This window comes from Aegilops tauschii, chromosome 1, assembly GCF_002575655.3.
Source record: "Aegilops tauschii subsp. strangulata cultivar AL8/78 chromosome 1, Aet v6.0, whole genome shotgun sequence".
NCBI lineage: Eukaryota > Viridiplantae > Streptophyta > Magnoliopsida > Poales > Poaceae > Aegilops > Aegilops tauschii.
In genome coordinates this window covers 477,587,085-477,656,538 of record NC_053035.3, presented here as the reverse complement: position 1 = coordinate 477,656,538, position 69,454 = coordinate 477,587,085, and the positions used below count along the sequence as shown (strand labels likewise).

At 46.3% G+C, this 69,454-nt stretch overlaps 2 protein-coding genes and 1 pseudogene across 2 annotated transcripts; 2 read left to right on the top strand and 1 right to left on the bottom strand.

Annotated features, from left to right (window-relative positions):
* Positions 1-53,592: 53,592 nt before the first annotated feature.
* Positions 53,593-55,394, bottom strand: LOC109755919 (uncharacterized). Its single transcript, XM_020314800.4, has one exon. It carries the CDS (start codon positions 55,335-55,337, stop codon positions 53,934-53,936), a length of 1,404 nt encoding a protein of 467 aa, XP_020170389.1. The 5' UTR covers positions 55,338-55,394; the 3' UTR covers positions 53,593-53,933.
* A 113-nt stretch (positions 55,395-55,507) lies between these two features.
* LOC109755920 (uncharacterized) lies at positions 55,508-57,325 on the top strand. Its single transcript, XM_020314801.4, has 5 exons — positions 55,508-55,664; positions 55,792-55,857; positions 56,065-56,153; positions 56,234-56,331; positions 57,021-57,325. Exons 2-5 carry the CDS (start codon positions 55,848-55,850, stop codon positions 57,142-57,144), a joined length of 321 nt encoding a protein of 106 aa, XP_020170390.1. The 5' UTR covers positions 55,508-55,664; positions 55,792-55,847; the 3' UTR covers positions 57,145-57,325.
* Positions 57,326-60,202: 2,877 nt separating this feature from the next.
* On the top strand, positions 60,203-62,058 carry LOC109755924 (putative serpin-Z12; annotated as a pseudogene).
* The last annotated feature ends 7,396 nt before the right edge of the window (positions 62,059-69,454 follow it).

Genomic DNA, 69,454 nt, shown 5'->3' with positions numbered 1-69,454 from the left:
TGTTCAGCCTCAGGCATCAACACGCCTAAGCCCTACCTTAGCTCTCCAAAGATGTCACCCGCCAGTCTACATCCTAAGCGCGAATGGTTGTTCGGCTGCTAACCCTAAGCACTCCTAACATGTTGCGAGACTGGTCGGGGACCAAGCCCACCTCTCTCTCTCTCTCTCTCACACACACACACACACACACACACATATATATATATACCTTGGCGGGGTCACAAATTTAAACATAAATATTTATATTACAAGCCGGTGTCACGAGGACCAATAATTCAACAGTACACATTCAAAGTACTCGCAAGAGTTACATCAAATCTATACTAGACATGCATCGATAGGGGTGCAATTCGAGCCGAGTCGAGCCAGATCGGCTCGACTCGCTAGAGCTTGTTTCGTTAACGAGCTAACTCGACTCGACTCGTTACTATAACGAGCTCAAATCCAAGATTGGCTCGACTCATTTAGCTCCCGAGCTAGCTCGTTTAACTTGTTAAGCTCGTTATAGGTATGAACATAAAACATTAGGAATATGATAAAAAATTATTAATTGGGAATGTAACATGTACATGTACATATTAGGCATGTACGATGTTGACAAACAAATGTAAGTAGCTAAACTTACAATTGTTAGTATCATTGACATGTCAGCAAGTCAATAACATGTACATGACCACAATAATTGGTAACATGTACATGACCACTATTCCACATAGAATGGTACATTTTTTTGAAAAGGAGGATGACCCCGGCCTCTGCATCTGGGCGATGCATACGGCCACTTTATTAATTATTCTCACAAGACCTTACAAAGTCATACAACAGTAAGACTAAAGCCGCCGTCTAAGCAACAAATTGTCGCCACACCTATCCAGTTGATGAAGGGGCGCAGATAGCATGGGCCTAATACCAAACAGACATCGCAGCCAAGCCTAACATCTAAGACATGAGACCCCAACCTAGCCACTTGCCGGGTCTGGGGCACACACTGGTCCGACGTGCTCTCAGAGGCCGCCGCCGCCAACTGCCACCGCTCCATCTTCAGAACTGTACTGATGTATCAACCTTGCTTGGTCTAGCTATCATCGACGCCACCACGACGCCCAACGGCACCTCCTCTCTGCGCGCAAACAGCTGAGCACGTCGCGGTCGCCACTGAGACACCTCAGCGCCATGCTGCCAAGTACCACCAGCCGACACAGCTTGAAGTCCTTGGAAGATTTGTCGTGCGTAGCACCTGCCGACCAGGCATGACAAAGCGTAGCACCTGTCGGGCATGACTTGACATCTCCACCGAAGCTCCGTGCAAGACGAAGCCGCACCACCTCCTGCCTCTGACTTCCAGCGCTGCTCCACAAACGATGCTCCCAAGAGAGAAACGACACCGCAGTGCCGCCATCGTCCGATCTGGAACACCAGATCCTAGGGTTTCCCCCGGAGCAGCACGAGTGGGTCGACAGTAGTTACACGATGATGCCTTCATCAAGGTAACGGCGTAGAACGCCACCATCGCCTGTCGTCGGCTCGGTTTTCACCGGTAACCATGTCTCCCCAACTCGCAGCCGGGACTAGATGATCGATCTCGAGATCCGATCACCAAGCTTCTGGCTGGCCACCGCCGACAAAGAAGATGACCACCACCACTGGCTACACTGGCCAGAACAGATCTGCCATGGGTGCCGCCAAGCAGTCCACCAGGCCCTCGACGCCGCCGCCGATCTAAAGCCAGATAACATGCCGCCGAAGACCGTATCGCGCCGCCGCCCGATCCAGGCCAGCCGCAGCCCGTGGCCCGAGGCAGGGCCGACCGCCGCCGCCGTCGAAGCCAACACCATCGCTTCTAGATCGGCCGCACCTCCACGCATGTTGGGGCCCCGCCACCCCTGAGACGCGAGAGGGAGGAAGAGCCCCCGCCACCGCCGTCGGCCTCCGGGTGCAAGCCGGCGGCGTCCTCCGACGGCGGCGGGAGGGGGAGGAAGATGGGCTAGGCCCCGGCGGCGGCTAGGGTTGGGGAGCCACCCAAGTCGCCCGAGCGGGGGGCGACGCGGGCGGGCGTCAACCCACCTTGTTAACTCAATAATCAACAAGTTAGCAACACGTACAAGACCCGAGAGGTGGGTTTACGGGGCACTGCCGATGTCGCGAACTCATGATTCAGAAAGAGATGAGACGGGACATGAATCAACAAACTCGTCTCTCACTATTGTGGCGTGTCTCGTAGGTGGTTGGGTCTAGTGTTATGCGGATGGGCCATCTGTTGTGCCTATGCGACTGGCTTGGGATGCAAGGTGGTGCTGGGTGGGTGAGATTTATATCGAGCCTAACGAGTTACACGAGTACTCGTGAACTCAGCTCGTTTAACTTGGTTTATAAACAATCTTAAAATAAAGATTGGCTTGACTCTTTATTCTTCGAGTTTGAGTCGATTCGAGTCGAGTCAGGAGCTACTCATTAAGTTCGCGAGCTTCGAGCTTTTTTTCTAGCCCTATGCATCGATATCAAAGGAATGGAACTATATCTTTGGACTAAACTGCAGAAATGCCAGAATAAGGGGAAGGAGTGGAACTATAACTTTGGACTAAACTATAGAAATGCCAGAATAAGGGGGAGAAGAGAGGAGCGTATTTGATACCAACTTGTACTTATATATAGCAACAACATACCCAATATCCTTTCCTCGTCTCCCTGTGAGATAGCGATCACCGGGTATTCCTATCTATTATCTTGGTGTGGTTTATCAAGTATCCAGTTTAAGTGGTAAGAGGTTGGGATACAATTCCAAGTCGTCATATTATTGTGGTACGGCTATTCGAATAGTTTAACTTCCCTGCAGGGGTGCACCACATAACCCGATATGCTCGATTACCCCTAGCCGGACACACTTTTCTGGGTAATGTTCGGCCTCAGGCATCAACATGTCGGGGAACGTAGCAATAGTTCAAAAAAATTCTACGCATCACCAAGATCAATCTATGGAGTCATCTAGCAACGAGAGAGAGGAGTGCATCTATATACCCTTGTAGATCGCGAGCGGAAGCGTTCAAGAGAACGAGGTTGATGGAGTCGTACTCGTCGTGATCCAAATCACCGATGATCCTAGCGCCGAACGGACGGCACCTCCGCGTTCAACACACGTACGGAACAGCGACGTCCCCTCCTTCTTGATCTAGCAAGGGGGAAGGAGAGGTTGATGAAGATCCAGCAGCACGACGGCGTGGTGGTGGAAGTAGCGGGATTCCAACAGGGCTTCGCCAAGCGCTGCGGGAGGAGGAAGATGTGTCACGGGAGGGAGAGGGAGGCGCCAGGGCTTAGGTGTTGCTGCCCTCCCTCCCCCCCCACTATATATAGGGCCAAGGGAGAGGGGGGGCACAGCCTTGGCCCTTCCTCCAAGGAAGGGTGCGGCCAGGGAGGAGTCCATCCTCCCCAAGGCACCTCGGAGGTGCCTTCCCCCTTTAGGACTCTCCCTTTCCCTTATCTCTTGGCGCATGGGCCTCTTGGGGCTGGCGCCCTTGGCCCATATAGGCCAAGGCGCCCACCCCTACAGCCCATGTGGCCCCCCGGGGCTGGTGGACCCCCTTGGTGGACCCCCGGACCCCTTTCGGCACTCCCGGTACAATACCGATAATGCGCGAAACTTTTCCGGCGACCAAAACAAGACTTCCCATATATAAATCTTTACCTCCGGACCATTCCGGAACTCCTCGTGATGTCCGGGATCTCATCCGGGACTCTGAACAACTTTCGGGTTACCGCATACTAATATCTCTACAACCCTAGCGTCACCGAACCTTAAGTGTGTAGACCCTACGGGTTCGGGAGACATGCAGACATGACCGAGATGACTCTCCGGTCAATAACCAACAGCGGGATCTGGATACCCATGTTGGCTCCCACATACTCCTCGATGATCTCATCGGATGAACCACGATGTCGAGGATTCAATCAATCCCGTATACAATTCCCTTTGTCTATCGGTATGTTACTTGCCCGAGATTCGATCGTCGGTATCCCAATACCTTGTTCAATCTCGTTACCGGCAAGTCACTTTACTCGTACCGTAATGCATGATCCCGTTACTAACTCCTTAGTCATATTGAGCTCATTATGATGATGCATTACCGAGTGGGCCCAGAGATACCTCTCCGTCATACGGAGTGACAAATCCCAGTCTCGATTCGTGCCAACCCAACAGACACTTTCGGAGATACCTGTAGTGCACCTTTATAGCCACCCAGTTACGTTGTGACGTTTGGTACACCCAAAGCATTCCTACGGTATCCGGGAGTTGCACAATCTCATGGTCTAAGGAAATGATACTTGACATTAGAAAAGCTCTAGCAAACGAACTACACGATCTTGTGCTATGCTTAGGATTGGGTCTTGTCCATCACATCATTCTCCTAATGATGTGATCCCGTTATCAATGACATCCAATGTCCATGGTCAGGAAACTATAACCATCTATTGATCAACGAGCTAGTCAACTAGAGGCTTACTAGGGACATGTTGTGGTCTATGTATTCACACATGTATTACGGTTTCCAGTTAATACAATTATAGCATGAACAATAGACAATTATCATGAACAAGGAAATATAATAATAACCATTTTATTATTGTCTCTAGGGCATATTTCCAACAGTCTCCCACTTGCACTAGAGTCAATAATCTAATTCACATCGCCATGTGATTAACACTCATAGTCCACATCGCCATGTGACTACACCCAAAGAGTTTACTAGGGTTTGATCATGTTCTGCTTGTGAGAGAGGTTTTAGTCAACGGGTCTGCAACATTCAGATCCGTGTGTGCTTTACAAATCTCTATGTCATCTTGTAGATGTACCTACCATGCGCTACTTGGAGTTATTCCAAATAACTGCTCTACTATACGAATCCGGTTTACTACTCAGAGTCATCCGGATTAGTGTCAAAGTTTGCATCGACGTAACCCTTTACGACGAACTCTTTTACCATCTCCATAATCGAGAAAAATTCCTTAGTCCACTAGATACTAAGGATAAGTTCGACCGCTGTCATGTGATCCATTCCCGGATCACTATTGTACCCCTTGACTAACTCATGGCAAGGCACACTTCAGGTGCGGTACACAGCATAGCATATGTAGAGCCTACGTCTAAAGCATAGGGGACGACCTTCGTCCTTTCTCTCTCTTCTACCGTGGTCAAGTCTTGAGTCTTACTCAATACTCACACCTTGTAACACAGCCAAGAACTCCTTCTTTGCTGATCTATTTTGAACTCCTTCAAAATCCTGTCACGGTATGCATTCATTTGAAAGTACTATTAAGCGTTTTCGATCTATCCTTATAGATCTTGATGCTCAATGTTCAAGTAGCTTAATCCAGGTTTTCCATTAAAACACTTTTCAAATAACCCTGGATGCTTTCCAGAAATTCTACATCATTTCTGATCAACAATATGTTAACAACATATACTCATCAAAAATTCTATAGTGCTCCCACTCACTTCTTTGGAAATACAAGTTTCTCATAAAATTTGTATAAACCCAAAATCTTTGATCATCTCATCAAAGCGTACATTCCAACTCCGAGATGCTTACTCCAGTCCTTAGAAGGATTGCTGGAGCTTTGCATACTTGTTAGCATCTTTCAGGATTGACAAAATCTTCTGGTTGTATCACATACAACCTTTCCTCAAGAAAATCGTCGAGGAAACAATGTTTTGACATCCTATCTGCAAGATTTCATAAATAATGCAGTAACTGCTAATATAATTCCAACAGACTCTTAGCATCGCTACGAGTGAGAAAGTCTCATCGTAGTCAACTCCTTGAACTTGTCGGGAAACATCTTAACGACAAGTCGAGCTTTCTTAATGGTGACACTTACCATCATTGTCCGTCTTCCTTTTAAAATCCATCTGCACCCAACAGCCTTACGACCATCAAGTAGTTCTTCCAAAGTCTACACTTTGTTTTTTATACATGGATCCTCTCTCGGATTTTATGGCCTCGAGCCATTCGTCGGAATCCGGGCCCACCATCGCTTCTCCATAGCTCGTAGGTTCATTGTTGTCTAGCAACATGACTTCCAAGACAGGATTACATACCACTCTGAAGTAGTACGCATCCTTGTCGTCCTACGAGGTTTGGTAGTGACTTGATCCGAAGTTTCATGATCACTATCATAAGCTTCCACTTCAATTGGTGCAGGTGCCACAGGAACAACTTCCTGTACCCTGCTACACACTAGTTGAAGTCATGGTTCAATAACCTCATCAAGTCTCCACCATCCTCCCACTCAATTCTTTCGAGAGAAACTTTTCCTCGAGAAAGGACCCGTTTCTAGAAACAATCACTTTTGCTTCCAGATATGAAATAGGAGGTATACCCAACTGTTTTGGGTATTCTATGAAGATGCATTTATCCGCTTTGGGTTCGAGCTTATCAGCCTGAAACTTTTTCACATAAGCGTCGCAGCCCCAAACTTTTAAGAAACGACAGCTTAGGTTTCTCTAAACCATAGTTCATACGGTGTCGTCTCAACGGAATTGCGTGGTGCCCTATTTAAAGTGAATGCGGTTGTCTCTAATGCCTAACCCATAAACGATAGTGGTAATTCGATAAGAGACATCATGGTATGCACCATATCCAATAGGGTGCAGTTATGATGTTCGGACACACCATCACACTATGGTGTTCCAGGCGGTATTAGTTGTGAAACAATTTCCACAATGACTTAATTGTGTGCCAAACTCGTAACTCAGATATCTCTATGATCATATCATAGACTTTTTATCCTCTTGTCACGACGATCTTCAACTTCACTCTGAAATTACTTGAACCTTTCAATAATTCAGACTTGTGTTTCATCAAGTAAATATTCTTAGCATCTACTCAAATCATCTGTGAAGTAAGAACATAACGATATCCACTGTGTGCCTCAGCACTCATTGGACTGCACACATCAAATGTATTACTTCCAACAAGTTGCTCTCTTGTTCCATCTTACTGAAAATGAGGCCTTTCAGTCATCTTGCCCATGTGGTGTGATTTGCATGTCTCAAGTGATTCAAAATCAAGTGAGTCCAAACGATCCATCTGCATGGAGTTTCTTCATGCATATATACCAATAGACATGGTTTGCATGTCTCAATCTTTTCAAAAACGAGTGAGTCCAAAGATCCATCTACATGGAGCTTCTTCATGCGTTCTATACCAATATGACTCAAATGGCAGTGCCACAAGTATGTGGTACTATCATTACTATTTTATATCTTTTGGCACGAACATGTGTATCACTACGATCGAGATTCATTTTAGGTGCAAGACCATTGAAGGTATTATTCAAATAAACAGAGTAACCATTATTCTCCTTAAATGAATAACCGTATTGCGATAAACATAATCCAATCATGTTTATGCTCAACGCAAACACCAAATAACAATTATTTAGGTTTGACACCAATCTCGATGGTAGAGGGAGCATGCGATGCTTGATCACATCAACCTTGGAAACACTTCCAACACATATCGTCATCTCACCTTTAGCTAGTCTCCGTTTATTCCGCAGCTTTTATTTCGAGTTACTAACACTTAGCAACCGAACCGGTATCTAATACCCTGGTGCTACTAGGAGTACTAGTAAAGTACACATTCATATAATGTATATCCAATATACTTCTGTCGACCTTGCCTGGCTTCTCATATCTAGGGTAGTTCTGCTTCAGTGACCGTTCCCCTCATTACAGAAGCACTTAGTCTCGGGTTTGGGTTCAACCTTGGGATTCTTCACTAGAGCAGCAAATGATTTGCCGTTTCATGAAGTATCCCTTTTTGCCCTTGCCCTTCTTGAAACTAGTGGTTTTACTAACCATCAACAATTGATGCTCCTATTTGATTTCTACTTTCACGGTGTCAAACATCGCGAATAGCTCAAGGATCGTCATATCTATCCCTGATATAGTTCATCACGAAGCTCTAATAGCTTGGTGGCAGTGACTATGGAGAACCATCACTGTCTCATCTGGAAGATTAACTCCCACTCGATTCAAGCGATTGTGGTACTCAGACAATCTGAGCACATGCTCAACGATTGAGCTTTTCTCCCTTAGTTTGCAGGCTTAAGAAACTTGTCAGAGGTCTCATACCTCTTGACGTGGGCACTAGTCTGAAATCCCAATTTCAGTTTTCGGAACATCTCATATGTTCTGCGACGTTTCAAAACGTCTTTGGTGCCACAATTCTAAACCGTTAGCATCACGCACTGAACTATCACGTAGTCATCAAAACGTGTATGTCAGATGTTTCGCAACATCTACAGACGACGTTGAGGTTCAGCACACCGAGCGGTGCATTAAGGACATAAGCCTTCTGTGCAGCAATGAGGACAATCCTCAGTTTACGGACCCAGTCCGCATAATTGCTACTATCAACTTTCAACTAAATTTTCTCTAGGAACATATCTTAGTAGAACTAAAGTGTAAGCTACGACATAATTTGCAAAGACCTTTTGACTATGTTCATGATAATTAAGTTCATCTAATCAAATTATTTAATGAACTCCCACTTAGATAGACATCCCTCTAGTCATCTAAGTGATACATGATCCGAGTCAAACTAGGCCGTGTCCGATCATCACGTGAGACGGACTAGTCATCATCGGTGAACATCTCCATGTTGATCGCATCTACTATACGACTCATGTTCGACCTTTCGATCACTTGTGTTCCGAGGCCATGTCTGTACATGCTAGGCTCGTCAAGTCAACCTAAGTGTTTTGCTTGTGTTCCGAGGCCATGTCTGTACATGCTAGGCTCGTCAACACCCGTTGTATGCGAACTTTAGAATCTATCACACCCGATCATCACGTGGTGCTTCGAAACAACGAACCTTCGCAATGGTGCACAGTTAGGGGGAACACATCTCTTGAAATTTTAGTGAGGGATCATCTTATTTATGCTACCGTCGTTCTAAGCAAATAAGATGTAAACATGACAAACATCACATGCAAATCATAAAGTGACATGATATGGCCAATGTCATCTTGCGCCTTTTGATCTCCATCTTCGAGGCGCGACATGATCACCTTCGTCACCGGCATGACACCATGATCTCCATCATCATGATCTCCATCATCGTGTCTTCATGAAGTTGTCTCGCCAACTATTACTTCTACTACTATGGCTAACGGTTAACAATAAAGTAAAGTAATTACATGGCGTTTTTCATTGACACGCAGGTCATACAATAAATTAAGACAACTCCTATGGCTCCTGCCGGTTGTCATACTCATCGACATGCAAGTCGTGATTCCTATTACAAGAACATGATCAATCTCATACATCACATATATCATTCATCACATCCTTTTGGCCATATCACATCACATAGCATACCCTGCAAAAACAAGTTAGACGTCCTCTAATTGTTGTTGCATGTTTTACGTGGCTGCTATGGGTTTCTAGCAAGAACGTTTCTTACCTACGCAAAAGCCACAACGGTGATATGCCAATTGCTATTTACCCTTCATAAGGACCTTTTTCATCGAATCCGATCCGACTAAAGTGGGAGAGACAGACACCCGCTAGCCACCTTATGCATCAAGTGCATGTCAGTCGGTGGAACCTGTCTCACGTAAGAGTACGTGTAAGGTCGGTCCGGGCCGCTTCATCCCACAATGCCGCCGAATCAAGATAAGACTAGTAACGGCAAGCAAATTGAACAAATCATCGCCCACAACTACTTTGTGTTCTACTCGTGCATAGAATCTACGCATAGACCTGGCTCATGATGCCACTGTCGGGGAACGTAGAAATAATTCAAAAAAATTCTATGCATCACCAAGATCAATCTATGGAGTCATCTAGCAACGAGAGAGAGGAGTGCATCTACATACCCTTGTAGATCGCGAGCGGAAGCGTTCAAGAGAACGGGGTTGATGGAGTCGTACTCGTCGTGATCCAAATCACCGATGATCCTAGCGCCGAACGGACGACACCTCCGCGTTCAACACACGTACGGAACAGCGATGTCTCCTCCTTCTTGATCCAGCAAGGGGGAAGGAGAGGTGGATGAAGATCCAGCAACACAACGGCGTGGTGGTGGAAGTAGCGGGATTCCAACAGGGCTTCGCCAAGCGCTGTGGGAGGAGGGAGATGTGTCACGGGAGGGAGAGGGAGGCGCCAGGGCTTAGGTGTTGCTGCCCTCCCTCCCCCCACTATATATAGGGCCAAGGGAGAGGGGGCGCAGCCTTGGCCCTTCCTCCAAGGAAGGGTGCGGCCACGAAGGAGTCCATCCTCCCCAAGGCACCTCGGAGGTGCCTTCCCCCTTTAGGACTCTCCCTTTCCCTTATCTCTTGGCGCATGGGCCTCTTGGGGCTGGTGCCCTTGGCCCATATAGGCCAAGGCGCACAGCCCTACAGCCCATGTGGCCCCCCGGGGCTAGTGGACCCCCTTGGTGGACCCCCGGACCCCTTTCGGCACTCCCGGTACAATACCGATAATGCGCGAAACTTTTCCGGCGACCAAAATAAGACTTCCCATATATAAATCTTTACCTCCGGACCATTCCGGAACTCCTCGTGACGTCCGGGATCTCATCCGGGACTCCGAACAACTTTCGGGTTACCGCATACTAATATCTCTACAACCCTAGCGTCACCGAACCTTAAGTGTGTAGACCCTACGGGTTCGGGAGACATGCAGACATTACCGAGACGATTCTCCGGTCAATAACCAACAGCTGGATCTGGATACCCATGTTGGCTCCCACATACTCCTCGATGATCTCATCGGATGAACCACGATGTCGAGGATTCAATCAATCCCGTATACAATTCCCTTTGTCTATCGGTATGTTACTTGCCCGAGATTCGATCGTCGATATCCCAATACCTTGTTCAATCTCGTTACCGGCAAGTCACTTTACTCGTACCGTAATGCATGATCCCGTGACTAACTCCTTAGTCATATTGAGCTCATTATGATGATGCATTACCGAGTGGGCCCAGAGATACCTCTCCATCATACGGAGTGACAAATCCCAGCCTCGATTCGTGCCAACCCAACAGACACTTTCGGAGATACCTGTAGTGCACCTTTATAGCCACCCATTTACGTTGTGACGTTTGGTACACCCAAAGCATTCCTACGGTATCCGGGAGTTGCACAATCTCATGGTCTAAGGAAATGGTACTTGACATTAGAAAAGCTCTAGCAAACGAACTACACGATCTTGTGCTATGCTTAGGATTGGGTCTTGTCCATCACATCATTCTCCTAATGATGTGATCCCGTTATCAATGACATCCAATGTCCATGGTCAGGAAACTATAACCATCTATTGATCAACGAGATAGTCAACTAAAGGCTTACTAGGGACATGTTGTGGTCTATGTATTCACACATGTATTACGGTTTCCAGTTAATACAATTATAGCATGAACAATAGACAATTATCATGAACAAGGAAATATAATAATAACCATTTTATTATTGTCTCTAGGGCATATTTCCAACACAACACGCCTAAGTCCTACCTTGGCTCTCCAAAGATGTCACCTGCCGGTCTACATCCTATGCGCGAATGGTTGTTCGGCTGCTAACCCCAAGCACTCCTAGCACGTTGCGAGACTGGTCGGGGACCAAGCCCACCTCTCCATCAGCAACAGGCAGTATCCGCTCACCCTAACAATCCCACATCTCTGAACTGTGACATCTGATAGAGGTTTCGGGAGAAACTGATGACGTCGAGAGCCCCATAACCATTATCACGTGGAGGTTAGTGCGTATATGCCAGTGGCAATCTCATATCAAATACCCAGAACTCGTTAAGCACGTTATTGTTAAAGTAACCGCGGACACCAACCAGGGCCTAGGGCCACCTCTCTCTGGATGGTCTCTGCATGCCCTGTCTTTTTGCCATGGTGAATTACTCGGGGCTGTCGGGAACCCAGGCCCATCACTACATGGATGGTACCACCTGTCTCTTCAACCCCCCATCTGAACATAATCATAAGTAGTGCATTAGTATAAAATATATCTGTGATCATCGCCCAGAGGGATCATGACCCGATAATATAGCATGGCAAACGGACAAGGGTGTAGGGCCACTGATTGGACTCTAGCATAATAAAACTAAGCATGATAAGATAGCCGGTAAAGTATCAACAGCAGTTAACAACAACAGGATATGCACCAGAATAGGATCTACCGACAAAACAACAACTGAACAGACACTCTAATGCAAGAAGTAGAGAGTAATAATGGGCAATATCAGAAAGATCAAGGGGGGCTGCTTGCCTGGAAGCTCTATTGAGTAGGTCTGATCGTCATACTAGGGGTCTACCGATAAAAAGCAAATATGGGCATGAAATAAATAATGGGCAATCAAATGCAGCACAAAATGCATGTCATGGAAAAATGTGATGATGATGTGCTCTAATGCATTACTACACAATTTAACTGAAGTGGGAATATTTTCCCAACTCCATACATTATTTCTTTAATTAATCCAGATGCAAAATATCAATGTTCATTGTGATAGAAGGCTTTTTGGTGCATGGAAATGACATACTCAGACTCCTTATATTTTTATGATTAATTTTTATATAAAAATTATTTTCATCTGAGTGATAGATCTTTTATATGAATTTCCAAAGTTCAAATGATTTTTGGAATTTCTGGATTTATTATTATTTCAAAAATAAATAGCAAAATGTTATGTTCACAATTTCAAAAGTAAATAACAAAATGCTATGTGGACACAGAAAAGTATACACATCACTTGGCTGTGAGGCTGACAGGTGGTGTCTGTTGACTTCCCAGTCAGCAGTCAACAGTCAAAGTTCATTGGTCAAACTGGCCAATGGGACCCACTGGTGAGTGACTATTTATTTAACAGAGGTTTAATTAACATAATTAACATGTGGGGCCAGGCTGTTAGTGACATGTGTGCTAATTAGACGCTAGAGTGTGCGGGGCCGCATGTTAGTGGGTCATTAGCCCTAAGCTAATCCCCAACCCACCTGGCAGCGACCCAGTCGCGTAAACACGGTGGCGCATCAACGGTGCGGCTCAGATTTGGTCCTCCAGCGACCAAATGAGCGACGGAGGGACGCGGTCGAACGCGCGCAGCGTCACACGTCGAATGCGGGTGGTGGCAGCAGCCAGGTCAGTCTGCAACGGCGCTGGCGTCGATGTTGGCGGTGGCCGGAGCTCGAGCGTAACAACAAACGATGCTAAGGGGCACGGCAAGGCGACCTGGGAGTACGGACGACATCACCATGAAGCCCTGAGCACGCTCACCTGCTCAGCTGGCCGTGAGAGCAACGACAACAACCATGGCAGCGGCGGCAAGCTTCGGCAATAATGGTGATGGCAGCTACAGACACGAAATTGAGTAGGGCGGAGAGGGGTTTTGTGCGTGAGCTCACCGTGAAGGCACAAGATGGCCCAGCGAAATCTTGGGAGCAGCAGAAGCATCAGAATCGGAGAAGATTGCCTCCGGGGTTCGAGGAAGAAGACGAGGCCGATCGAGCAATGTGGGGCTCTCTGACTCGGTCTCGAGGGCGCATACACAAAATAGAAGTTTCTTAGTTGTAGTATCGTTTCCATACCACCTGTCTTGGTTGTAGTACTACTTAGAGAGGACTTTGAATTTCCATCTTAGGCCCTAAGGTTGTTTGATGTTTGATGTTCGCAAGTAACTTAAGTGTTTTCTCTTATCTTAGGCATTGTTTGATTCATAAGATTATTCCTGTCTGATGGTCAGGACAGCGTTGTCTCTTATCTGACTGGGTCTTTGATGCGCAACAACTAGGAAGAGGGTCCAACTCCTAGCTAGGAGAAATGAGAGGGGAGCAAAAGCTACATGAAGAGAGATTACAAGAGGTACAGGAGGGGTATGGGTGATTGGGAGAGGTTCCGCGAGGTCAGCACAGGGGGAGAGGGAGGTCCAAGGGGCCGCCTCATTGCCACAGCAGCCCGATTGATCAATCTTGAGATGGTCAAACACGGGCAAGTCCTGTCAACTGAGAAGATCGCAAAGCTCTTGAGCTCTCCATATGATACGCGGTCACCTCAACTCAAAGCTATCCTTCCCCACTTGGTGACCATTGCGCCTCAGCTCCCTGTCCCGGTTCAGGTTCTTCCTGATCTAAGTTGGTATACTTAAACACATAATTTATTTTGAAGGAGTATACATTTTTATCATACTATGTTTACTTAACCACATCATTTAGTTGGTATACTTAACCACTGTCGTTTGTTATAATGTTGTAATGTATATCTCCGATCACTTTATTTATACCAAACATTTATACTTATTTATTTTTATTTTCATCATACAACAATTTTAAGGAGTATACATTTTTTTATTTTCTTAGTATAGTTAATTACATAATTTTATTAGTATATTTAATCAGTGTTGTCTGATGTGTATCTTCGATAACTTTGTTTATACTTAAAATTCAATAGTGTTGCTGAAATTATCTTTGAAACATTTTTGTGATAATTACACAAATTATATCATGCACACATACATTTTCTCGTATGTGCTTATGTTCATGTATATTTTAGTTCCATAAAATATCATATTAGAGGTTTCTAAACAATAATGTCCAAGGTCCAACTAATATCTTAATAGTGATTTCTGATGTATTATTAGGTTTGTATATTCATAGAACATTGCAGTATAAATTGTACTAAGAGTAAAGTAACATACTACACAACTCAACAATTTGGTGTTGGGATTTGGCAAATAAAATACACTGAAAAAACCTATGAAGTAAACCTGCTTAACAAGACTTGTGGTTGTTTCAAATTCTATTTTTGTGGTGTTCCTTGTGAACATGCTTGTGTGGCTATATTTTTATGTATGTGCATATGTTCATGTATATAGTTTAGTTTCTAAATATTTTTATACCAAACATTTATACTTATTTATTTTTATTTTCATCATACTATAATTTTAAGGAGTATACATTTTATTATTTACTTAGTATAGTTAATTACATTGTATAATTAGTATATTTAATCAGTGTTATTAGTTATCAGTTCTAATGTGTGTCGCTGATCACTTTTTCTATACTACATTAAAATTCAATGATGTCATTGAAATTATTTTTGAATTACTTTTGTGACAATTACACCATTATATAATGCACACATACATTTTTGTACATGCTTATGTTCATGTATAATTTAGTTCCTTTAAATATCATATTAGAGGTTTGCAAACAATAATGTCCAATGTCCAACTAATATCTTAATAGTGATTTCTAGTGTAATATTAGTGTTGTATATTCACAGAACATTGTAGAGTATAAATTGTATTAAGAGTAAAGTAAGGTACTGCACAACTCAACAATTTGGTGTTGGCATTTGGCAAGTAAACTGCACTGTAAAGACCTATGAAGTAAACCTGCTTAAGACTTGTGGTTGTTTCAGATTTTAGCTATGTGGTGTTCATTGTCAACATCCTTGTGCGGCTATATTTAGGGCTAAGGAATGGCCTGAGATTATGTTGATGATTTCTTCAAGTTTGAAACTTACTGGAAAGCATATGAACACATGATATACCCTTTTCCACATGAACCTAAGTGGGTTAAGCCATCCAGACCAGATATTGAACCACCAGGGTACATTGTTCAACCAGAAATGTCCGAGTAAATTAGAACAAAAGGGCCTAAGGAGAGTGGTACTACTTATGCAAGAGCAAAGAAAGAACATTGCGGTGTGGAAATTGCAAGGAACTTGGCCACAATATCAAGGGCTCCAACAAGCCACTTAGAGCATATCTTGCTCTTATGGTTAGAAAACATGTGATAAGCGCTCTCTTTTCCTTTAGAATCAATTACATAACTAACTTGTTGTAATTATTATTTTACCGCTAAAAACCTATTTTACCCTACAATGCAAGCCTTTGGCAACAAGCACATATGGGAGCAATGTGTTGGGGAACATAATACAAAATAAAATTTACTGTACCTACGAACATGCACAAGAACACTATGTAGATGCATGGATAGATCAACCTCATCAACACAATGCGACAAAGATGGTGTTTATGTTGATGAAGTTTTACAGATTCTTGCATCTAGGTATTACCTCCTAGCCATGAGAATTTTTCTAACTGAGAGTCAAAAGCATGACCACTCTGCGGTATCCACCCATCCGGTATCAACGATTTGGCAGCACTTTAAAGAGCCACCAGAGAACTAGAGGAACAACAGCCTAGCAATGTATCAATCGAACCGAGAGAGAGAGAGAGAGAGAGCTTGCGCAAGGGGGCGTCTCTTTCAGACATGTGTGTTTGGAGGGGGCGCCCCTCCCATCTATTTATAGATGGACGGGGAGCGCGGCTTAGAGAGGGGTTGCCCCCTCCTAGGGTGGGCATACCAAGGGGAGGAGGGTCCTCCCAGCATCCCCTCCCCTATGAAGCACCTTCTTGGCTTGGCCCCCAAAGCTTGGGGGTGCATGAGGGAGTCCTGGACTAAGGGGTCCTCGGGCGTCCGGCCTCTTATCCACGAGCCGGACTGATGGGCTGTGAAGATATGAAGGCCGAAGACTGCACCCGTGTCCGGATTGGACTCTACTTGTTGTGGAAGGCAAGCTTGGCGACCGATTATGAAGATTCCTTCTTATGTAACTGACTCCATGTAAACCCTAGATCCCCCCGGTGTCTATATAAACCGGAGGGGTTAGTCCAGAAAGGACACACACACATTACCATAGTCATATAGGCTAGACTTCTAGGGTTTAGCCATTACGATCTCGTGGTAGATCAACTCTTGTAATACTCATATTCATCAAGATCAATCAAGCAGGAAGTAGGGTATTACCTCCATAGAGAGGGTCCGAACCTGGGTAAACATCGTGTCCCCCGTCTCCTGTTACCATCGATCCTAGACGCACAGTTTGGGACCCCCTACCCGAGATCCGCCGGTTTTGACACCGACATTGGTGCTTTCATTGAGAGTTCCATTGTGCTGTTGACAAAAGGTTTGATGGCCCCTTCAATCGTCGAGAATGACACCGTCCAAGGAGGAACCTTCCTCCCCGGACAGATTTTTCTGTTCGGCGGCTTCATACTGCGGGCCAACTCGCTTGGCCATCTGGAGCAGGTCAACAGCTACGCCCTTGGCCATCAGGTCAGATTTGGAAGCTTGAACTACGTTGCGGATATCCGTAGAGACTTGATCTTCAATGGGTTCGAGACCGCGGCGATCGCTCCTCCTCGCTCCGATGAACATGACTTAAATCTGTCATCGGATCACATCCAGGAGATGGTTCCTATTGCTGCAACGGCCTTAGATCCGGAGCAGATCGTACCGTCTGAGGCCAACGAATCCATGGCATTGGAGCCGCACACGGACTCAACACCTTGCAATATCTGCGTCAACGGAATTCCGGATTCGTTTTCGGCTATAAATTCCAAACCATGTATGCCTGCGGACACCGAGTTGGATCGGTTATCGATCTTCGAGTTCAGCGCCGCAGACATCTTTCAACACTCGCCCTTGGCTGATATGCTAAATTCATTAAAAAAACCTGTCCTTGGCAGAGGACTCACAGCCGAACTATGTTCGGTTCGAACTAGGGGCTGATGGAGAATTTTGCTTCCCACCCGCCACCCACTTCATAGCTACTGTCGAAAACTCAACCGACGTGCTTAACTGGGGCTCCGAAGACATCGACAGCCTGGACGGCGATGCCGACAAGGAGCAAGGCCAAGACCAGCCATTCACAAGAAGTCAGACGGCCACCTCCTCATACGATGTGTACATGGTCGATGCACCAAAAGATAGCAACGCCGGCACCGGAGGAAACAATACCCCGAACGATGCCGAACACAATGAAGACCCTATCGGAGCAAAATCCGAACAGGAGGAACAAGAAAACGGGCAAGCCAGCCCCGACGAACAGGCCCTGCCCAGCGACAATTCGGAGGACGACAACTACCTTCCGCTCTCCGAAGACGAGGTAAGCCTCGGTGACGAAGACTTCATCATACCCGAAGGGCCCCTCGAGCAGGAGCGCTTCAAGCACAAGCTAATAGCTACCGCAAGGAGCCTGAAAAAGAAGCAGCAGCAGCTTCAAGCTGACCAAGACCTGCTCAATGATAGATGGATCAAAGTCCTGGCCGCCGAAGAATACGGCCTTAGCGGCCCAGCCAAAAGCTACCCGAAGCATAGATCGCTACCTCAGTCTGATAACGAGGCGTTGGAGCCCACACCATTATCACACCATGCGGCAGGTCGACGACAACCCGGTCCGGATAAAGAGGCAACTCAAGCCAAACTCCAGACCGACCTACCTCGCCGTAAAGGCAAGAATAACATAGCTCGTGGTTGTACACACGACCTTCGACAGGACTTGGACAGTAGAGCAGGACACGCAAGATCGATCTACGGATCACGATGGCATGTCCCGACACATGATGACGGCTACCTATTCGGACGTGACAAACCTAGCCACGCCCGAGCCGAAAACCACAAATGGACTCTTCGGAGTCACGTCGCATTGTGGCACAACATAGAGGCGCCGCACACCCTCTTTGCTTCACCGATGAAGTAATGGATCATGAATTCCCCGAGGGATTCAAACCCGTCAATATTGAACCATACAACGGAACAACCGATCCCTCGGTATGGATAGAAGATTTTATTCTCCACATCCATATGGCCCGTGGAGATGACCTCCACGCCATTAAATACCTCCCACTAAAGCTAAAAGGGCCAGCTCGGCACTGGTTAAACAGCCTGCCCGAAAATTCCATAGGCAGCTGGGAGGACTTGGAAGAAGCCTTCCTCGGCAACTTCCAAGGAACATATGTCCGGCCACTAGATGTTGATGACCTACGCCACATAGTCCAGCAACCCGGACAGTCAGCCAGGGAGCTCTGGACTCGGTTCTTAGTCAAAAAGAACCAAATCGTCGACTGTCCGGACGCGGAAGCCCTTGCGGCCTTCAGACATAGCGTCCGGGGCGAATGGCTGACACGCCACCTCGGCCAAGAAGGACCTAAATCCATGACAGCCCTCACTGCTCTGATGACCCGCTTTTGCGTGGGAGAAGACAGCTGGCTCGCTCGTAGAAGCAACAGCGCCAACGACCCGGGCACTTCTGAAATCCGAGACGGCAACGGCAAGCCACGACGAAGCAAATACAACAGTCGCAATGATAATGAAAGATCACGCGACACAGCGGTCAACGCCGGATTCAGCAATCCCAAGCCCGGTCAGCGGAAGAAGCCATTCAAGGCAAATCGCGACGAACCATCCAACCTGGACAGGATATTGGACCGACCCTGCCAGATTCATGGCCACCCCGATAAACCAGCCAATCATACTAACAGAAACTGCTGGGTCCTTAAACAGGCCGGTAAGCTCAACGCCGAACACAGGGGAAGTAGGCCGCCAGGCGACAGGGATGACGGAAAGGTTCACCAACAAAGCACCGGGGGTAAGAAGAAATCTCTACCGGAGGATCAGCCACTCCCAGAACGGAAATAGCAACCCGGCTTCCGCCGCCCACTTCGTACACCTATAAAACTTGTACTGTGCATACATCATTACGCACTCAAGATACCATGGGCATTGGCGGAAGCACAATACGGACAACCCTGCAAACACACCAGTAACATTTTTTATTTTCCTTTTTATTTTTTCTTCCTTCACTATCCTTTAAACAGGTGACGAACAGGATAAACATCGGGAACTGGCTCTATCGGAGTCCGGATCCGTATACTCACCTAAGGGGCTATTTCCATCAAGGATTTCCCCCACCGAGGACTGGCGGCGCAGACGTGCGACAGGAGGTCCAAAATAAATTTTTGTAGACCGCACTCCCTATTTATCGAGCCTGTACTATGCCTGTTCCTCCGCCTCCAACCCCGAGCATGTCAAATAGCCGGGAGGATGGCTTTTATATATATCATAAATAATCATTGGCATACCGCTCAGTTCCCAGTAAAACATATCCGAACTAATCATCCGTGTTGTCTCGCCATGGAATATGGCTGCCACGTTTGCTTCACAAATATACCCTGGCATAACCTGCCAGGGGCTCGGTATGGGAACAAATGAGTTGCCAGCAAAAGCCCGAACAGCTCTACAGCGCACTTCGGCGTCGCAAGTTTGGCCGTATATGCATCAGCTCCGAATCATTGTCTTGGGTCAATAGTTGGGTTGCCCAGCTCCTGTGCTTGCTACCCTACGTTCCGCTCTAAACCGGATGAGCACCTTAGTAGAGAAAGCCGAAAACTGACTGTCATGATGCGGCGAGAGCTGGTCAACCACTTGACGACTTCTTGGAATCTTTAGCGATTCTCCGTGTCACACGAGGGATCTTTTTCAAGATCAAACATGTAAGGCACCGTATGCCGCATACATACCAGGGGCTATGTCGTAGCCCCACAATAAAACTCCTATGGCTAAGTGAAAGCGTTAACGCCCTATAGTCCGATTGCCTGGTTCGCCGCATTATCACCTCCTTCATGGACCAAGATGTTGGATAAAGAGTGATTAAATGCTTTTCCGAACACCCCCGTACTTCCTACGAGGGGGCTGAAGCCGACAACTGGAAAACTTTCAGATTGTATTAAAACGGCCGCACAGGAGGAATTCAAGCTTTCGAGCAAAACATAAAAATAGATTAACTATAAAACATTGTCTTTAACAATTCCCATACATCTCACTCGAACATTATGTCTTTCGAGCACTGACCCTCTATCAAGCGGGCAGCCTCTAGGACGTCTTCAAAATAATGCTCTGGTTCTGGACGGTCCTTGCCTTTGGGTGGACTCTTCGCCGCAACATCGATGGCCTTCATTTTCCCCCAGAATGTCTTGACTCGGGCAAAAGCCATCCGTGCACCCTCAATGCACGTTGACCGCTTCACAGCATCAATATGCGGCACCGCGTCAACAAGCCTTTGCACCAAACCGAAATAGCTATTCGGAATAGGCTCGGTTGGTCACAACCAGATTATGACGTTCTTCATGGCAGCACCGGATATCCTATGAAGTTTGGCCCATTGGGACATCTGTTCATTAAGCAACAGAGGGCGCTTTGATGCGCCAAACTGCGACCAAAAAAGCTTCTCCGTTGCATACCCATCCCGCGCTTGGTAATACAGCGCCGCATCGGAAGAACTCTTCGGCAGGTCTAAAAACTCGTGCGGAGAACTCCATACTTGGTTAAGCTGATCATGGTTCGGATCACCGAACTTAGTTTGCAGCAGAAACGGCTTACCAGCCGCAATCTCCCTAGCTTGCCGGATCTCCTCACGGTTCGCCCTGGATTCCGACCGCGCTTCTCTCGCCTCTTGTAAGGCCTTGTCCAGTTCAGCTGTCGGGGATATACCCCGCGGCGTAAACCGGCCGGAAGTATAACCCGGTCGGACTTGGCGGTTTACTTGAGACCCGGCTGATACTTGGCGTTTCATTTGTAAAGCCGCCCGAAGATTAGTCACTCACTGGTGACCCGGCGGGCGGGTCAGACGGATGACAAGGCCCAAGGCCCAGAAGGCCGGTTCATGTTAATGGTGGGCCGGTTTATGAGGAAAGCACAAGGAATATTCTCCTACAAAGGAAGCAAGACTAGGACTCCACTTGTAATAGAGTAATCCTAATCCAACTAGGACTAGTCATGTAACCCGCCCCTTCACATATATAAGGAGGGGCAGGGCTCCCCAAAGAGGAACAAGCTAGAAGAAACAATCTCTAGGGCTAGACACAAAGAGCCGGTTTACCGGCGACTCTCTCGTGATGATAATGAGACCTAGCCACAAACAGCATGTAGGGTTATTACCGGATGATGTTTCCCGGGGCCCGAAGCTGTCTAAATCCTTGTCTTGTGTTGCGTCTCTCGATTCTGCTCAACCTCTCTCAAGCTACTACATAGATGTGTTGGCCTCGCGACTAAGTCCTGACACTAAGGACATCTGCCGTGACAATTCCACGACATCAGCCGTTAAGGCTTTACTCTCCTTCTCCAGAAATTCACAGCGGCCGGTAGCATTCTCCAGTTCGAGCGTCATCGTGGATATCTTCTCCTCGTCTTGGCGCCGTGCAGCTTGTTCGACCTTTAATTCAGCCGATGCCTTTTCGGCAGCCGCATTGCTACACCGGGCCTGCTCCTTGGCTCGGGCCAGCTCCGCTCGAAGAACTTCAACGGCGGCAGCACCATCTGCATCCATGCATATTCCGGCATCTACATCTCAGCATCATGCTTATACCACCAAAATGTATGAGGATTGCCCTGAATACATACCTTGCGACTCGTCAAGACGCATATTGATTAATGCAAGATCATCCCCTGCCACATCAATCTTCCGCTGCAGCTCGGCTATTGCCATAGTCTGGGAAGTGGCCAAGGGGGAAGCAGCATGTGTTCAAGTTCATCAGGTTAGTCCTCAAATGATCCTTTTCGATCCTCCGTTTGCTTCCTAATGGAAGGCAACCCGAGTCTCAGGGGCTACTACCTATACACAGGCGCATCTTTGCAAATGAAACATAACTGAAAACATTATGTCACATACCTCGAAGCCCTTCAGTAGGCTCATGAAGGCTTCATTTAATCCGCTTTTCGCGGACGAAATCTTCTCACCGTACCCATCAAGGCACGCTGTTCCCCCGAGATAGATGCTTATTGCAACATGTCCCGTAATATATCCGGAGCCCCCTGGTCTCCGGGAGCCGCTCTAGGAGCACCACCATCCTCTAAAGGAATATGTTCGCCCGTCTTCAGAATCACTGTCGGCTGCGAGCCAGACAGTCCGGGGTCTTTGCTATCATCAGCCCCAGACTCCCGGACGGTCGGAGATCCACCTTCAGGCACTGCCGCCTTTGTCCCTTGTACAACTGGCTGATCAAAAGGGACCCTCCGCGACGACACTTCAAAGTCATCTTCCTTATTGGGCGAGGAGGTTCGAGGAGGCGTCTCGCTCTCCATCATCTCTGGGAGGAGACTTCCCGAAGAAGAGGATTGCCCAGAAAAACTCTGCCGACCTGTAAAAATGCATGAACACGTTACGAATATCTTCGGTTAACAGCAACGAAGCGGACGCTATCAAAATACTCCGGATTCACTTACGGTTTGGCCGAGGGCTTGTTTCCTTGTTGGAGCTGTTCAGCGGCATCGCTTTCCAAACCCAAGCCGCTCGCCGGTGGCACCTTGCCCCTCTTAGAAGACCGCACCTCCCGATCTTCGGAGGCGGCCCTTTTTCCCCTGCTTGGAGAAGGGATACTGGGTCCTCTCCCCCCTCCGTCTTCGGGCGAGGAAAGGTCGATTTCTCCGGACTCAGTGTCCGACTTACCTCGGGAATCAAGGTCATCTTGGGTCTCCTCACCCTCCCCTGCTGGTGCCTGGTATGGCGTCGAGGCCAGCATCCTCGTTAACGCGGGAGTGGCTGAGTCTTCGAGAAGGGGAGCCGGACACCTAATCCGCTCCACCTTCTTTATCCAGCCCTGAAAGAGAGGATGATACTGTTGGTATCTAGCCACTGGGTATCTAACCATAAGGTATTCAGTAAAAAGGGACTTACCGGGGTGTCCGGATGGTTACAGTCTAGGCCGACATCTTCAGTGGTGTCCGGCCATTGCCTTCGTTTCCCGAAGAATAATCTCCACATTCCTTCGTGCGTAGTGCCGAAGAAGTGTTGAAGAGTTCGCATCCCTTCTGGATTGAACTCCCACAGGCGGAGAGGCCGTCGCTGGCACGGCAGGGTCCGACGAACTAGCATTACTTGAACAACGTTGGCTATATCGATGTCCTTCTCAATAAGGCTTCGGATGCGACTCTGCAGGGTTCGCACGTCACTCGTTGATCCCCAATCCAGCCCCTTGTTAACCCACAACGCAAGCTGAATTGGAGCGCTGGATCGGAATGCGGGCGCCGTTGCCCACTTGGAGCCACGGGGCTCTGTGATATAAAACCACCCATGTTGCCATAAATCGGAAGATTTGGCGAAGGATCCTTTCAGCCAAACAGCGCTAGCAAGCTTGCTCACTATGGCACCACCACACTCTGCCTGCTCCCCCTCTACCACTTGCGGCTTCACATCGAAGGTCTTGAGCCACAAACCAAAGTGCGGAGGAGTTCGGAGGAAGGCTTCGCACGTGACGATAAACGCCGAGATAAGAAGAATAGAGTCCGGGGCCAGATCATGGAAATCTAGTCTGTAATAGAACATGAGCCCTCGGACAAAGGGGTTGAGTGCAAACCCTAACCCGCGGAGGAAGTGGGACATGAACACGACCCTATCGCCGGATCTAGGGGTGGGAATAACCTGCCCCTCGGCAGGAAGCCGATGAAGGATTTCTGCGGTCAGATACCTCGCCGCCCGAAGTTTGGCAATATCTCCCTCCGTGACATAAGAAGCTACCCACTGATGACCCACAAGTATAGGGGATCTAGCGTAGTCCTTTCGATAAGTAAGAGTGTCGAACCCAACGAGGAGCAGAAGGAAATGATAAGCGGTTTTCAGCAAGGTATTCTCCGCAAGCACTGAAATTATAGGTAACAGATAGTTTTGTGATAAGATAATTTGTAACGAGCAACAAGTAACAAAAGTAAATAAAGTGCAGCAAGGTGGCCCAATCCTTTTTGTAGCAAAGGACAAGCCTGGAGAAACTCTTATATAAAGAAAAGCGCTCCCGAGGACACATGGGAATTATTGTCAAGCTAGTTTTCATCACGTTCATATGATTCGTGTTCGGTACTTTGATAATTTGATATGTGGGTGGACCGGTGCTTGGGTGCTGTTCTTATTTGAACAAGCATCCCACTTATGATTAACCCCTATTGCAAGCATCCGCAACTACAAAAGAAGTATTAAGGTAAACCTAACCATAGCATCAAACATATGGATCCAAATCAGCCCCTTACGAAGCAACGCATAAACTAGGGTTTAAGCTTCTGTCACTCTAGCAACCCATCATCTACTTATTACTTCCCAATGCCTTCCTCTAGGCCCAAATAATGGTGAAGTGTCATGTAGTCGACGTTCACATAACACCACTAGAGGAGAGACAACATACATCTCATCAAAATATCGAACGAATACCAAATTCACATGACTACTAATAGCAAGACTTCTCCCATGTCCTCAGGAACAAACATAACTACTCACAAAGCATATTCATGTTCATAATCAGAGGAGTGTTAATATGCATAAAGGATCTGAACATATGATCTTCCACCAAATAAACCAACTAGCATCAACTACAAGGAGTAATCAACACTACTAGCAACCTACAGGTACCAATCCCAGACTTAGAGAAAAGAATTGGATACAAGAGATGAACTAGGGTTTGAGAGGAGATGGTGCTGGTGAAGATGTTGATGGAGATTGGCCCCCTTCCGATGAGAGGAGCGTTGGTGATGACGATGGCGATGATTTCCCCCTCCCGGAGGGAAGTGTCCCCGGCAGAACAGCTCTGTCGGAGCCCTAGATTGGTTCCGCCAAGGTTCCGCCTCGTGGCGGCGGAGTCTCGTCCCGAAAGCTTGCTTATCATTTTTCTTCGGACGAAAGACTTCATATAGCAGAAGATGGGCACTGGAGGGCCAACAGGGGGGCCACGAGGCAGGGGGCACGCCCAGGGGGGTAGGGCGCGCCCCCCACCCTCGTGGCCAGGGTGTGGGCCCCCTCTGGTATTTCTTCCGCTTAGTATTTTTTATTATTTCCAAAAACAACTTTCGTGGAGTTTCAGGACTTTTGGAGTTGTGCAGAATAGGTCTCTAATATTTGCTCCTTTTCCAGCCCAGAATTCCAGCTGCCGGCATTCTCCCTCCTTATGTAAACCTTGTAAAATAAGAGAGAATAGGCATAAGTATTGTGACATAATGCGTAATAACAGCCCATAATACAATAAATATCGATATAAAAGCATGATGCAAAATGGACGTATCAACTCCCCCAAGCTTAGACCTCGCTTGTCCTCAAGCGGAAGCCGATAACGATAAATATGTCCACGTGTTTAGAGGTAGAGGTGTTGATAAAATAAAATACGAACATGAGGGCATCATGATTAATCTTATAACAGCAACATATATAGATATTGTCATATGATTTCCTATGCTCAAGTAATAATCTATTCACAATGCAAAGTATGAATCAGAAACTTTATTGAGAACTAACAAACTATAATTTCAGTCACTGAGGCAATTGCAATTTATCATAACATCAGAAAGAGTCTATGTCAGAGCTTTTTAGCAAGTCCACATACTCAACTATCATTTAGTCTTTCACAATTGCTAACACTCACGCAATACTTGTGGTTACGGAGCGTTAATCGGACACAGAGAAATATAGGGGCTTATAGTTTCGCCTCCCAACCTCTTACCTCAAGGGTAATGTCAACAATAATAGTTCATGCTAACCTACATCCAATTAGATATATATATCAGGATATTTCCAACATCCTGTGCTTGCCAAAGGATAAAATGTAAAAAGGAAAGGTGAAGATCACCATGACTCTTGCATAAGGTAGAAGATAATAATAAAAGATAGGCCCTTCGCAGAGGGAAGCAGAGGTTGCCATGCGCTTTCAGGGTTGGATGCACAAAATCTTAATGCGAAAGAACGTCACTTTATATTGCCACTTGTGATATGGACCTTTATTATGTAGTCCGTCGCTTTTATTTCTTCCACATCACAAGATCGTATAAAGCTTATTTCCTCCACACCAATCAATCATACATATTTAGAGAGCAATTTTTATTGCTTGCACCGATGACAACTTACTTGAAGGATCTTACTCAATCCATAGGTAGATATGGTGGACTCTCATGGCAAAACTGGTTTAAGGGTATTTGGAAGCACAAGTAGTATCTCTACTTGGTGCAAAGAATTTGGCTAGCATGAAGGAGAAAGGCAAGCTCAACATGCTGGATGATCCATGACAATATACTTTATCTCAGATATAAGAAAACATAACCCATTACGTTGTCTTCCTTGTCCAACATCAACTCTTTAGCATTCATATTTTAATGAGTGCTCCCAATCATAAAAGATGTCCAAGATAGTATATTTATATGTGATACCTCTCTTTCTTTATTACTTCTTATTAATTGCAACGATGACCAAAGCTATGTTTGTCAACTCTCAACAACTTTTAATCATCATACTCTTTCTATGTGAAGTCATTACTCTCCATAAGATCAATATGATCTCTTTTTATTTCTTTTTATTCTTTCTTTTTCTTTTATTCCCTCAAGATCATAGCAAAATAATCAAGCCCTTGACTCAACACTAATCTTTATTATATAGCTCGCGGACTCGATTACATAGAGGGATCATATTGATCTTATGGAGAGTAAGAATAAAAAGAAATACTACTAAAAACTAAATCATACTAAAACTTTTATTCTACTAGATCAAAATACTACTAAAAGGATCGAACTAAGAAAAACGGTAAAGATAGGAGATGTGGTGGTGATACGATACCGGGGCACCTCCCCCAAGCTTGGCAGTTGCCAAGGGGAGTGCCCATACCCATATGATTATGTCTCCCTTGCTGGTGAGGAAGGTGGTGGAGTTGTTGATGATGTGGGCTTGTCGTCCATCTTCCAAGGCATAGGCTCACCATCATAGAAGGATGATCGAGTCTCCCGGATCCTCAAATCTGCAGCCAAACTCATCCTCTTGAATCTATATTCATACTCACAGTTTTGGTTTTGCAGGTCATAGATTTGGGCTTGGAGGTGCTCGATCTTCTCGTGAAGCTTGAAGATGGTATCCCCAATGTTCTTGGCATCCAGCTTGTGGTTGTTGGTGAACTCCGCGATCATCATGTGGTTGGAGTTGAGTCCATGTTCCACCATCCCCTGGCACTTGAAAACTTGTTGCTCCATTGCTTCGAGCCTCGTCTCCACGCTTCCGGTCCCCTTCGGTCCCTCAACATCGCGGATGTGCAGCAACGCATCACGCATCTCAATGGTTTGAGGATGTCGCCGCACCTCCGCGAGGTAAGGGTTGATGACCTTCTCGAAACGAAAACAGAAGATATTTGCACGATACAAGAGTCAAAACCTTTGGGAGATTATATAATGATTTTTTACCGACCAAAATACGTATCATGCAAGAAAACGGAGTCCGGAGAGCGCACGAGGTGCCCACGAGGCAGGGGGGCGCCCAGGGGGGTACGGCGCGCCCTCCACCCTCGTGGAACCCTCGTGTCCTTCCCGGACTGCTTCTTATTTTTATATTTTTCTAAATATTCCAAAACGGAGAAAAATTGCCATTAGAACTGTTTTGGAGTCGGTTTACTTACCGTACCACATACCTATTCCTTTTCGAAGTCTGAAACGTTCCGGAAGGTGTCCCTTGTGTATTCCTCCGGGGTTACGGTTTCAATAACATTGGTTTCAACATTTATAGGATTACCTGAGATATAGTGTTTGATTCTTTGACCGTTCACCACCTTCGGATTTGTGCCCTCGAAGTTGTTGATTTTTATGGCATCGGAGCGATAGACCTCCTCGATAACGTAAGGACCTTCCCATTTAGAGAGAAGTTTTCCTGCAAAAGAATCTTAAACGAGAGTTGTATAGCAATACATAATCACCTACATTAAACTCACGCTTTTGTATTCTTTTGTCATGCCATCTTTTAACTTTTTCTTTAAATAATTTGGCATTTTCATAGGCTTGAGTTCTCCATTCATCAAGTGAGCTAATGTCAAATAACCTCTTCTCACCGGCAAGTTTAAAATCATAGTTGAGCTCTTTAATGGTCCAATATGCCTTATGTTCTAGTTCGAGAGGTAAGTGACATGCTTTTCCATAAACCTTTTTATACGGAGACATACCCATAGGATTTTTATATGCAGTTCTATAGGCCCATAATGCATCATCAAGTTTCTTGGACCAATTCTTTCTAGATATATTAACAGTCTTTTGCAAAATTAATTTGAGTTCTCTGTTACTCAATTCTACTTGACCACTAGACTGTGAATGATAAGGAGATGCAATTCTATGATTAACATCATACTTAGCAAGCATTTTACGGAAAGCACCATGAATAAAATGTGAACCACCATCAGTCATTAAATATCTAGGGACTCCAAACCTCGGAAAAATAACTTCTTTAAGCATCTTAATAGAAGTGTTATGATCAGCACTGCTAGTTGGAATAGCTTCTACCCACTTAGTAACGTAATCAACAGCAACTAAAATATGTGTATATCCATTAGAGGCAGGAAACGGTCCCATATAGTCAAAGCCCCAAACATCAAATGGTTCAATAACAAGTGAATAATTCATAGGCATTTCTTGACGTCTACTAATATTACCAATTCTTTGACATTCATCACAAGATAGGACAAACTTACGTGCATCCTTAAAGAGAGTAGGCCAATAAAAACCGGATTGCAATACCTTATGTGCGGTTCTATCTCCAGCGTGGTGTCCTCCATAAGCCTCGGAGTGACACTTGCATAGGATCTGTTCCTGTTCATGCTCAGGTACACAACATCTAATAACACCATCTACTCCTTTATAAAGATGTGGGTCATCCCAAAGGTAATGTCTTAAATCATAGAAAAACTTTTTCTTTTGCTGGTATGTGAAACTAGGTGGTATAAATTTAGCAACAATGTAATTAGCATAATCAGCATACCATGGAGTAATACGAGAAGCATTTATGACATTTAATTGTTCATCAGGAAAGCTATCATCAATAGGTAGTGGGTCATCAAGAACATTTTCTATCTAGACAAGTTATCTGCAACGGGGTTCTCAACTCCCTTTCTATCAATAATATGCAAATCAAATTCTTGTAGCAAGAGAACCCATCTAATAAGTCTAGGTTTAGCATCTTTCTTTTCCATAAGATATTTAATAGCAGCATGATCCGTGTGAATAGTTACTTTAGAATCAACAATATAAGGTCTGAACTTATCACAGGCAAATACAACTGCCAAGAATTCTTTTTCAGTAATAGCATAATTTCTCTGGGCATTGTCTAGAGTTTTACTAGCATATTGAATAACATTTAATTTCTTATCAACTCTTTGTCCCAGAACAACACCTACAGCATAATCACTAGCATCACACATAATTTCAAAGGGTAAATTCCAATCAGGTGGCTGAACAATAGGTGCAGAAATCAATGCTTTTTTAAGTATTTCAAATGCTTCTACACAATCATCATCAAAGACAAATGGTATATCTTTTTGTAATAAATTAGTCAGAGGCCGAGAAATTTTTGAGAAGTCCTTAATGAACCTCCTATAAAATCCGGCGTGGCCAAGGAAACTTCTTATACCTTTGATGTCCTTGGGACATGGCATCTTCTCAATAGCATCAACTTTAGCTTTATCAACTTCAATGCCTCTTTCAGAAATTTTATGCCCCAAGACAATGCCTTCATTAACCATAAAGTGGCACTTCTCCCAATTCAAGACAAGGTTAGTTTCTTCACATCTCTGCAAAACTCGATCAAGGTTGCTCAAGCAATCATCAAAAGAGGATCCATAAACGGAGAAATCGTCCATGTAAACCTCACAAATCTTTTCACAAAAGTCAGAGAATATAGCCATCATGCATCTTTGAAAGGTAGTAGGTGCATTACATAAACCAAAAGGCATACGTCTATAAGAAAAAGTACCGAAAGGGCAGGTAAATGTGGTCTTTGCTTGATCATTAGCTGACACGGGTATTTGAGAGAAACCAGAATAACCATCTAGAAAGCAAAAATGTGTATGTTTGGATAATCTTTCTAGCCTTTGATCAATGAATGGCAAGGGGTAATGATCTTTTTTAGTAGCTTTATTTGATTTGCGGAAATCAATTACCATCCTATAACCTGTAATAATTCTTTGCGGAATCAATTCATCTTTATCATTAGGAACGACAGTAATACCTCCCTTCTTAGGGACACAATGGACAAGACTTACCCACTGACTATCAGCAACGGGATAGATTATACCTGCCTCAAGGAGCTTTAGTATTTCCTTTCTTACCACTTCTTTCATCCTAGGGTTCAGCCGTCGTTGATGATCAATAACTGGTTTGGCATCTTTCTCCAAATTTATTTTGTGTTGGCATAGAGTGGGACTAATGCCCTTAAGATCATCAAGAGTATATCCAATAGCAGCACGGTGCTTCTTCAGAGTTTTCAATAATTTTTCTTCCTCCTTCTCTGAAAGGTTAGCGCTAATAATAACAGGATATATCTTCTTTTCATCAAGGTAAGCATATTTAAGAGTATCAGGCAATGGTTTAAGCTCAAACACGGGATCTCCTTTGGGTGGAGAAGGATCCCCTAAGATTTCAACAGGCAAGTTGTGTTTCAGAATAGGTCCATGTTTAAAGAACACTTCATCTATTTCTCTTCTTTCATTCATAAACATATCATTTTCATGGTCTAGCAAATATTGTTCTAAAGGATCACTAGGAGGTACGACAATAGAAGCAAGACCAATAATTTCATCTTTACTAGGCAATTCCTCTTCACGGTGTTGTCTACGAAATTTAGAAAAGTTGAACTCATGAGACATATCACCTAAACCAATAGTAACAACATCCTTTTCGCAGTCTATCCTAGCATTAACAGTGTTTAAGAAGGGTCTACCAAATATAATGGGACAAAAGCTATCTTGTGGGGAACCAAGAACAAGAAAATCAGCAGGATATTTAGTTTTCCCACACAAGACTTCAACATCTCTAACAATTCCCATGGGTGAAATAGTATCTCTATTGGCAATCTTAATAGTGACATCAATATCTTCTAACTCAGCAGGTGCAATATCATGCATAATTTCTTTGTATAAGTCAACAGGTATTGCACTAGCACTAGCACCCATATCACATAAGCCATGATAACAATGATCTCCTATTTTAACAGAAATAACAGGCATGCCTACCACAGGTCTATGTTTATCTTTAGCACAAGGTTTAGCAATTCTAGCAGTCTCATTACAGAAATATATAACATGCCCATCAATATTATCAGCCAAGAGATCTTTAACAATAGCAATATTAGGTTCAACTTTAACTTGCTCGGGAGGTGTATAAGTTCTAATATTGCTTTTACGAACCACAGTTGAAGCTTTAGCATGATCCTTTATTCTAACAGGAAAAGGTGGTTTCTCTACATAAGCAGTAGGAACAATAGGATCATTATAAGTGATAGTCTTTTCTTCAACTTTAATAGGTGCAGCTACTTTTACTTCTATGGGAGGATGATATTTAAACCACTTCTCCTTAGGGAGATCAACATGAGTAGCAAAGGATTCACATAAAGAAGCTACTATCTCAGAGTCAAGTCCATATTTAGTGCTAAATTTGCGGAAAACATCGGTATCCATAAAAGATTTAACACAATCAAACGTAGGTGTCATACCTGACTCCTTACCTTCGTCGAGGTCCCAATCTTTAGAGTTGCGTTTAATTCTTTCCAATAAATCCCATTTGAATTCAATAATCTTGATCATAAAAAAGCCAGCACAAGAAGTATCGAGCATGGTGCGATTGTTATCAGAAAGCCGAGCATAAAAAATTTGAATAATCATTTCTCTTGAGAGCTCATGATTGGGGCATGAATATAACATTGATTTAAGCCTCCCCCAAGCTTGAGCGATGCTTTCTCCTTCGCGAGGCCAAAAATTATATATATAATTGCGATCACGATGAACAAGATGCATAGGATAAAACTTCTGATGAAATTCCAATTTCAATCGTTTGTAGTTCCATGATCCCATATCATCACATAGCCTATACCATGCCAATGCATCTCCCTTCAAAGATAAAGGTAAGACCTTCTTATTGATAACATCATCGGGCATACCTGCAAGCTTAAATAATCCACAAACTTCATCCACATATATTAGGTGTTCATCAGGATGTAATGTTCCATCTCCTGTAAAAGGATTAGCTAGCAGTTTTTCTACCATACCCGAAGGAATTTCAAAGTAGACATTTTCATTTTCAGTAGGTTCAGTAGGTTGAGGAGCAACTCTTTGCTCTACTGGTCGGGTTGAAGATACCCCGAACAAGCCCCTCAGAGGATTACTTTCCATAGTAACAAGTGACAGTAAATTTCAGCACACTATATAAATTTTTCCTTACAAAATTCCACCTACCAAAGGCACTTCACTCCCCGGCAACGGCGCCAGAAAAGAGTCTTGATGACCCACAAGTATAGGGGATCTATCGTAGTCCTTTCGATAACTAAGAGTGTCGAACCCAACGAGGAGCAGAAGGAAATGATAAGCGGTTTTCAGCAAGGTATTCTCTGCAAGCACTGAAATTATAGGTAACAGATAGTTTTGTGATAAGATAATTTGTAACGAGCAACAAGTAACAAAAGTAACTAAAGTGCAGCAAGGTGGCCCAATCCTTTTTGTAGCAAAGGACAAGCCTGGACAAACTCTTATATAAAGAAAAGCGCTCCTGAGGACACATGGGAATTATCGTCAAGCTAGTTTTCATCACGTTCATATGATTCGCGTTCGGTACTTTGATAATTTGATATGTGGGTGGACCGGTGCTTGGGTGTTGTTCTTACTTGAACAAGCATCCCACTTATGATTAACCCCTATTGCAAGCATCCGCAACTACAAAAGAAGTATTAAGGTAAACCTAACCATAGCATGAAACATATGGATCCAAATCAGCCCCTTACGAAGCAACGCATAAACTAGGGTTTAAGCTTCTGTCACTCTAGCAACCCATCATCTACTTATTACTTCCCAATGCCTTCCTCTAGGCACAAATAATGGTGAAGTGTCATGTAGTCGACGTTCACATAACACCACTAGAGGAGAGACAACATACATCTCATCAAAATATCGAACGAATACCAAATTCACATGACTACTAATAGCAAGACTTCTCCCATGTCTTCAGGAACAAACGTAACTACTCACAAAGCATATTCATGTTCATAATCAGAGGAGTATTAATATGCATAAAGGATCTGAACATATGATCTTCCACCAAATAAACCAACTAGCATCAACTACAAGGAGTAATCAACACTACTAGCAACCTACAGGTACCAATCCCAGACTTAGAGACAAGAATTGGATACAAGAGATGAACTAGGGTTTGAGAGGAGATGGTGCTGGTGAAGATGTTGATGGAGATTGGCCCCCTCTCGATGAGAGGAGCGTTGGTGATGACGATGGCGATGATTTCCCCCTCCCGGAGGGAATTGTCCCCGGCAGAACAGCTCTGCCGGAGCCCTAGATTGGTTCCGCCAAGGTTCCGCCTCGTGGCGGCGGAGTCTCGTCCCGAAAGCTTGCTTATCATTTTTCTTCGGACGAAAGACTTCATATAGCAGAAGATGGGCACCGGAGGGCCAACAGGGGGCCCACGAGGCAGGGGGCACGCCCAGGGGGGTAGGGCGCGCCCCCACCCTCGTGGCCAGGGTGTGGGCCCCCTCTAGTATTTCTTCCACTCAGTATTTTTTATTATTTCCAAAAACAACTTTCATGGAGTTTCAGGACTTTTGGAGTTGTGCAGAATAGGTCTCTAATATTTGCTCCTTTTCCAGCCCAGAATTCGAGCTGCCGGCATTCTCCCTCCTTATGTAAACCTTGTAAAATAAGAGAGAATAGGCATAAGTATTATGACATAATGCGTAATAACAGCCCATAATGCAATAAATATAGATATAAAAGCATGATGCAAAATGGACGTATCACCCACCGGCCTTGACGGCTGGATCCGGGCATGATTGGGGTTTGTGGCAACTGAAATCCGGGTGTTGGAACTCGGAGGAGCAAGGGTTGAGGGAGAATCAAGCGTGAAAGAGAAAGGTGGACCTGTGCCCCTATATAAAGGCTGCAAATCTCAAACGTCTCCTCCTAGGTCTCAAAGCTTGCCTATTCCTAAGGAGTTGTACCCAAGCGACGGTTGGTTTACCCACGTCCGGGTTGACAAGAATCCCCTAAAAATAGGGAGACACGATCTCCGCTTGGATGAGACATGCCAATAAAACCACGTCTCGAGACGTGAGGCGACGGGCCAGCTAACGGTTCGAATATAATGGCCGAGCAGGCACGATGTCGTATTACCAAAAGGTTGCCAGCGGATTGAACTCGTGAAATATTATATCCCCTGCAATTGTGTATACAGGTCTGGATACAATCATTACATCTGAAGACTATCTTGGAGTTCGGAAAGGGGAACCCGCCTTGCAATGCCGGAGACATTCTGCGCGCCGGACTCCTCGTCATTGAAACCAGGTTCAGGGGCTACTGAGGGAGTCCTGGACTAAGGGGTCCTCGGGCGTCCGGCCTATTATCCATGGGCCGGACTAATGGGCTGTGAAGATATGAAGGCCAAAGACTGCACCTGTGTCCAGATTGGACTCTACTTGGCGTGGAAGGCAAGCTTGGCGACCGATTATGAAGATTCCTTCTTATGTAACCGACTCCATGTAAACCCTGGATCCCCCCAGTGTCTATATAAACCGAAGGGGTTAGTCCGGAAAGGACACACACACATTACCATAGTCATATAGGCTAGACTTCTAGGGTTTAGCCATTACGATCTCGTGGTAGATCAACTCTTGTAATACTCATATTCATCAAGATCAATCAAGCAGGAAGTAGGGTATTACCTCCATAGAGAGGGTCCGAACCTGGGTAAACATCGTGTCCCCCGTCTCCTGTTGATGACGGGTTAGAGTGGGCCAGCGCGTGGGGACATAGTGGAGACGTGTGTGCTGGCAGAGCATAGGAGACGCGGGCCGTCGTGCCGCCACCGCCACAAACGGCTTGTGTGACGCCAACAAATAGTCGTCGGTTCCTCATCTACCACGATGGTCGCCTTGGTGTTCGCCTCCCAAAGCTCTGCAAGGTCTCGGGAGCTTTGCTGAGCACCCTGCATGCGCCAACCAACGAAGAACAAAACCGCGAAATCCTTTGCATTGCAGCTCCATCGAGCCGGACCACCACCCATGCTAAGCCACGCCGCCACATCTGCTCCAAGTGTCAGGGAACATAGCATGCAATTTCAAAAAAAAACCTACGATCACGCAAGATCTATCTAGGAGAGGCATAGCAACGAGAGGGGGAGAGTGTGTCCACGTACCCTCGTAGACCGAAAGCGCAAGTGTTAGGTTAACGCGGTTGATGTAGTCGAATGTCTTCACGATCCAGCCGATCTAGTACCGAATGTACGGCACCTCCGAGTTCAGCACACGTTCAGCTCGATGACGTCCCTCGAACTCTTGATCTAGCAGAGGGTCGAGGGAGAGTTTCGTCAGCACGACGATGTGGTGACGGTGATGGTGATGTGATCCGCGCAGGGCTTCGCCTAAGCACTACGACGCTATGACCGGAGGAGTAAACTGTGGAGGGGGCACCGCACACGGCTAAGAGAATAATTGTTGTGCTTTGGGGTGCCTGCCCCCGTATATAAAGGAGGGGAGGAGGAGGCCGGCCACCAAGGGGGGGAGTCCTACTAGGACTCCACTCCTAGTAGGATTCGCCCCCCCCCCTTTCCTTCTCATGGAGGGGGAAAGAGGGAAGCAGAGGGAGACGGGGAAAGGAAACGGGGGCTGATACGTCTCCAACGTATCTATAATTTTTGTTTGTTCCATGTTGTTATATTATCAATCTTGGATGTTTTATAATCATTTTATATTATTTTATATTATTTTTTGATACTAACCTATTGACATAGTGCCAAGTGCCAGTTGCTGTTTTTTGCATGTCTTTTACATCGCAGGAAATCAATATCAGATGGAGTCCAAACGCAACGAAACTCCATGGAGTTTTTTTGTGGACCAGAAGGAATGTATGGGCCCTGGCTGCGCCTGGGGGGTGCCCCGAGGGCGGCACAACCCACCAGGGCGCGCCAGGAGGCCCAGGCGCGCCCTGGTGGGTTGTGCCCACCTCGGGTGCCCCCCGGACCGCCTCTTTGCTCTATAAATACCCCAATATTCCAGAAACCCTAGGAGAGTCGGCGAAATATTCATCCAGCCGTCGCAGAGTCCAGAACCACCAGATCCAATCTACACACCATCTCGGATGGGGTTCACCACCTCCATTGGTGCCTCTCCGATGATGCGTGAGTAGTTCTTTGTAGACCTTTGGGTCCGTAGTTAGTAGACAGATGGCTTCCTCTCTCTTGCTGAATTCTCAATACAATGGTCTCTTGGAGATCCATATGATGTAACTCTTTTGCGATGTGTTTGTTGGGACCGATGAACTTTGAGTTTATGATCAAATCTATCTTTTTATATCCATGAAAGTATTTGAGTTTCTTTGATCTCTTTTATGCATGATCTCTTATAGCCTCATATTTATTCTCCGATATTTGGGTTTTGTTTGGCCAACTTGATCTATTTATCTTGCAATGGGAAGAGGTGCTTTGTAGTGGGTTCGATCTTACGGTGCTTGATCCCAGTGACAGAAGGGGAACCGACACGTATGTATCGTTGCTACTAAGGATAAAACGATGGGGTCTATCTCAACATAGATAGATCTTGTCTACATCATGTCATCATTCTTATTGCATTACTCCGTTTTTCCATGAACTTAATACACTAGATGCATGTTGGATAGCGGTTGATGTGTGGAGTAATAGTAGTAGATGCAGGCAGGAGTCGGTCTACTAATCTTGGATGTGATGCCTATATTATGATCATTGCCTGGATATCATCATGAGTATTTGAGGTTCTGTCAATTGCCCAACAGTAATTTGTTCACCCACCATTTGCTATTTTTCTCGAGAGAAGCCACTAGTGAAACCTACGGCCCCCGGGTCTCTTTCTCATATATTTGCCTTTGCGATCTACTTTTTCCTTGCATTTATTTTCAGATCTATTAAAACAAAAATACAAAAAATGCATTGCTGTGTTTTATTTTTATTTATTTTATTTGGCGTTCGATCTATCAATCTACAACAAATTTATCTAACATCCGTTTGCCTACTTGAGGCGCCGTACCCCGGAAGGGATTGACAACCCCTTTAACACGTCGGGTTGCGAGGACTTGTTATCTGTGTGCAGGGGTTGTTTACGTTGTGTTTCTTGGTTCTCCTACTGGTTCGATAACCTTGGTTTCATATCTGAGGGAAATACCTACCGCCGTTGTGCTGCATCATCCCTTCCTCTTTGGGGAAATACCGACGTAGCTTCAAGCAACATCAGGGGCCGCGCCCCCTTCCCCTTGTCCAATTCGGATAGCCCATGGGGGGTCCGCACCACCCCTTGTGGGCTCCCCTCTCTCTCCCCCTATGGCCCATGTTGGCCCATTACTTCCCCGGGGGGTTTCGGTAACCCCTCGGTTCTCCGATAAATATCTGAAACGTCCCGAAACCATTCCGGTGTCCAAACACCTTCATCCAATATATTAATCTTTACCTCTCAACCATTTCGAGACTCCTCGTCATGTCTATGATCTCATCCGGGACTCCGAACAATCTTTGGTCACCAAAATATATAACTCATAATACAAATCATCATCGAACGTTACGCGTGCGGACCCTACGGGTTCGAGAACTATGTAGACATGATCGAGACACATCTCCAATCAATAACCAATAGCGGAACCTGGATGCTCATATTGGTTCCTACATATTCTACGAAGATCTTTATCGGTCAAACCGCAATAACAACATACGTTATTCCCTTTGTCATCGGTATGTTACTTGCCCGGGATTCGATCGTCGGTATCATCATACCTAGTTCAATCTCATTACCAGCAAGTCTATTTACTCGTTCCGTAATGCATCATCTCGTAACTAACTCATTAGTCACATTGCTTGCAAGGCTTATAGTGATGTGCACTACCGAGAGGGCCAAGAGATACCTCTCTGATACTCGGAGTGACAAATCCTAATCTTGATCTATGCCAACCCCACAAACACCTTCGGAGACACCTGTAGAGCATCTTTATAATCACCCAGTTACGTTGTGACGTTTGATACCACACAAGGTGTTCCTCCGGTATTCGGGAGTTGCATAATCTCATAGTCATAGGAATATGTATAAGTCATGAAGAAAGCAATAGCAATAAAACTTATCGATCATTATGCTAAGCTACCGGATGGGTCTTGTCCATCACATCATTCTCCTAATGATGTGATCCCGTTCATCAAATGACAACACATGTCTATGGTTATGAAACTTAACCATCTTTGATTAACAAGCTAGTCTAGTAGAGGCTTACTAGGGACACGGTGTTTTGTCTATGTATCCACACATGTATCAAGTTTCCGGTTAATACAATTCTAGCATGAATAATAAACATTTATCATGATATAAGGAAATATAAAATAACAACTTTATTATTGCCTCTAGGGCATATTTCCTTCAGTCTCCCACTTGCACTAGAGTCAATAATCTAGTTCACATCGCCATGTAATTTAACACCAATAGTTCACATCACCATGTGATTAACACCCATAGTTCACATCGCCATGTGACCAATACCCAAAGGGTTTACTAGAGTCAATAATATAGTTCACATCGCCATGTGATTAACTCCCAAAGAGTACTAAGGTGTGATCATGTTTTGCTTGTGAGAGAAGTTTAGTCAACAGGTCTGCCACATTCAAATCTGTATGTATTTTGCAAATTTCTATGTCTACAATGCTCTAGATGGAGCTACTCTAGCTAATTACTCCCACTTTCAATATGTATCTAGATTGAGACTCAGAGTCATCAAGATCGGTGTTAAAGTTTGCATCGACGTAACTCTTTACGATGAACTCTTTATCACCTCCATAACCAAGAAATATTTCCTTAATCCTCTAAGGATGATTTTGACCGCTATCCAGTGATCTACTCCTGGATCACTATTGTACCCCTTTGCCAAACTCATGGCAAGGTACACAATAGGTCTGATATATAGCATGGCATACTTTATAGAACCTATGGCTGAGGCATAGGGAATGACTTTCATTCTCTCTCTATCTTCTGCCGTGGTCGGGTTTTGAGTCTTACTCAACTTCATACCTTACAACTCAGGCAAGAACTCCTTCTTTGACTAATCCCTTTTGAACTCCTTCAAAATCTTATCAAGGTATGTACTCATCGAATGTCTTATCAAGCGTCTTGATCTATCTTTATAGATCTTGATGCCCAATATGTAAGTAGCTTCACCGGGGTCTTTCTTTGAAAAAATCCTTTCAAACACTCCTTTATGCTTTCCAGAAAATTCTACATCATTTCCGATCAACAATATGTCATTCACATATACTTATCAGAAAGGCTGTAGTGCTCCCACTCACTTTCTTGTAAATACAGGCCTCGCCGCAAGTCTGTATAAAACTATATGCTTTGATCAACTCATCAAAGCGTATATTCCAACTCCGAGATGCTTGTACCAGTCCATAGATGGATCGCTGGAGCTTGCACACTTTGTTAGCACCTTTAGGATTGAGATAATTCCATTAAGGAATGCAGTTTTTACATCCATTTGCCAGATTTTCATAAAATGCTGCAATTGCTAACATGATTCGGACAGACTTTAAGCATCGATATGAGTGAGAAAATCTCATCGTAGTCAACACCTTGAACTTGTCGAAAAACTTTTGCGACAATTCGAGCTTTGTAGATAGTAACACTACTATCAGCGTCCGTCTTCCTCTTGAAGATCCATTTATTCTCAATGGCTCGCCGATCATCGGGCAAGTCAATCAAAGTCCATACTTTGTTCTCATATACATAGATCCTATCTCAGATTTCATGGCCTCAAGCTATTTATCGGAATCCGGGCTCATCATCGCTTCCTAATAGTTCGTAGGTTCGTCATGGTCTAGTAACATGACTTCCAGAACAGGATTACCGTACCACTTTGGTGCGGAACGTGATCTGGTTGACATACGAGGTTCAGTAGTAACTTGATCTGAAGTTTCATGATCATTATCATTAGCTTCCTCTCTAGTTGGTGTAGGCATCACGGGAACGGTTTTCTGTGATGAGCTACTTTCCAATTCGAGAGAAGTTACAATTACCTCATCAAGTTCTACTTTCCTCCCACCCAATTCTTTCGAGAGAAACTCCTTCTCTAGAAAGGATCCATTCTTAGCAACAAAGATCTTGCCTTCGGATCTGTGACAGAAGGTGTACACAACAGTTTCTTTTGGGTATCCTATGAAGACGCACTTCTCCGATTTGGGTTCGAGCTTATCAGGCTGAAGCTTTTTCACGACAGCTTAGGTTTCTTGCCAAACCACAGTTCATACGGTGTCGTCTCAACGGATTTAGATGGTGCCCTATTTAACGTGAATGCAGCTGTCTCTAATGCATAACCCCAAAACAATAGTGGTAAATCGGTAAGAGACATCATAGATCGCACCATGTCTAATAAAGTACGGTGACGACGTTCGGACATGCCATTACGCTGTGGTGTTTTAGGTGGCGTGAGTTGTGAAACTATTCCACATTGTTTTGAATGAAGACCAAACTCGTAACTCAAATATTCGCCTCCGCGATAAGATCGTAGAAACTTTATTTTCTTGTTATGATGATTTTCCACTTCACTCTGAAATTCTTTGCACTTTTCAAATGTTTCAGACTTGTGTTTCATCAAGTAGATATACCCATATCTGCTCAAATCATCTGTGAAGGTCAGAAAATAACGATACCCGCCGCGAGCCTCAACACTCATCGGACCGCATACATCGGTATGTATTATTTCAATAAGTCAATGGCTCGCTCCATTGTTCCGGAGAATGGAGTCTTAGTCATCTTGCCCATGAGGCATGGTTTGCAAGCATCAAGTGATTCCAAAAATCCATCTGCATGGAGTTTCTTCATGCGCTTTACACCAATATGACCTAAACGGCAGTGCCACAAATATGTTGCACTATCATTATCAACTTGGCATCTGTTGGCATCAATATTATGAATATGTGTATCGCTACAATCGAGATTCAATAAACCATTTACATTGGGTGTATGACCATAGAAGGTTTTATTCATGTAAACAGAACAACAATTATTCTCTGACTTAAATGAATAACCGTATTGCAATAAACATGATCCAATCATATTCATTTTCAACGCAAACACCAAATAACACTTATTTAGGTTCAACACTAATCCCGAAGGTAGAGGGAGTGTGCGATGGTGATCTTATCAACCTTGGAATCACTTCCAACACACATCGTCACTACGCCCTTAACTAGTCCCTGTTCATTCTGTAACTCCTGTTTCGAGTTACTAATCTTAGCAACTGAACTAGTATCAAATACCCAGGGGCTACTATGAACACTAGCAAGTTACACAATAATCTGCATATCAAATATACCTTTGTTCACTTTGCCATCCTTCTTATCCGCCAAATGTTTAGGGCAGTTCCACTTCCAGTATAAGCACTCAGTTTCAGGCTTGGGTCTAGCTTTGGGCTTCTTCACGGGAGTGGCAACTTGCTTGCCATTCTTCTTGAAGTTCCCTTTTCTTTCCCTTGCCCTTTTACTTGAAACTAGTGGTCTTTTCAACCATCAACACTTGATGCTCTTTCTTGATTTCTATCTTCGCCGATTTCAGCATCGCGAAGAGCTCGGGAATCGTTTTCGTCATCCCGTTGCATATTATAGTTCATCACGAAGTTCTAGTAGCTTGGTGATAATGACTAGAGAACTCTGCCAATCACTATCTTATCTGGAAGATTAACTCCCACTTGATTCAAGCGATTGTACTACCCAGACATTCTGAGTACATGCTCACTGGCTGAGCCATTCTCCTCCATCTTGTAGGCAAAGTATTTGTCAGAGGTCTCATACCTCTCGACATGGGCATGAGTCTGAAATACCAATTTCAACTCTTGAAACATCTCATATGCTCTGTGGCGTTCAAAATATTTTTGAAGTCCTGGTTCTAAGCCGTAAAGCATGGTGCACTAAACTATCAAGTAGTCATCATACCGAGCTTGCAAAAAGTTCATCACGTCTGCATCTACTCCTGCAATAGGTCCGTCACCTAGCGGTGCATCAAGGACATAATTCTTCTGTGCAGCAACGAGGATAATCCTCAGATCGCGGACCAAGTCCGCATCATTGCTACTATCATCTTTCAACTTAGTTTTCTCTAGGAACATATTAAAAATAAAACAGGGAGCTACATCGCAAGCTATTGATCTACAACATAGATATGCAAATACTATCAGGACTAAGTTCATGATAAATTATGCTCAAATAATCATATTACTTAAGAACTCCCGCTTAGATAGACATCCCTCAAGTTATCTAAATGATCACGTGATCTAAATCAACTAAACCATGTCCGATCATCACGTGAGATGGAGTAGTCATTAATGGTAAACATCTCTATGTTAATCATATCTACTATATGATTCATGTTCGACCTTTCGGTCTCCAATGTTCCGAGGCCATGTATGTACATGCTATGCTCGTCAAGTTTAACTCAGGTATTCCGCATGTGCAAAACTGTCTTGCACCCATTGTATGTGAACGTAGAGCCTATCACACCCGATCATCACGTGGTGCCTCAGCACAGAGAACTTTCACAACGGTGCATACTCAGGGAGAACACTTATACCTTGAAATTTTTTGTAAGGGATCATCTTATAATGCTACCGCCGTACTAAGCAAAATAAGATGCATAAAAGATAAATATCACATGCAATCAATATATGTGACATGATATGGCCATCATCATCTTGTGCCTTTGATCTCCATCTCCAAAGCACCGTCATGATCTCCATCGTCACCGGCTTGACACCTTGATCTCCATCGTAGTGTCGTGGTCGTCTCGCCAACTATTGCTTCTACAACTATCGCTAACGCATAGTGATAAAGTAAAGCAATTACATGACGTTTGCATTTCATACAATAAAGCGACAACCATAAGGTTCCTGCCAGTTGCCGATAACTTTTACAAAACATGATCATCTCATACAACAACGCATATCACATCATGTCTTGACCATATCACATCACAACATGTCTTGCAAAAACAAGTTAGACGTCCTCTACTTTGTTGTTGCAAGTTTTACGTGGCTGCTACGGGCTTCTAGCAAGAACCGTTCTTACCTACGCATCAAAACCACAACGGTGTTACGTCAAGTTTGTTGTTTTAACCTTCAACAAGGACCGGTCGTAGTCAAATTTGATTCAACTAAAGTTGGAGAAACAGACACCCGCCAGCCACCTTTATGCAAAACTATTTGCATGTCTGTCGTGGAACCGGTTTCATGAACGTGGTCATGTAAGGTTGGTCCGGGCCGCTTCATCCAACAATGCCGCCGAATCAAAATAAGATGTTGGTGGTAAGCAGTATGACTATCACCGCCCACAACTCTTTGTGTTCTACTCGTGCATATCATTTACGCATAGACCTGGCTCGGATGCCACTGTTGGGGAATGTAGCATGCAATTTCAAAAAAAATCCTACGATCACGCAAGATCTATCTAGGAGATGCATAGCAACGAGAGGGGGAGAGTGTGTCCACGTACCCTCGTAGACCGAAAGCGGAAGCGTTAGGTTAACGCGGTTGATGTAGTCGAACGTCTTCACGATCCAACCAATCTAGTACCGAACGTACGGCACCTCCGAGTTCAGCACACGTTCAGCTCGATGATGTCCCTCGAACTCTTGATCCAGCAGAGGGTCGAGTGAGAGTTTCGTCAGCACGACGGCGTGGTGACGGTGATGGTGATGTGATCCACTCAGGGCTTCGCCTAAGCACTACGATGCTATGACCGTAGGAGTAAACTGTGGAGGGGGGCACCGCACATGGATAAGAAACAACTGTTGTGCCTTTGGGGTGCCCCCTGCCCATGTATATAAAGGAGGGGAGGAGGAGGTGGCCGGGACCATTTCGAGACTCCTCGTCATGTCCGTGATCTCATCCGGGACTCCGAACAATCTTAGGTCACCGAAATACATAACTCATAATACAAATCGTCATCGAACGTTAAGCTTGCGGACCCTACGGGTTCGAGAACTATGTAGACATGATCGAGACACATCTCCGATCAATAACCAATAGTGGAACCTGGATGCTCATATTGGTTCCTACATATTCTACGAATATCTTTATCGGTCAAACCGCAATAACAACATACGTTATTCCCTTTGTCATCGGTATGTCACTTGCCCGAGATTCGATCGTCGGTATCATCATACCTAGTTTATTCTCGTTATCGGCAATTCTCTTTAGTCGTTCTGTAATGCATCATCCCGTAACTAACTCATTAGTCACATTGCTTGCAAGGCTTATAGTGATGTGCATTACCGAGAGGGCCCAGAGATACCTCTCCGATACTCGGAGTGACAAATTCTAATATTGATCTATGCCAACCCAACAAACACCTTCAGAGACACATGTAGAGCATCTTTATAATCACCCAGTTACGTTATGACGTTTGATAGCACACAAGGTGTTCCTCCGGTATTCGGGAGTTGCATAATCTCATAGTCAGAGAAATATGTATAAGTCATGAAGAAAGCAATAGCAATAAAACTTAATGATCATTATGCTAACCTAACGGATGGGTCTTGTCCATCACATCATTCTCCTAATGATGTGATCCCGTTCATCAAATGACAACACATGTCTATGGTTAGGAAACTTAACCATCTTTGATTAACGAGCTAGTCTAGTAAAGGCTTACTAGGGACACGGTGTTTTGTCTATGTATCCACACATGTATCAAGTTTCCAGTTAATACAATTCTAGCATTAATAATAAACATTTATCATAATATAAAAAATAAAAAATAACAACTTTATTATTGCCTTTAGGGCATATTTCTTTGCTCCCGCCATGCACGAGCTCCGGCTATCCAACACACGCACACATGAAGCAACATGCTGAAGCGATGGTTGGGACAACGTGGGCAAGGCCACAGACGCGGGTCGACCGTGATGCATTGGTTGTGTTTGTACTACGGGTGCTGGCCGATGATGCCATGAATACGTTTGTGCGGCGCGGGTGGAGTTCAGGTAGTGAGGTACTGGTACGCGCTGGGTGCGTGCAAGGATACGACCTCATGTGTTCTTGTAGACGTGTTTTTTTGCCACATCAGCCCCGACCAATGGGCCCCAATGGTTAGGTTTCCTATCAAAAACGTGATCAAATAGGGATCAGTCCAATGTGTGATGGTTGGACCCCCAAAGACAGTGTACCTTTATGCAATTATAACTCCATCAAAATAAATACTCCCATGTCCCAGCCATCCAACAGAGTAAACCAGTCGCACCAAAGCGATAGAACTGACAACACATAATAGCACCTCCGCGTGAAGCAACGATACCCCAAACATGCCTTTTTGTCCGAAGTGTTTGGGGTATCGTTGCTGGCTGAAGCGTTTGGGGTATCGTCGTTGGCTGGTCCTCGATCTTGCCAAGCTCGGCCCCGGTTTTTTCCACACTCAAGGACTGGTGGAACAGAAATGTTGAGGCTTTGGACTCGTCAAGGCGGAAGCATTTTGGCAAGGTGCTCATTTATGTGTTGTGGCATGTATGGAGGAAGAGGAATCAGAGGATTTTCCATAATGCCTCTCTATAGGTGTTAGATGTTGCTTACCTCGTCAAGGAGGACCTTGTCCAGTTGCGTTTAGCTATGGCAAATGGAATGTAATTTCTAGGGCTTTTTTGTCTTGTAAATATCGTTTGTACGCTTTTTTATTTTTTCCCCCTATCTATATGAAATCTGGCAGAGCGCCTGCCTTTTATCTAAATAAAACCCCCCAAAAATAAATCCCAGCCAGCCATGGAAGATGCTGCTCGAGCTAGGCAGTGAACTCTGACAAACCATTGTTGCGCTACTACTTGACATTTTCCATATGTACTACTATCTACTACTGGCATTCTCAAATCAACAAGCAAGACTTGAATCAATAAATTAAGAACATACAAGAGCTAACGTTAACCTATACTTGAATAAAGGACAAGGACATCAACTCATATCATCATCAAATTCACTCCCTCCCGCTCTTGGATGAAATTCATCAGAGTCACTGTCCTCATAATACAAGGGGCAAGATGTAATAAACTGATTCTCACCTAAATTGAACTTGTATTAATAAACTAAGCACTCTTTCCTTAGATATGTCAATACAGGTGATGAGAATGGGGCTTGGACTGATTGAGTTTGTTTTTCAGCTTGCTTGTCTGCATATTGTCTATTAGCTTCAAAGTTGAGTGGCCAATACCCTCGTGCTTGGAATAATTGAGCTCGTTCTTCGGCTTGTCTCCCCGCAAATTTTATATCACCTTTATGGTCGAGTGGATAAAATCCTCCAAGTATCTCCTGCCTAGATAGGAACATCAGAACTCTGCCTATGAAGAATTCTAACATGGTAGTGGTTCACACGTGTATGCAGTGGGGATGGATCCAAGGAGCAAGGGGCTCCTTTCTTGCAAGGGCATAGGTTTATTGCCCATGATATTGTAATGATAAGCTAATTAATTAATTAACTCTGACAATGACACAAACGAACTGCTCTGACAGTAGCTAGCTTAATTTACCTTTCATCTGATCGATAGTGTGTAAGGTCAGCCATATGAAGATTGTAACAAGGAACAAATACTTGTGGGACAATCACAAATGAATTTCTTCATGTTCAAGTGTGTATGCTGAGAAGTTGTTTGAACGAAATGAATTATTCACAAATTCTTGCTACAATTGTTTGCATAGTTCATTTTTCATTATAATCTCATAATCATGGTGGCATCCTCACCACCTCAAGGAGAAAGTACCAAATCCATCGGATACGGACAGATACATGCCACCAGTCTCAGGAGAGTTTCCAACAAAGCAATTATTAACTTACAAAAAGTTAGGACAAAATAAAGATGGACATACCCGCCAGCTGATTCAAGAGTGAGGTGTGTCATTCAGCGTTATTTGGCATTGGGGTCTCAAACTTAGATAAACCCTTACTTGTACCCCCAAGCTCACTACTATTCCCCTCATCCTTAGGTTGCAGGTGGGAGTGGATAATAGTGGGACTAAGTTATCCCATCCCACTTAAACTGTTTACTGGAATCCCGTGGGACACCACAAAATTTAAATGGGCTATCTTATTTAATCCATTGGGAACCCGCTAAACCCACTTTGCCCGCCCCCAACAGTTCTCTACCATGATCACACATCTGGTACTTCGCCGGAGCGCCAATCGACCGGGGAGGCGCGGCAAACTGACCGGCCTCAAGCGAAGTGCTTGACGTTTCTTGGGACTTCATGACGCAGCCCATGGCGCCCACAATGGATTTAGTTTTGCATGTCGTCGCCCACCTCAGACCTCCGTCTTCATCTTCGCCCTCCTCTCCTTCCTCCTCGCGATGGACGCCGCCACACCATCCAAGAATCCTAGGACGATTTCATGCGTCGGGTCGCCGTGGAAGGTGAAGAACTCGGTTTCCGCTGTCACCTCGTCGGCCGACCAGTTCGTGACGCCAGAGAAGATGAAGAAGACGGTGGCGGCCAGGGCGTCAGTTGCCGCCGATCTGGTGACGCCGGAGAAGACGTAGCCACGGCCGCTGCTGCAGAGGGGCCGCAGCGGCGCCGTCGTGGCACTGTCTGTCAAGTAGGTCCGGATGGCGGCACTCGAGCTGCAGCGGGTGGGCAGCAGCCCCGCGGCGGAGGTTGATGCAGGGGTGGACGCGCTCGAGTCTGTTGAGAGGGAGCTCGGCGTGGGCGCCGGCGCCAGCCGCTTCCCCGTCAAGCACATGCCCGAGGTCAAGCTGCCAGAGAGGCACCTGCCACAGATCTGGGATTTCAGTTTGACCTCCTGTTTACGCCCAGAAAAACTAGTCACGTTGTTAGAGTTTTGTCGAATATTATTGTACAAGGTAGGTTATGGTTGGACTTGATTTTAGACTGTGTGTAGACAGGATAGGAGTTGTGTCCTAATAGGACACTTGTATCCTAGGCCTTTCATATATAACGAGGGTAGACACACGATGTAATTTAAGCCAACATAATAGCACAGGCACGCGGGGGAGCCGGCGCGTGTGCCGGCGCCCGGGCGGCAAGAGTGCGGTATTGTAGCGGTGCCATGGGGAGGAGCGTCCGTGGTCATGCCCCGAGGATGTAGCCATAAAGATGAACCTCGTTAACAAATCTCGGTGTCGTGTTTATGTGATTGTTTGGTCCTCGGTAGATCGACGGAGTACCTCGGATTTATTCTAACACACGTCCTCTTAGTTTCAGATCGTCACCAGTCACCAGTCCAGTAAAACCAACATCAATCTGCGAGGATAACAAGAGCCAAGGTCCATATACACAAACTCTGTTCTATGGTGGGATTCTACCTGCGTACTCACTTAAAACCCACTTAACCCGACTATGCTTTGGCGGGCTGTCCGCTCACACCCACCAAACTGTAGTGGGATGTAGTGGGCTGAGATGGGACACCCACGAGCAGTCCCACCTGCAGCCTGACCTCCTCCACATGCTCTGGTGCCCTAATCAAAACAAGCACGATGATGTGTCAGCGACTATTATGATGAAGACAGTGGACATATATCTAGGATTTGTTGGCATTTTCTATTTTTTTCCATGAGAAAGACAGCGCAACAAATAGTTAATACATTGTGATTTCTGACGGATATTGCCACAAAGTTTGGAGACCAATTGTTTAGCGCAAATGTCTTTGTCTCGCATTGGAGAATTGAACTTATAAGAATGCGGTGTAAGTACTAGGTAATTGTGTGCTGCATGCAGTGCTGAACTCCGGTTCATAACTCGCCGATCAATGGATGGTGCTCTGTTTTTTTCTCTCCATGCTTCTTGACTAGGCAAGAATACCAAAATCTTGCAGCTTCGTCAGCGGTGGCCGGACCGGCCGGCCGCTGCCCTCCAGCCCAGTGGCAGCTTCGTCATCTGATCGGCATCGACGCTGTTATGTGATCCAAAGGATGTGTACAGTACAGGACCGAGTGAGCCTCGTCCTAGGGGTCCAACAGAGTGAGCACGTTGTTGACAAGGAGCGCGTCGGCCAATGTGGAGCTCCCTGCTTGCCTTGCTGACGGGGGTGGCTTGCTCGGTGGAGTAGAGTGACTGGTGGAGGCTGATCTTGGGGTCTTGAAGAATTTCATTGGAAACTTATCTGGGAGTGACATTAGTTCAGAAAGACACAGGTTAACAGGTTAAATGCACAAGCATGCAGCAGGATGGAGAGGGTTATTACGCACTAATGAATTGGTCAATCAAGCTAGATTGTGTGTAAATGAAAAAATGGCATATCCCTCAGAGTACTACTCTATGTTCCAGCAAAAGCACAGTTCTATGCAAGAGGCACAACACCAACGTCCCGGGACAATGTTACCCAGTTCACATAATGGACTCGATGCTACCTTCTTCATCAGAGAGAACTAACATACACAAGGACAGTGTTATCAGTCAGTACTATTTACCTTGCTACAAAAAAATCACAGGAAGAATGAGTGCAGGCTCCCCTAATCCCCACCATAAGTAACAAAGTAAAGAGAACAACGGGTATTGCCTTCACTAACTCAACTTATATAAATATACATCATCAGCTATCCTTCCTTCTTGGAAGAATGATCAGAAGCAGACGAGGATGCAGAGCTCGCCCAGGCCCTATCTTTCGACTTGCTTAACACAAGCACAACATGCCGCATCAGCAGTCCCTCGCACGGCGACAGGTAACTACTCTACATAGCAGAGCAATTTTCAACAACTCAATGATCGACAGCGGCTTTATCTTCCAAATCCAGATTAGTGTCGAGGATCCCTGGACCCAGAGAACTGTCCCTGATGTAATATTTTGGCCCATGCTACGAGATCGCCTCCCAGATATATTGGTTGCACAGGTGCACGACCTGTTAGCATCTCCAACAGCACAACGCCATAACTCTATGTCAGATTTCTCAGTGACCATCATGGTGTACGCATATTCTGATCAAATGACGAGAGCTGGATCAGCCCTTTGTACATCAGCAAACCAGTAAAAATTTCTGAATAAATGACAGTAAGGCAGGGCAAATCCATTGGAGCTGCTGAGCAAGGCAGGGCAAATCCATTGGACCAGTAAAACAGAACTACAGCATGCTCTTTCATAACTCACACGTAGAATGGAGCTCTTAACAACAATCTAGGATTCACTTACTGCTTGGTCAGCTGCGATGTACTTACAATGGTGCAAACTGGAAGGTGATCTTGCAGACGCAATGGTGCGGACTGACGATGTTCCATCATCACAATGTAGTTATTTGAAAGCCAAGTCTGGAGTTCTTGCTTGAAGAATTGAAGTTCTTTCTGATTGACAACTCATGCATTTCCTGTACTAACCAACAAACTGGAAGAAGTTCATATACAAATTTAATCGACAATCATGTACACTGGACACCCTATCGCCACATCAAGAAGTTTATTTCAGTATAAATCGGTAAAAAGATTGATCGAACCAACCATTATAGAAATGCTCTCATGTATCACCCGGCAAGTTTACTCTCTACACTATATCTTAGCTATTACTTCAGGTAATCAGTACCCAAGCAGACTAAGAAACAGGTGGGGTGGTAAATCCAAATTCAAAACGATGTATTATAGTGGTAGAGATATTGGTATACACAGAACAGCACACTGTAATGATCAAGTAGTGATTGTGTAGTTTTGTAGCACAAAAAGAATTGAACAACCTGGTGATCCAAGTCTGAAGCCAGAGGCTCAATACAGAACTTAAGAAATTTAGAACAGTAACATATAGTGGATTATTAGGTTCAAACATATAGTGGATTATTAGGTTCAGTCGCACAGGTCTGAGAATACAGGGAGTAGAAATATCTAATGTGAAGAAGTTTGAAGCTCCCCTCAAGCTGATTTTCCAATTGCATACCAATAGAGTTTAGGCTCTGTGGCCTGCCTGTGCTTGTGACGAGGCAAAGGAAGGAAGAGGATGTAAGAAGAACAAACCTCGACACACAAACGGAGCAGAGTAAGCAATCCATCGCCGCAGACAGAACGAAACCACAGGCGACCGAGAGGTTAGGGGGTCAGCGAGATCCAAATGGTAATTCACTGTATATGAAGAAAGTAACATTTTGTCAACAATATTTGGTCTCAACTCTGAAGTGATCCAGTAACAAAGAATATGCTAATGGCGAACTACCAAAATCTCTTATACCACTTGGATATTACAAGGAATAACCAGTGGTTGTACTACACACTTCACAAAAAATGGAAATATGGGCATATGCATCCAAACGACCATTGTTAGAAAGAAGCATATATACACATGCAAGTGGGCAAACGACGTACAAACAATTGCATGGATACAGGCGGACAGAGACGGAAAAAAGGTAACGACCTGATCCCATGGCGGCATTTCTGTCATCTGTGTCCTCTAAAGAAACGAGCGGGACTGCAGCAGCTAGCTCACTGGAAAAAGAATAGTCGCATCCAACTTAGATATAAGCACAGACGACACACGTGGACAGAAGAAGATCAAGGGCTAGAAGAATCACCAACCTGTAAACCCAGGCAGCAAGTTGCAGCAAGATCATCACCTGCAAGTAGGAAACTGGAGCACCAGAGCAGCCAGATTAGTAGAAAATCTAAGAGAAAGGAACTAAAATAATGAGCTCCAGAGAACAACGGTCAAGAAAAAATCAGTCTAGTTACTGGACGGAACTTTGCGTAAATTATTAGAACTGAAGAAATGGAAATAAATCTTCAGGATGTTCAATATATCATGTATGCCTCAAATAGTATAATAATGTAGAAGTAACTACAACCGAGAGGAGCACAACACACACCATAGGACAGAAGATGAGCTGCGACCAATCATCCAAAACCATGGACATCATAACTCAAATTAGTAGAAGCAGGACTCAAAATATGCAAATCCAAGTGTATCTGCGGTAGAAAGTAGGGCATAAAAAATAACACTACGGTTCCATGATGATCAGCCATAAATACTTGCTGATTGATGTTCTTACAATTCATAATACAAATGCATGCCTCATAAACATCTGTAAGTCATTATCTCAAAAAAGTACCTTTGGGTGGTGATACCCAGGGGATCCTTCATGGACAAGTGGAAGTCGAAACTACAAACAATTCAGAAAATCTAGACACAATTTAAGGAAGAAGGGAGAGACAAGGTCTACTATTATTTCACACTGTAATCTATATATCCATCTAAAATGATCTGCATTATAAGGCTAATTTAAAACTGAAGCAAGAAGCAGTTAAGATGAAAATGCATTAGAACCATTTTGACCCAATTGATGCATCAAGAAGTGTTCAGACTTCAGAGAACATGGAATCCGTTCTTCTCTGGGAGAAAAAAAGCTCTGCCGTTTCAGCAGCAGAGTCACCCCTTTCCTGCTGCACCGAAATAGACCAAGAGCTTCTGAAGAGAAGGGAATGGCAGAGTTAGGATCTCTGTCTCTATGGCGAGGCATTTCATTGAGCACAGGGATATGAAAGTCCAGCACACATTTCATCAAGTCACAAGTGATTGATCACCGTAATTAGATATCAAAGCATGAATCCTGTGTTATTCAAATTGGATAAGCACATGAAGTAAATAAAGTGTTGGTAAATCATTCTTTGGTCACAGATGTTGGATCATATAATAAGATGACTGTCAAAGATGAGACTACAGAATTTCACTTAGTTAGTATACCTGCTATCCAGAATCATCAAGAAGCTACTATTAAAGGGGTGCATTATTGAAGACAGACCAACACGTTCATAGTAGTATCAGACTAGCACAAAATTGTTGCATACCAGATGGGTTACAAAAGATGAAAAGAGAAACAGTTCCACCATAACTTTTACCCCAAAGCTTTATAAGCTACTAAAATCTGAAGAAACTACTCCAGACATTCCCCCGCACCCCCATATTACACTCAGCAGTATAATCTCAAGTGCAATCTCCTAATACAAAAAAAAAAAGCAGATACGGCAATGATTGCTTCTCACAGCTGACAGTAATCAGATTAACCAGCTTATCTATGCATACAACAAGCTTGGTCTCAATTCAAGAGATTGGCATTCAACTGACAAGCATCAACTTCAGGAAAAACAAGTACAACCTTATACCCTTGCCCTGGATCTCTTCATCTTATCACCACTTGATTTCTTTCCCCTGCTCTTCTTCTCTTCCTTGTCAGCTATAAGGGCAGCAGGAGTGCTTTCCCCATCAAAAAGGATTTCACCATCATCAGAATCACCCTTCATGCTCTTCTTCTTCTTCCCCTTATTCTTCTTGCTGCCAACATCCTCCACCTCCTCGGGTGCTTGCTTGCCCTTACTTTTCTTGTTGCTGGCTTCCTTGGTTTCACGCTGACTCTTCTTACCCTTCTTTTCTGCAGGGCTGGCATCATCCACCTCCTTGTCCAAAGCACGCTTCTTATCCTTGCCCTTCTTTGGGGTCTTCAGGTCCTCACCAGCAGAAAGCTCCTCTACCGAAGGAGCAGCCTCCTTCTTCCTCCTCTTCTCAGTCACCTCTGGGGCTTCTTCCATCACAGCATCTTCAGTCTGATCCTTCTTGTTCCTTTTCCTCTTGTACTTCAAACCTTCAGCTCCACCATTGGCATCTTTCAGCGCCTTCATCTTCTTGTCCTTGCGCTTGCTGCCAGTCCCAACTTCTGCAGCATCGATGACCTCTCCGGCACCAACTCCTGCTTCCAATCGCGCAACCGGAACCTCAATCTTCATGCCCAACTCCGGCACAACCTGGTAAATTGGCAGTGCAACCGAATCCACAGCCTTCAAATGCAGAGCCCTCACGTTTTCCCACTTCTTGGGCACCTTCTCCACGGCAGCCTCCACTGCCGCCATCACATTGTCAACGATCTCCTCCTCCTCCATGTCCAGCCTGCCCACCTTGATCCCCGAGCAGGTCCCGGTCCGCAGGTACAGGAAAGTGGAGCTGAGGACCTTGCGGACCTGCTCCGGCCAGCCAGCCCGGGTGAAGTCGACGGCGATGGGGGCCTTCTTGGTGGAGTAGAAGGATTTGCCGAGGAGGCGGGGCAGCATGGGGAGCAGGGCGCGGTCGGCGAGGAAGAGGTCGTAGGAGGCGGCGAAGCGGCGGCGCGACTCGTAGGGGCGGTAGTCGGTGCGCAGGGCGGAGAAGGGGACGACCTCCGAGACGGGCAGCTTGAGGGACCTGGCGGCGTCGAGGATGGCGGCGGCGGCGGGGGAGCCGGAGCCGGCGCGGTCGTCGGAGATGACGCAGACGGAGGCGGCCGAGTGGGCGACGACGGGGTGCGGGAGCGGGAGGAGGTGCGGCTTGGTGGTGGGCTTGGGCGGGACGCGGCGGAGCGAGAGCTGGAGCACGACGAGGTCGTCGCGCTCGTCGGCGAGCAAGTTCGGCGGCGCCTCCGCGGCGCGCTCGCGCATCCACTTGGTGAGGGACGCCACGGCGCTGGCCGCCGTCGCGCGCGGCACCTCGTGCGCCGCCTTGTCCTTCAGCTGCGGCTGCGTCGGCGGCGACATGGCGGCTGCGGCGGCGGTTTAGGGTTTAGCGTGGCGGCGGAAAGAGGAGAGGAGGAGGAGGAGCCTGGCCGCGAGACCCTATTATACGAGACCGCACCTTACGCGGCCATCCTTGGGCCCGCGGGAATGGCCCGGCCCAAACAGAAGGGCGTCGTAGTACCTGGGCCAGGTCGTAACCCCTCAAAAAAATAACAACTGGGCCAGCTCGTCCCACGCTGCTTCCTCTCCTTCCTCTCTCTCGCTGGCCGGCTCCGTCCGCCCGCGCCATCCCTCGCTCCGGCGTGCAGAATTTTGAAGGGGACCGCGCCGAAGCCACCGTTGTGACTTGTGAGTGTCTCCTCCCTCTCCTGGCGTCCTAAATTTCGGTAAATCTATGCATGACATTGGGCGCGCACTTGACCTGTTCGATGAAATGCCCGAACCTTGGTTGACTTGTGCCCTGTGTCACCTGCAGTATTTGGAGCATCGTGAGCTCCGGCATCAACGTCTCGATCCTCAAGTGCTTGGGAAATGAGTGCAGGTGAGGACGTGGCGTTCCGATTCATCTCCTATGCAATGCTCATGCCATGCATGTAGTAGGTTCATGCTCACTGTTGTTACATTTAGATATCTGGCGGTGGCCAACAACTTTGTGCTCCCTCAGCGTGTTACCCGTCATCTACCCCATCACCAACTTGGCATCATAGATCACACACCAGCCGCTGCATAACCTTGTGACTTCTCACAGGTGGCGCGTTTGGCGGAAACAGGGGAGCGAGGCCTGTACCTCCTGAAAAAGGTGTATTCCCCCTCGATCACTTGCATGAGTGCGACCTGGTAAGTTGCGACCGCTCTTGTTTTTCTCGTAGGGGTGTAATGTTTAGCAGGTGTTATATGAGAGTTGCCTGTTCAAACAGGAGAAGAAGGACTATCTTGCTTGCCTGAAGTCTACAGGAGCTCAGTCTGAAAAATGTCGGATGTTCTCGAAGAAATACTTGGAATGTAGGATGGAGAGGTTAGCATGCTTATTCCCTGTGTACTAATTTCAGAACTACTCTACGGTGGTAATGTAGTTGACTCGCCTGTTTTTATTTCGCACATCCACCAGGGTAATGATTTAGGGTGCACTTGCCTCGAAAGCAAACTTAATATTGACCTCACCAGGCAAGACAGGTGTTTGGCACTGAAACAAAAAATAATAATAACTTTGCCAAGCAAACTAGTATGCATGGGCAAGAAAATCTTGCCAAAGTAGAAACTACAGTTTATTTATTGCCGCAGCATGTTAACATCATGTCCTGAACCGTTTTTGGTAGTTGGGTGAGGAAACAGTTTATTGCTTCATTAACCTACAGCAAACCAAGCCTGGCCTCCGTACATGTTTGATTATTTGCCTCCTCTGGCACAACACATGTGTAATGTGCTGCATCCAGGTTTGTCTATTTGATGGTTGCGGGAAGCAACCAACAAATGTAACTACTTGTTTTAGCCTTCTAGGAGATGTTTAGTGCTTGCAGTAGTCGATATTTCTTATGAACGTTATAAGCTGAAGTTCTGACTTGCATTGGGAAGGGTTCTTACCAACTTTGACATCTGAAATTCACTGTTCAGGCTCATAAGCAAGATGCTTTTCATTTATTTATTTTGGTTTGACACTGCTCTATCTAGTAGGATTTCTAATCGCGATATTCTTGTGCAATCCAGGAACCTGATGGCAAAGCAAGATATGTCGGAGCTTGGGTTCAGCAACACAGACGTTGTGGTTACACCTTCTGAGAAGAACAACAAACTGGAGAGTCCAACAAGTGACTCAAAAGAGAAGAAATAGCTGTTCAACTTGCAAGTTCCTTATCTAATGGTTAATATCATTCGGTACTCCCAACACAAGTTTTAGGAAGTGCTGCCAGAAATTAAGGAGTACCTTCATCTTAAGGGCAAAAGAATAATCATGAGAGTATGTAATTTGTTGGATTGAGATTAAGCAGAAAGAAAAATCACAAATCCTTTTACTTACTAGTGTTATATCAACACAAAATTATTGTTGCTGAACCCTAATAATCATGAGTTATGCGGTGACCAGACCACCAACTGGTTCGAGAGCATTACTAAAATCAGCTTGTGACAGCACATGCCATTTGTGGCTGACTGTTTTTATAAGAACTATCTAAATTTTCTATGGCATGTATTTTCATCATAATAAAGTCTATATCCCCTAAAAGATGACACAGGCCTCTTCATGGTGGCTGGTACCGGAATTGTGTGTGCTAACTGCTTATAATTTTGTATCGAATGGAACATGTTGTCCCCGGGAAGCTTGGTCTGACAAAGCAAGCGTTGATTCCTTGTTAACATCGTCAAACTGTACAGAAGGTTTCTTTATATCAGTTCTTGTGCGAAATGCACAGTAGTCGCTACAGGATTCAGGCACACTTGTGTCCTTGTTTATTTGATCTGTTCCTTATTGTCTTCTAGGCATGTGGCACCAGAAATTTGTCGATCTTTTCCTAATTCCTTTTACTCCAGGGAGATACTTTTATTTATATATCTTACAAATGCCAGACTTGTCACCACCATTGTGGTTCTGCATTCTGCCCATGGTAGTCCACTCGGTTCTAGCCTTCTGAAAGACTGAAACCACTGTGTAGATGCAGTTAGCTTTGCCACTTGCCCTCCTATTGTGCTGCCGACTTTGGGCTACTCAACTGCGTTTTTTGCAATTCAGTAATGCAGGTTGTGTTGATATGCCATGCACTTTCCTCGGTGGCCAGTTTAGATTCTGTGAAAAAAGATACATGGACAGTAAATAATCGTAGCGAGTAAGGCCTTTATCTGAAGGTTTTCCAAGGACAGTAATTTAAACATACCTTTGCAACTCCATATATGCAGCACAGTATGATCTGGTCAACGTGCCTGTTGAAAAAGAGAGCAGTTTGTTGGCTGATAATTTGCTGACAAGGGAGTATACTCGCTCCAAAATTTGCTGACTAAGTTGCAATCTTTCCAGAAGCCGCTCCTCAAGTGAATTCAAATGACGCTTCAACTCTCGTGGCAGCCTCTGTATTATGATTTAAATGTTGATACGGACTTGACGTTCATTTTTAACAGATATACTTTACATCATGAGTTTTTTTCAGAAAACCCAATGGTAGCCCTCTGTTCCATAATTCTTGTCGTGGTTTTAGTTTAAAATTGAACTAAAACCACAGCAAGAATTATGCAACAGAAGGAGTACTCTGTTTTACCAATTCCATGTAGATGATGTCTATTCTAATGATGTGTTTCTAATCATACGAACATTGTTACACCAGATGACACTAGCATATGGCTCACTGTGTGACATGTTTCAGCAGATGGCACACAAGAAAATGTTGTTTTATCTACTATTTGTAGATGCTCATGCTAAGAAAAGAAATCATCTGTTCTTTTGTCATGTGATTCTGTATATATGCTAGTCAAGCAAGGTGCTGCAACCAATCACAACCAGAGTAGATGGGAAAAGATTCGTCAGAACACTGACGAATGGTTATACACTGTCTTTGAGTCTGTCATTGAAGAAACCAGTGCTTTTTCTACCTTTTTTTTGGAAAAGGAGGTTAAAACCCCGGCCTCTGCATCTTTTTTTAAAAAAGAAGAAGGACCCCGGCCTCTGCATCTGGACGATGCATGCAGTCCAGATACCATGCATGGAGGCCCATTAATCCTGCCATCCGCACGGCAGAGGCCTACGCGGCGGGGCGCGATGCCAACTCCTCGAGCACCCCATTGCCCCAGCACATTCGCCCGAAGTGGGGGAGAAGATCGTGGAGGGCGCCGCCGTCGGTGTAGTTGTGTGACGCTAGGAACAAGCACTCGCCGTTGCTGGCGGCCGGGGTCAGTAACAAATGCCCGTAGCTCTGCCTTGCACTTTCCCATGGAAAGGGAGATCGAGGTGCCTGACCCCCAGCGGGACGGCGAGGACGAGCTCCTTCGGCAAGAGCCACTCTGCGGCACGCAGCTGGATCTGCGTGTGGTGCTGGGTTTGAGGGCGACGTGGATCTCCACGCGGACACCCGTTTAATCGCCAAAATGGTGTGTTGCCGTGCGTGCTTATGGTAATTTTTTTCAGACTCATGATTATAACTTACAAAGAAATAAAGAATAGTAAATCTAGTATAAATCATATACTAAGCTATCTAGTTTTTACTCCACTTATGACTCAATTTAATGAAATTCCTTGGTGAATCTTTCAAAGAAAATTATGCACTGAGATTAGGCCCTATATTTGGGTTTGGCACAGGGACCCCGGTTTTGCCGGCCCGGCCCTGAAAGAGATACAACAGTAAGTCTGAAGCCACCGTCTAGGCAACAACTGTCGCTACTCCTATCTAGTTGATGCAGGGATGCTGATAGTCTGGGCCTAATACCAAACATACCTCGCAGCCAAACCTAACATCTAAGACCTGAGGCCCCAACCAAGCCACTTGCCGGGTATGGGGCACACACTGGTCCGGCATGCTCTCAAGGCCGCCGCCACCAACTGCCAACACTCCATCTTCAGAGTTGTACCGACGCATCAACCTTGCCCAGTCTAGCTACCGTCGACGCCACCACGGCGCCAAACGGCACCACCTCCTTGCGCGCAAACTGCTGAGCACGTCGCGGTCGCTGCCGATACACCTCAGCACCATGCCGCCAAGTACCACTAGCCGACACAGCTTGATGTCTTTGGAAGATCTGTCGTGCGTAGCACCTGCCGAACAGGCATGACAAAGCGTAGCACCTGTTGGCCAGGCATGACTTGACATTTTTCATCGAAGCTCCGTGCAAGACGAAGCCGCTCCACCTCCTGCCTCTATCTTCTAGCGCTGCTCCACAAACGATGCTCCCAGGAGAGAAACGACACCGCAATGCCGCCATCGCCCGATCTGGAGGACCAGATCTTAGGGTTTCCCCCGGAGCGGTACGAGTGGGTCGACATATAGCCATCTTTATTAATTATTCAACAAAGGTCTGACATGAACATACATACCTCAAGCCACCCGAAGCCATCACTCACACCTACAAATTCGATAATGTGAAGTGCCCTTACTCCCCATATCTAAAACCGGTGTAATCGTCGGTCCATCTACATAACGTATCGGTACCTACAACCGGTGCAGCAAACCTAAAATGGATGGGAACTGGACTGAAAGGAAGGTGAACTAGCTTGATAGATCGGTGAGGTGCACTGGTGCAGTAAAGGTGCAGTAGCGACATGGATGGGTTGTCGCCCTTGTGGAAGGCCGTCGTCTGCTTGACATTGTTCGCCGCATGGCGGGCGCAGGTCGAATTCAGGGCAATGACTTCGCCATCGCGGCGCCCGCTTGACTGCGACCAGCGTTGCCCTTGCAGCGGCCAGAGCTACCTCCACGGCCCTTACCACCATGCCGAGACGGAACCACGCGACCCCATGCTTGCTTCAGGTGGCGACTATGTGCCCGTGGGGGCCGCGTCTACGCGGGCCGGAAGGCGTCGTGCCTGCCACTCACCAGGGAGGTCGCCGTAGAGGCGGCCGGCAGGGGAACCAACTTCATCGTCTCGCGGCTGTCCATCCACGCGGCGCTCGCGCTGGTGGCCGCCGGCACGCGGGGCGAGACGTGTGGCGAGCTCCTGGCGTTCCTCGGGTCGGCGTCGCTCGACGAGTTGCACGGCGCGCCGGCCACAGAGCTGGCGCGCAAGCTCAGCGGCCTGGCGCAGACGTCCTTCGCCTGCGGCGTGTGGGTCGACCGGAGGCAGGCGCAGGAGCCGGAGTTCGTGGCCACTGCCGCGTCAAGCTACGGCGGCACGGCGCCACCGCGGAACCCGTGGATTTCGTCCAGGGCGCCGAGCAGGCGAGGCGGCGAGTGAACGCCTTCGTGGAGGGCGCGACCAGCATGCGCATCCGCGACATCCTCCCTCCAGGATCGGTCGGCTCGTCCACGGTCGTCGTCCTCGCCAACGCGCTCTACTTCAAGGGGGCGTGGTTCCAGCCATTCGACCAGTCGGTGACCACCGTGCGCGTGCCGTTCATGACGACGGGCCGGTTCGAGTTCAAGCAGCACATCGCCGTCTACCCGGGCTTCAGGGCCCTCAAGCTGCCCTACCACAACGACGGCGACCACGCCGCCGCCGCATTCTACATGCTTCTCCTTCTCCCAGACGACGGCAGCGACCTCAGCCTCGCCGGTCTCTACGACAAGGCGGCCGCAGCGCCGGAGTTCATCAGGAGCCACGCGCCGGCGGAGCAGGTCCCGGTGGGGCGGTTCATGGTCCCCAAGTTCAAGTTCACGTTCGAGTTCGAGGCGTCGGCGGACATGCGGAAGCTGGGAGTCACCAGGGCTTTCCAGGGCGGCGACTTCTCCGGCATGGTGAGCGGCGGGAACGGGCTCTCCATCTCGGGGGTGTACCACAAGGCCACCATCGAGGTGGACGAGCTGGGCACCGTGGCCGCCGCAGCGACGGCCGTGTCCATCCCGCTGAGCTTGAGCGCACCACGGCCTCCGGTGGACTTCGTGGCGGATCGGCCGTTCCTATTCGCCATTGCCGAGGAGAAAACCGGCGGGGTGCTGTTCCTTGGCCATGTGGTCAATCCTCTCGCTGGCTAGATCTGGGACTGGGAGTGGCCGAGTGGGTATAAAGAATTCTGGTGCCATATACCATCCAACTTGAGAACTGCAATATTGTCCTCAGTATGACAAGATTTTTTTTTGTTGAGGAATCCAGTATGACAAGAATCATTTGAGTTACTTCAGCAAGTAGTTTTGGCCCCCCGTACAAGTACAAGAGCCAGATTTTTTGCTGGCTTCTGGAAGTACATAATAACTACTCCCTCTGTTCCATAATATAAGAGCATTTTCAACACTAGTGTAGTGTCAGAAACGCTCTTATATTATGGGACGGAGGGAGTAGTAGGTTTCTAAAAAGTAATTTTTGGTTGAGCTTTTAAAATAAGCTACGTAGGGATCATCTTTTATTCTAGAAGCCAAAAAAAGCCAAAAAAAACTGGTCCTAAATGGTTCGAGGCGACATATGATCTACTATACGACATATCGTGTGGAAGACGTGTTACTGGAATGATAAGTTATGTGCTGCATTCAGCTGGCGACATCGACCGATTTGAATCCATTGTCAATGGAAGCTTTCACTGCTGTTAGGCCCTGAAGCATATCTGACTGACGAAATCAACACTTCCTCTGTTTAGTCTGAGAAGATTTTGACACCTCCATCGAGTGCGCCATCTCCGACTCGCTTCTGTCGTCTGATTCCCATCCAACTGCTTACCGGTTCATCGAGGAGTTAAGGCGCTCCTCAGCCCTTCATCGTACATCGGACGGCTCCGCTGGATTCACCTGCCCTGTTTAAATTCCGACAACGAACTCTGCTTTTACTTTTCAAATCACATTTCCTTACTTTTACCAACTTTCCGGCTATATAAACCACGGATCTGAGCAGGTAGAACACATGTCCCTGTATCCGGGTATAAAGCCTAGCTGCCATGTTCTGGCTGGCGTGAAACGTGTATCATTAAGCGACTCAAACCACTCGTGATAGTCCTCGGATTTTTCTATTTCATGTTCAAATCCACTGGTAGTTCTTAGACAGACTAGTCGAGTCACTTCCCCATGATGTGATTTGTAAACCATATAAAAATAAAGTCAAATATTGACTAATCAAGCGCCAACTCGATCAAGGTGGTAAATACTTACATTTGTAACCAGCCATCCTTACTTGGCTAGCTTGCTAGCTAGGAGAAAATTTTCATGGTTTGTAAGTGAGATGGCAGGTCAATCTCCAACAACGGTGAGCAGGAGCCCCACGTTTGCCTATGCATATCCTTTGTCTCCAAATCAAGAACTGCACAAGCCCGATTGCGTACCCGCTATACAACCACGTCTCCGTTCCTCTTTCCGGATCCGTTAAGCTCAACTAGTACATCAGTCCCACCTTCAACAGGAAGGTCTGGGTACAATGGCCGCAGCTTCTCCTCTACGTCGATCACACTTTCCAGCACCCAACCACCAACACCACCTCCACCTGCTAGGACGGGGGGATGGTGTAGCCACATGGATATCTTGAACCCATCTAGAGTGATCAGTTTCAATACGTTCCCGTGTGACGACGTCGCCAATTGGAATTGGTTTCCACTGCAGTTGGTAGGTGGGAGCTTCACAAGTCCCGACATCCTCGTCCTGACGTCGTAGGAGAGGGTTTGTTTGCCGTGGTCTGCTAGCCAGTGGAGAACGCCGCCGTGGAGGACTGCGGGGCGGTTGTAGTCACGAATTGACCACCATAGAGAGTCAGGGTGGCTGTTGTCAGTAGTGAGGGTCCCCCAGGTACCAGAGGAAGATGTGGTGGTGTGTAATTTGATGCTCCTTAAAAGGTTGAGATCGAAGAAAAGCAACATGAAGGAGCAGCCGATGCCATCGCAACGTGACATGAAGGGTGAGAGGCGGTCATGGCAGAAGGACATGGTGGCAGGTGTGACTGGGTGGACCACAGTCAGGCGACGTTCATCATAGGTGGAGAGGTAGGCGAGGATGCAAGGAGCCGCCTCCAGGGCAACGCGATGGATAAAGGAAGGACTTAGAGCATCTCCAGCCGTTGGCCCCCCACGGGGCGCCTAAAATCGCCGCCTGGGGGTGACCCGGTGAAAAAAATGGGCCTGGGGGCAAGTTGGCCCCCAGTCGCCGCCCCCAGGGCCGGCCCCAGGCGTGGGGGAAAAAATTGTGTAGCAAATTTACGCAAAGTTTGGCTAAAACACGCCAAATTTCGGCAAACTTGGGCTTATATTCACGGATTTAAGTCGAGTAGTCGCCATTACATATAAAAACTAATAAAAAAAACTTGCTGAAGGCCGAGAAATCGCCGTCGTCGCCGCCATCATCGGCCTTCTCCTCCTTGACTCGGGCGCCCCTGCTGGACCCCTCCTCGGCTGGTGGCGGCGGCGGCGCGTCATCGCTGTCGTCGATGATGACGACTCCTCCTTCGTCGCGGCCTCGGCGGCGCTGCTCGAAGCGCCGCAGGGCGGCGTGCTGGCGCTCCGTCGCCATCTTGATGGAGTCCTGGCGTGCCCATTCAAGGGCCGCGTCGTCGTCGAGCTCGACCTCGCCGTGCTCCGTCTTCACCGACGCCAGCCCCGGCTCCGTCTTCACCGGCGCGAGCCCCGGCTCCGTCTTTGGCTTGACGAAGCACGGAGGAGGAGCCGACGAGGAGGCGCGCCGGCCGCCCTCGTTGATGACGATGCCGGCGCTGCGAGTGCGCCGACCGAGCGATGTCTCCGCCGCGGGCTCGGCCTTGACGCCGAGCAGCGTCGGAGTGCCGGAGGAGTGGGAGGAGGAGCGGGAGGAGGAAGAGGAGGAGGACGCGCCGAACCTCCTTGGCGCTGAAGGAAATATGCCCTAGAGGCAATAATAAAGTATTATTTATTTCCTTGTATCATGATAAATGTTTATTATTCATGCTAGAATTGTATTAACCGGAAACATAATACATGTGTGAATATATAGACAAACAGAGTGTCACTAGTATGCCTCTACTTGACTAGCTCGTTAATCAAAGATGGTTATGTTTCCTAGCCATAGACATAAGTTGTCATTTGATTAACGAGATCACTTCATTAGGAGAATGACGTGATTGACTTGACCCATTCCGTTAGCTTAGCACTCGATCGTTTAGTATGTTGCTATTGCTTTCTTCATGACTTATACATGTTCCTATGACTATGAGATTATGCAACTCCCGTTTACCGGAGGAACACTTTGTGTGCTACCAAACGTCACAACGTAAATGGGTGATTATAAAGGTGCTCTACAGGTGTCTCCAAAGGTACTTGTTGGGTTGGCGTATTTCGAGATTAGGATTTGTCACTCCAATTATCGGAGAGGTATCTCTGGGCCCACTCGGTAATGCACATCACTATAAGCCTTGCAAGCATTGTGACTAATGAGTTAGTTGCGGGATGATGTGTTACGGAACGAGTAAAGAGACTTGCCGGTAGCGAGATTGAACTAGGTATCGAGATATCGACGATCAAATCTCGGGCAAGTAACATACCGGTGACAAAGGGAACAACGTATGCTGTTATGCGGTCTGACCGATAAAGATCTTCGTAGAATATGTGGGAGCCAATATGGGCATCCAGGTCCCGCTATTGGTTATTGACCGGAGACGTGTCTCGGTCATGTCTACATAGTTCTCGAACCCGTAGGGTCCGCACGCTTAACGTTACGATGACAGTTTTATTGAGTTTTGATGTACCGAAGGAGATCGGAGTCCCGGATGAGATCGGGGATATGACGAGGAGTCTCGAAATGGTCGAGACGTAAAGATCGATATATTGGACGACTATATTCGGACTTCGGAAAGGTTCCGATTGATTCGGGTATTTTTCGGAGTACCGGAGAGTTACGGGAATTCGTATTGGGCCTTAATGGGCCATACGGGAAAGGAGAGAAAGGCCTCAAAAGGTGGCCGCACCCCTCCCCATGATCTGGTCCGAATTGGACTAGGGAAGGGGGGCGCCCCCTTCCTTCTTTCTCCTTCCCCCTTCCCTTCTCCTACTCCCACAAGGAAAGGAGGAGTCCTGGACTCCCCCTTTGGCGCGCCTCTCCCCTTGGCCGGCTGCCTCCCCCTTGCTCCTTTATATACGGGGGCAGGGGGGCACCCCAGAGACACAACAATTGATCCTTGAGATCTCTTAGCCGTGTGCGGTGCCCCCCTCCACCCAATTACACCTCGATAATACCGTTGCGGAGCTTAGGCGAAGCCCTGCGTCGGTGGAACATCATCATCGTCACCACGCCGTCGTGCTGACGAAACTCTCCCTCAACACTCGGCTGGATCGGAGTTCGAGGGACATCATCGAGCTGAACGTGTGTAGAACTCGGAGGTGCCGTGTGTTCGGTACTTGATCGGTCGGATCGTGAAGACGTACGACTACATCAACCGCGTTGTGATAACGCTTCCGCTGTCGGTCTACGAGGGTACGTGGACAACACTCTCCCCTCTCGTTGCTATGCATCACCATGATCTTGCGTGTGCGTAGGAAATCTGTTGAAATTACTATGTTCCCCAACAGTGGCATCCGAGCCTGGTTTTATGCGTTGATGCTATGCACGAGTAGAACACAAGTGAGTTGTGGGCGATATAAGTCATACTGCTTACCAGCATGTCATACTTTGGTTCAGCGGTATTGTGAGATGAAGCGGCCCGGACCGACATTACGCGTACGCTTACACGAGACTGGTTTCACCGTTGCGAGCACTCGTTGCTTAAAGGTGACCGGCGGGTGTCTGTCTCTCTCACTTTAGTTGAACCAAGTGTGGCTATGCCCGGTCCTTGCGAAGGTTAAAACAGCACCAACTTGACAAACTATCGTTGTGGTTTTGATGCGTAGGTAAGAACGGTTCTTGCTAAGCCCGTAGCAGCCACGTAAAATATGCAACAACAAAGTAGAGGACGTCTAACTTGTTTTTGCAGGGCATGTTGTGATGTGATATGGTCAAGACATGATGTGATATAATGTGTTGTATGAGATGATCATGTTTTGTAACCGAGTTATCGGCAACTGGCAGGAGCCATATGGTTGTCGCTTTATTGTATGAGATGCAATCGCTATGTAATAGTTTTACTTTATCACTAAGCGGTAGCGATAGTCGTAAAAGCAATAAGTTGGCGAGACGACAACGATGCTACGATGGAGATCAAGGTGTCGCGCCGGTGACGATGGTGATCATGACGGTGCTTCGGAGATGAAGATCACAAGCACAAGATGATGATGGCCATATCATATCACTTATATTGATTGCATGTGATGTTAATCCTTTGTGCATCTTATCTTGCTTTGATTGACGGTAGCATTATAAGATGATCTCTCACTAAAATTTCAAGATAAAAGTGTTCTCCCTGAGTATGCACCGTTGCGAAAGTTCTTCGTGCTGAGACACCACGTGATGATCGGGTGTGATAGGCTCTACGTTCAAATACAACGGGTGCAAAACAGTTGCACACGCGGAATACTCAGGTTAAACTTGACGAGCCTAGCATATAACAGATATGGCCTCGGAACACGGAGACCGAAAGGTCGAGCGTGAATCATATAGTAGATATGATCAACATAGTGATGTTCACCATTGAAACTACTCCATCTCACGTGATGATCGGACATGGTTTAGTTGATATGGATCACGTGATCACTTAGAGGATTAGAGGGATGTCTATCTAAGTGGGAGTTCTTAAGTAATATGATTAATTGAACTTAAATTTATCATGAACTTAGTCATGATAGTATTTTGCAAATTATGTTATAGATCAATAGCTCGCGTTGTTGCTTCCCTGTGTTTATTTTTGATATGTTCCTACAGAAAAATTATGTCCTTGATGCACCGCTAGGTGACAGACCTATTGCAAGAGCAGATGCAGACGTTATGAATGTTTGGCTAGCTCAATATGATGATTACTTGATAGTTTAGTGCACCATGCTTAACGGCTTAGAATCGGGACTTCAAAGACGTTTTGAACGTCATGGACCATATGAGATGTTCCAGGAGTTGAAGTTAATATTTCAAGCAAATACCCGAGTTGAGAGATATGAAGTCTCCAACAAGTTCTATAACCCGAGGGAGAGCTCGGCGTCGGTGAGGGAGGCGCGCACGATCTCGACCTCGTCGGCGAAGTAGGATGGCTTGGCCACGGCGTCGGGCAACGGGGGAATGGGCACTCCCCCATTGCTGAGCCTCCAGCCCGTCGGCCCGGCGCGCATGTCCGGCGGCGCCGGGATGTTCGCCTAGAACAGGAGTCAGGACTCCTGTTCGCGGAGCGAACGGCGGCCGAAGCCGTTGGCCGCCGCCTCGTCTCCGGGGAAACGCTCGGCCATCGGGGAAATGGAGTGGCTGGGGAGAAGAGATCGGCAGCGGCGCTCGGGAGATGGAGTGGCTGGGGGAAAAGAGATCGGCGGCGGCGCTCAGGAGAGGGAGGGCTGGGGGAGAAGAGCTCGGCGGCGGCGCTCGGGAGAGGTGAAGAGGTGGCACTCATCACAGGCGAGCGAGGCCATATATAGCCGCGCCGCGTCCGTGTGTACGCGTCCGAGGAAGGGGAGGCGTCAGCGCGCCGCCCCGTGAACGCGCCGCCCGTGAGGAATCAATGGCAAAGCTGACCGGCAGCAGCCTTGCCATTGATTCCCCGTGGGAAACCGAGGCGTCGGGAGAAGACGAGGCGGGCGGTGTCGCTGACGCGGCTGGCCCGCGGCGCTTTCGCGCCAAAAACGATTCGCCCGGCGCCCACGAGCGCCCCCCAGCGCGCCGGGTTCGGGTTGGGTCCGCCGGCGCCAATTTCGGCCCGAGCCGGCGAAAAAAGGGCCCCTGGGGCGCGACTGGGCCGATTTTTTGACGCCGGCAGCCGAAAAATCGCCTGGGGGGCCTTGTTGGGGGCGCGGCTGGAGATGCTCTTAGGATGTCACGGCAGAGGTACTTGCAGAGGGCAGCGCAGCGGACAATGGTGAAAACGTCGGTGCGTGCCACGATCTCGAGGAGGAGATCGGCTGGGAGCGTGAACGCCGAGGCAATTGCCGGCGCCGGCTCCTGCGTCGGCACACATACGTTGTTCCATCGGCGTTTCCCTGGCGCCATGGTTTGTGTGCGTTTGAGGTAGAGGCGCAGGCCGGTCCTGAGATTTGAGGGGCCCGGGGCGAAAACAAAAACCAGGGCCCTTTACGCATCTTGCACGGTATGATAATTTTTAAACACAAGTTACTCTTAACTTTTTATCAGTGGAGGGAGTGCAACCCAGTATGTCAGATCTAGTTTCCTGATTTAATGGTATATGGTTATATTAATTCTATCTTACTTTAGATTTTGCCAAGGAAATTGCATGCATTGTATATTTCACTATATAGTTTGTCACACACAAAAAAAATTGAACGGCTCCTTATTGCCCGCAGCTAGAGTTACTTTATTATTTACAATGCTAAAATTAATTTAGCCACCTAAATAAATTAAATCGACCATGCATTCTCTGATTAATTTCATCTCAACTTCTATTATCATTAATTCATGGATCCTAGTCATTCTCTCCCCTCGTCTTTCATCGACGACCACCGACACAGCTAGATTAATTGATCAGAAAGCCGGACAACTACATCCTAC

What these genes read in the sequence shown, in the direction of transcription:
- LOC109755919 (XM_020314800.4), bottom strand. Translation starts at nt 55,337, where the DNA reads ATGTCGCCGCCGACGCAGCCGCAGCTGAAGGACAAGGCGGCGCACGAG.
- LOC109755920 (XM_020314801.4), top strand. An exon ending in ACTTGCATGAGTGCGACCTG is followed by an intron (nt 56,154 to 56,233) that starts GTAAGTTGCGAC and finishes CTGTTCAAACAG; the next exon opens with GAGAAGAAGGACTATCTTGC. An exon ending in TTGGAATGTAGGATGGAGAG is followed by an intron (nt 56,332 to 57,020) that starts GTTAGCATGCTT and finishes TGTGCAATCCAG; the next exon opens with GAACCTGATGGCAAAGCAAG.